Source organism: Nymphaea colorata, chromosome 5, assembly GCF_008831285.2.
Source record: "Nymphaea colorata isolate Beijing-Zhang1983 chromosome 5, ASM883128v2, whole genome shotgun sequence".
In the NCBI taxonomy this organism is placed as follows: Eukaryota; Viridiplantae; Streptophyta; class Magnoliopsida; order Nymphaeales; family Nymphaeaceae; genus Nymphaea; species Nymphaea colorata.
Window position 1 is genome coordinate 14,859,226 of NC_045142.1, and position 72,089 is coordinate 14,931,314.

The window sequence follows — 72,089 nt, forward strand, 5'->3', positions numbered from 1 at the left end:
AGTGATCCCTATATATTATATGCAAGAGACTCTCATAACAAGTTATATTATTGCATGTGTGTATTATGTTATCATAGCAATTATATTTTTTTATATGTTAGACTCTATATTTGAGCTCTTACCTTAAAGGGTTAGGGATTTATCTGCTTTGTTGTCCTACTGCGAAGGCTCAACCTTATATTGCTAAAGGGTTAGGGATTTATCTGCTTTGTTGTCCTACTGCGAAGGCTCAACCTTATATTGCTTATCGTTTTTAGGTTTTGGCAGACCCAAGCAATAGGTTGATCAAATAACTCCGCTCATATCCTACGGTGGAGATTTTGGGTTTATTGTCATGTCAACATGTCACATTTTGTCTCATTGATGTCTTGTTTTTGCTTAGTCATCAATGTTTTGGTGCATTTCTGTTACGTGTGTCATTGACAAATGTAAAGTCATTTTGTCTAAACTTATGTTTGTACATAATGAAATATTTGTCCCTCTGTCACTTTGATATGCATAGATAGCTCCATTTTAATTGTTACGCGTACCTTCACATGTTATATAAAAAAAGAAAAATTTTGGGGGTTATAAGGATCAGGATGTGATAGTTTTGGTATCAGTAGTGCTAAAGAAAAACTCTATTATGAATGTAAGCTAAAGCCTATTTGTGAAGTCGTGTTGTCCAGGTACACGTTACTTGATTGAACTCATATAGTACTTTTGATTGTCATTGTGATATATACGTATAGGATGGATTGATGTGTTGACATTATTGTGATAATGCTTCTTGTCATAGATTTTATAATAAAAATGATGATTCCTACTTGTATAGATGAAGTACCAAAGTAGAGTAAGAAACGAGGTGGGCCGGCTATTAAGGCACACTGAGAGATGAGTTTTCCCATTCAGATGTGCTTTCTCCCTTGGACGATAATACAAACAGGCAACCATTCACTCATACTGGTGTAGGAGCCCAAACCCCACAAATGCAGACTCCACCTATGAATTAGCAAGCTATACTGTTGACGTCCTTACGCTGATCTTCCTAGTCCAGTCGATAGTCAGTAACTAGAGAAGTCTTGCATCTCCTACAAAAGACACCAGTACACTACCTAAAGAGAATGTGACATCGATGTCATTTAAACAGTTCATGTTGATGCAACCGCCTGTTTTTACTAAAGATAGCAACCAAGACACAATAGAGGAGTAGATTGAGGAGGTAGAGAGCATTTTTTAGCTTCTCAAGATGCCAGAATGATATAAAGTGAACTACGACTCGTACATGTTGAAAGGTGATGTCAAACGGTAGTGGAAATTGACCCGTGAACTTCGGCTCGTAGGTCAACAACCAATCTTATGGAAGCAGTTCAGAGATCCATTTTTCAATACCTACTCCCCAGTGCATGCAAGGAACAACAAAATGCAAGAGTTCCTTCAGTTGCAACAAAATCACATGACCTTGGAAGAGTATGTTATGAAGTATCGACATTTAGAGGTGTATTGCCCACATCTCTACACCAATGATGAGATGAGACCAGAACAGACAAGTTTATGCATGAATATGTGACAGACTGTGAAACAAGGTGATGTCTCACAGGCCTTGCAATTTGGATAAGATGGTCACAATAGCTAGCGCATGGAGGAGGATTAGGCAAGGACACAGAGGGACCACCATAAGGAATCAGGTCAGCACTTGCATGGAGGGCGGATGTAGGCCAAGCACAACTATTTTACAGGCAAGGAAAAGCCTTACGAGAGGCGAGATGATAGAGCATTCAAGCGGAACATGTCTATCTGTAGTGAGGCTGGTCTATGCGACTACAGTGGAGGAGCTTTAGGCACAGGATCTCATTGAAGGTACATTACTTGTAGGTTCTCACATTGCTAAAGTATTATTTATTGTATGAGAGAATCATTCTTTAATATTGATTTGCCACTTTGTTAGAAGTATCAGCCAAGATGATGATATATGTCTTAAAAGTAGCAGCCCTATGCATGTTCAAGATTTGTGTAGTCAGTATCTACCTGATGTGGCATTTATCTGCACAATTAGTGATCATAAGTCTCAATAGATTTGATGTTATTCTAGGCATAGATTATGTGCATTATGCCAATATAGATTGCAGAAAGAAGCACATACAGTTGTTGACTCATGAGATGCAGTCAGTGGAATTCCAAGCTTGAAAAGTCAGTCGAATTGACAAAATAATGGAGTTTGCACTAAAAGCCAAATGATTGTTAGAAAAGGGAAGTGTTGCATCTTTTATCAATGTGTTGACCAGTGAGAATAAGTCGATGAAGCCAGGAGATGTAGCCATTGTGCGTGAGTACCCATATGCATTTCTTGAAGAGTTAACGAGTTTGCCTTCAACCAAGAAGTTGAATTCAAGATAGAGTTGTTATCAGGAATAACCCTCATTTCTAAGGCATCATATTGTATAGCATCGACAGAGCTAGAAGAATGGAAGAAGCAAGTACATGAGCTCTGAAATAATGGCTTCATTCGACCTAATATATCACCTTGGTGAGCACCCATGTTGTTTGTTAGGAAGAAGCATGAAACGATACATTTATGCATTGATTACTACATACTAAATCAAGTCACTATCAAGAATAAGTATTTTCTTCCTAGAATTGAAGACTTGTTCGATCAGCTCAAGAATGCAAATGTGTTCTTCAAAGGTTGATATAAGGATAGGCTATCACCAGCTATTGATACGAGAGGAAGATGATGTTAAGACTGTCTTTCCAACTAGATATGGACACTATGAATTCAAGATCATGTCTTTTGGGTTGACCAATGCTCCTGCAGTATATGGACCTCATGAATAAGGTTTTCCAAGACTACTTGGATCCATTTGTCATTGTGTTTGTGGATGATATTTTAGTGTATTCAGATAGTGAGACAAAACACAGAGATCACCTGAGGAGTGTGTTGAGAATTTTGCTCAAGCAGAAGTCATATGTCAAGTACTCAAAACACGAATTTTGGCTAGAGAAGATAAACTTCCTACGCCGTGTGATATCGAAGGATGAAGTTTTTGTAGACCCTGCTACGGTGTCGACGGTGCTGGAGGACATTATGCAACATAACTGAGGTTAGAAGCTTCTTGAGATTGGTATAGTACTATCACAGGTCTATACAAGGCTTTTCGAAAATAGCTATGTCTATGACTGAGCTATTAAGAAAATGAGTGAAGTGTGTTTGAGATGAAGAGTGTTTGAGATGAAGAGTGTGAGAAGAGTTTTCAAACTCTGAAAGACAAGCTTAACGATGCACCTATCTTGATATTTCTATCTGGTAATTCTAAATTTGTGGTATACACTGATGCATCAAGAATTAATTATGGCTGTGTAACGATGCAACATGGTCATGTTGTAGCTTATGCATATAGACTGTTGAGGACTCATGAGATGCATTATTCTACTCATGATTTGGAATTGGGAGTGGTAGTATTCATACTAAAGATATAAAGACACTATCGTAGTATTCTCACTAAAGATATGAAGACACTATTCCTATGGAATAGTGTTCAAAGCTTTTATGGACCACAAGTCGTTGAAGTACATATTCTTTCAAAATGATCTCAATTTGAGTCAAAGAAAATGGATCGAGTATTTAAAGGATAATGATTTCAAAATATCATATCATCCAGAAAAAACAAATGTGGTGGTCGACTTCGAGCAGACACATGGAGGCAATGATATCTAGTGTGATGAATTACTCTTGAACATTGTTGCAAGATGTGATTGCATGGCAGCCTCACATATATGATGAGAACAAAGCAACTATGACTACCTTCATATGATATCCATTTGTTGGATGAGCTTATATTGAAGCAAAAGGAACACTCTGATTTTGCTAAAAACATTAAAGAAGTAATACGACAGATTCTCCTTCGTATAAAGATAAGGATGGTTCTTTGTGGTTTCGATAAAGATTGTAGGCCCCTAGAGATAAAGAGATGAAGCATAAGTTGCTTGATGAAGCTCATATATCCAAATTTTTCATAGCTCATAAATCCAAATTTTTCATACATCCATGTAGTATAAAAATGTTTCAAATGTTTCAGGACATGAAACAAAATTATTCGTGGCCTACAATAAAGTGCAAAATTGTAGAATATTTGGCAAAATAATTAGTTTGCCAGCGGGTCAAAGTAGAACATCAGTGGTTAGGAGGCTTGCTACAGAGGATAGATATTTTAGTGTGGAAATAAGAAGACATTACGATGGATTTCATGGTATGTTTACCTTGCATTAGGAGACAACATGATGTCATATGGGTGACTGTTGATCGACTTACGAAGTAAGGTCATTTTCTACTTATCAGAATTAGTCAGTCAATGGAAAGTCTCGCAGACTTATTGTTGATGAGATAGTGAGACTACAGGGGTACCAAAGTCAATCATTGCAGATCGAGATCCACGTTTTAAGGTATTTATGTGCAAGATGATTTGACGCTAGAAGAAAAGCCTATTAGAATCGTGGATCAAATGGAGCAAGTATTTAGCACTAAGAAAATTCTTCTAATAAAAGTATAATTGCAACACCATGGGTTGAAGAAGAGCACATGACAGCACGAGATTGAATGTGAAATAAGTATCCACTCGTATTCTCACATTGAAGTATGATCTAAATTTCAAAGACGAAATTTTATTTATGGAGGGTAGGATGTAACGTTCAACCTTGCAGGTGTCAGGCATTTGGATATGGGTCCAAATCCCGACCCGAAATGCCACTCGTGTGAAGAGGGAGGCTTGATGCTGGGGGTCTCTCGATTTGTCTATCTCATCAGGCATTTGGATATGGGTCCAAATCCCGACCCGAAATGCCACTCGTGTGAAGAGGGAGGCTTGATGCTGGGGGTCTCTCGATTTGTCTATCTCATTGTTCGAAGCTTGGCACAGAGGAATAGGAAATGGAAGGAGCTGCGGAGGGTGAAGAAGCAACGACAGGGGAGGTGGAGGGTGGCGACATTGAGGTAAGTCATCCCCCCTCCCGATCTCCCTCTGTCTATTTTGAATGCTCTCTCATTCTCCCCCTCTATTTCATCTCTGTTTTCCTGCATGGTCTTTTGCTCTCTCCTACCAGCTTTCTTTCGCCCTCATTGTGTCTCACTCTCGCTATTTCTCTATATTCTCCTTCACCCTCTATTTTGTCTCCTGCTAGCTTTCTCTCGCCCTTACCGTGTCTCACTCTCGCTCTCTCTTTGTATTCTCCTTCGTCCTCTCTCGCTCTGGCCAGCTTTCTCTCACCTTCATCGTGTCTCACTCTCTCTATATGTATTCTCCCTTGCCCTCTACTCTCACCCGTCGGCTTTATCTGACTCTCATCATGTCTCTCTCGCTCTATCTCATGTATGGCGACATTCTAGACAAATCCCTGCCTAGGGCCAAATATGGAGTGTATATTTTTCAAGATTGTTTGATCCTACGATTGTGTTCTGTTTGAATGATATGTGATATAACATGTTTAATGTTGTATGAATGCGTGTGTGAAATTGACTATCTGCTTTTAAAAATTTTTACGAGATGACATATACATGTTAGGAATTATAATTGTTTAGAACATATTAGGCGGGTATTGAGTCAAGTATCTCTTCGACTCCGATTGTGCATTAGTAAGCATCCTAGCATGATACTTGCATAGGATAGCCAAGAGCCAATCATGGATTCAGATTACTTTCCATTGTTTGGCTAAGTTTTCATGTAAAGCGATTGTCATCGTTTGCATTGTTGTTGGACAATAATCCGATTAAGTGAACCTAATGAATAGAAGTACCCATAAAGTAGTATGGCTAACTAAAAGTATTGATTGAATGTGTAACCCTCTTATGGAGGCAATTTAAGGTATGAATGTACTCGTGAAGTGAAGATGCTAGCCGGTCTTAATTGTGAATATGCTCTCATAATGATAATTTAAGAAAAAATTGAAGGCTAGTGGGTTATAGCAATATGTTTGGAATACATCTCACCCTTTCCATTGGTCTCGCTTGCTCGAAGCGTAGGCAATGCAAGGCCCTAGGACATCATTGTGTAATGTGCTTAGAGCATTGGGCTCTCGCTTTTTCAACCTTGGTGTTATAGGGAAGGTTGAACAACTCTTCGAAGAATGCATACAGGTTATTGCTCTACCACTGCAACGTGAATAGATACGTATTGTTTTGAGCCACCACAGAAGTTGTCTCCAGTCTGTAGGTCGACCGCAGTGTGCATGCACCTATGTTTTGCACCCACAGAAGCAGTCAAATCACTGAATCGAATGTAAATGAAATGAATGTGCACAAAATTAATATGACTAATAAGTTAAATAATCCCTACATATTGTGGAATAAATGAAGGTCTCTCATGACGAGTGTATTATATTATCATAGTGATAATGCTTCTTTATATATTAAACTCTAGATTTGAGCTCTTGACTAATGATTTATCTGGTTTGATGTCATACTACAAAGACTCGAGTCTCCTCCATTGTTTATCTATTTCAGGTTTTGACAAACCAAAAGGTTGATTATATGCCTCTACTCACATTCTACTAGTAAAATTTTGAATCTATTGTTGTGTCGATGCATCATGTTTTGTCTTATTGATGTCTTAATCATTGATGTTTTGGTTCTAAAGACATTTTTATTATGTGTCATTGACAAATATGTGGCCATTTTGTATGAACTGATTTTAATACATAATGAAATATTTGTCACACTATCACTTTGATTTGCATATCTTCATTTTAATTGTTGTGTCGCACCTCGACATGTTATATCAAAAAAAAAAAAATTGAGTCTTATAAAGGTCGAGGTGTGACATTTACCATCCATGTATCCTAATTGTAAATTCTGCGATTTCCTTGCCCACAACTTATAACATTTTTACACATTTTACCTGCTTTTTAACTAGCTTGTGTCGTATGGTCCCGTATCTGCCACATGGGTAAGACATCAACAATTTACTTGAACCAAAATGCCCAACAAATGTCTGGCTTTCCTGCAAGTAAAATTTTTTTGAAGCTAAAAGAAATCATTTTTGGATCAAATAAGCAGTAGCCATAGCCAATTCCTCGAAACTCTTTATGTTTATGAACTAGAGAAAGACATGTTAGAAAACAAAAAAAATACAAGATCTAGATCAAGCGAAGAACGGATAAATAGCATATCCAAAAACTCCATATGGAAACCAATATTTACAATCCAACAAGAAGGCAACTCCAAATCACAACGTCCAAGAAGATGACCTATAATCTTTGCGGCTTTCGTCTTCTTGTTAGCATGTTACCTGAACAGTTGGACAAGAAGGAACATATCATTACCCCAAAACAGTAAAACCAAAAATGTGAACAAGTCATTAGTCCAAAACAATAACAGTGAAAAAAAGTTAAGGTAGCATTTGGATGATACCCTTAAAAAACCATGTTTTTTTAAGTATTGTCTGGAACCTGGTTTCTATGTTTGGGTGACAAGACAGAAACCAGGTTTTCACTTTTTGAAACCTTGTCTTTGTTTGGATGACAAAAGTGAAGTTCTGAAGGCACATGTAAAAACTACCGTCAACTGAACACCAGATGATGGCTATGTCACAAATTTTCTTGATTGCCCTGTTGATTTTTATCCTTTATTAGTGTTCCTAATCATTTTCACTGCAAATTATAGCTAAACTAATATTCAAGCTTTAAGCATTACATAGTCACTACCTTGCGGTCATCCATGTTCTATAAACTCTAAATAAGATACCAAATAGAAAATCAGAATTACATTTCTATTTTCAACTTGGATTTAATTCCACACAAGTATTTAAAAGTTAAAACAGATATAATCTAAGATAATGTAATCAGATCCAAAAGCATAATTCAATTTGTTTTCTACACCAAGGATTGATCCCCCCCATTGTATCTCTCTATTTCTTCATTGCATCACATGGTATTCAATCCTATCCTCATTTCCCCTAACCTAATAAATGTGCACCATTGACAAAGAGGGAATTTGAAAAAGAGAAAGGAAAGACCATAACATGTGAATCACTATACCTGTAGGCTACAGTTAATTACTTGAAAGAGATGAAATGAAAGAACTAAATTAATACCCAGCCACTATATAAAACTGAGCCCCAATAGTAACGGGCACCAAAAAACAACCAAACAGCGACATGAATGATGTGCAAGGAGTACCTTTTCCCTTCATATATGCATATAAATAATAAATGCACACATTTTTGAAGATCGATCGATGATGAAAAAAATTGACATTCAAGAGTTTGTCCTCTGCCTGGCTCTTCTTTCTTCCTCCCCCATTTCTATTGCTTTCTTTTGCAATGCAGTAAGCAGAGCCTTTAATACAACAAGCTTGGAGAGCCCCCCAAAAAAGAAACGAGAACAGATTTCCACTTAGCTTTTTTTTATCACCATTAGTGCCAGGCCAACAAGCAGTTAGTACCCACAGCCAATCACTTCGATATTGCTTCCTCCTTGGACATGGCAGCACTTGACCATCTCCAATTTTCGATGAACTCCCAGGAAGGACACGGAAACAGTTGCCAAAACGACATTTTTCTGGAAACTGGGTTTCACAAAACCCCTTTTCAGTGGCATCCAAACATGCCTCAAACAGTGTTTCAGAGGCAAAATGTCGTTTTGCCTCCAAAACAATGTTTGGACTTTGGAGGTGTCATCCAAACAGGGCTTTAGTCTTAAAGTGCTTCCAGTGCATAGGTACTATCTGTTTGCTTGACTTTCAAAATGGATACAACAATTATCATTCGTAAGGATCCAAGTGAATTGTCTTTATATTGCTGCATGTTTGTAAAGAATATTTACCGTTGATAGTGTGTACACAGGTACTCCTATGCACTTCAACTAAAGTTTCATTTATAGCAAATGTATTCAGGAAGACCAGACTATGACAAAATAAAGCCATAAGCCAGGCTTCGCCAACCAAGAAAAGGACAAAATAGGATATCAAGACAAGTCCCTAAACATGTCATAAGCTGTGCCACATGAACATTGTAACTGGGCTGCTGCATTGGCATGTAAATCAAAGAAGTTCAAGAACAAGTTCGTAAAGATGTGAGAAGCTATATCACATAAATGTGGCCATTGACCTGCTACACCCCGAATGGTGCATCTGAAAATCGATTTCAACAGCAGCATAAACAGCCATGTAACATCACAGAATGCATAAAAAATCTCAACAGGACAGAACTGAATAAACTTTCGAGTCAAGTAACTAAACACATACTAAACATCTGTTCTCATGTTCCAAAGTCAATTCTAACACAACAGGATAACTCTATTTTCACGACCAACTCTTGTAAATCTGTGTACCTGGACGCTTTACTACTTGTGAGCCATCAAAAACGCAAGCGATTTTCCCTTCCTGCAATATGCAAAGCATCAGATAGTTGGTGCATGGACATGTTTATTGGAATGCATATATAAGAACAAAAATTTCAAAAGAAAAGCAAATCTGGGGTACCAAATAAGTCATTTTAACAAACATATATTTAGGATTCTACAGAAATGTATAGCGATCAATCTTCAAATCCACATTCATGCACAAAATCAGTGACCAAAAAATAAAAGATTTCCAAAAAACAAGACAAAGGTGTCACTCCAACAGATCAAGACATGAATCCTGCAGTATAAACATTATTAATTTAATCTTTCTTGTGAAAGGCATGCCTAGACCCCAGCAACCTGCACATGAAGATGCTCAGGCTATTGCCTAGCTGCTCAATAGACTTTTAAGAACCTATTATTTGGTCTTCTCATTCTGAGTATATGTATGTGTCTGTTTAGGTTTATGGCTACATTTATAGTCCATATACTATTATACTTTGAATATCTATATGCTGTTTTAGGTTTCATTCTGTTTTGTTATGTGTGTGTGTGTGTATCTTTCTAATACTTTTCTTCATTTATTAGAATTCTAACGGAAGATAGTTTTACAGCAAGCAGAATCAACATGGAAACGAGGGGTACGTTGAAAAATTATGTTTCCTTGTTTCTGTGACTTAGTTCAGGCCTTTAGGTTTAGAAATTAAAATTAGAGACTTCGCAAATCAGTTGGCACTTGGGAAATTAGAACTTGCATTCTCTATAGCATTGAAAGGCAATGATGTTAGTCTTTTTAACCTTGTGCTTTTATGCCATATGACCTTTAAACTTTAACCATTCAACTTCATCTGCTTTCATCCTTCAAACTTTTAATTTCCTATTATCATGTTAGGAAATGTTTAACATGAATTATTTTAGTTGCATCGTGGTCATAGTTGACAGTCACCAGGTTTTCTTATTGAGAAGTTTCAATTTTGTTAATTTTATAATAAACATTGCACTTTATTGGCTTCTCTCTCTCTTTCTATGTTTTCAAGGCGACCAGGCACTGCCTAGGCGCCAGGCAGTGCCTAGTGCCTAGGCGGGCCTAGGCGCCAGGCAGTGCCTAGTGCCTAGGCGGGCCTAGGCAAAAAAGGCGACCATGTTTTTTTAGTGATGTTAATCTGTCAAGTTATTTTAATTAACTATTACTCATATTTGAAATATGGAGAGTAGTAATATAACAAGCATAATCAACTTAAACAATCAAAATTTAATTGTTTACTTCATTGAATTGCAAAATCAGTACAAGAAGCTTAACACTACTCATTAAATGTAATCTAATACAAGAGACAAGAAAAAAAACTAGATCTAATCTCCGGAAGAAGGAATGCAAATCCGCAAGAAGGCCTTAATTCAATTGTACTTAAGGAAAGACATAACCATACTAATGTATGCATATAACATGTATGAGGTATCCCAATACTATATAACAGACTAAGTGACTAGCAGTATATACATGTATAAGTATAACAACATAATCAATATAAAAATACATAAAAATATGTAATCAATACGACATAAAGTACATAACAATATATACTCAATTAAGAAACTTTAATTAAAAGGGAATGTGACTTTTCACTTTCACATGAACTAGGCATGTTGGAGGCTAGGCCAGCCTAGGCGAGCTTAGGCACCACCCTAGGTGCCAACACATATCCCGTTGCTTAAGTGGTGGACTTAGGCGATGGGCGTGGACTCGTGCTTAGTCCACGCCTAGGCGAGGCCTTAACAACATAGCCCACTTTTCCTTTTTTTCTTTTCTCTCTTACTTTTGAAAAGAGAGGAGGGCGAAGGTTGATGCACAAAACCCTTTTGGTTCCTGCCTCCGCTCTAAACACAACACTGCCTAAGCTGCATTAATGGTTACGGGCCACGGCAACATAGGTCCTAATCTTATTGGCAGTAAGGGAGTGCATCAGGTTATGTGAAGAATGCAAAATCAATATAGAGAAAAAATGACAAACCATAGAAACCACTGGAGCATATTCAAGGGTAAAAAAAGAGCCTTTTGAAAGTGTACATAGAATGACAGACTACATTTCTAACCAAGAAACTACCGAGATAATATTTATGTCTTCTAAGGTCTATAAAGGGAAGAGAACCCTAGGTCTGTAAATTGCAATGATCCAAAACATAATTTAAAAAGAAAAAAAAAAGCTTATGGGAGCTTTACCGTGTCATATACAATTTGTTCATTGCGCCAATGAGCCAAAGGAGGAACAATTAGCCGCCCTAGCATTGTTGAAATACAATCTTTAGCACTTGGGAATGTAAAATAGAAAGATTGATGAAGTAAACCAGATGGAAAGGCAGAGACCTCAATTTTAGACTGCAATTCAAGTATTTACTTAAATAACTATGAACTTTGCACGACAAAAAAATAAAAATTACCTGAACTAGACATCTTTAAATTGAGTGCTCTTCCAGGTGCAGAAGATGATTTTTCTGCGCTACCAGAAGGAACAAAGAGTCGACATGCCTGGAAAAAGAAATGAAGACAGAAAAGAATAAATAAGATATATACTTATAACTGCAAAAGGAGCATCAAAAGCCAAGAACAAAACATGCATGAAAGAAAATGCTGAAGCACATATTTAAAGACCATAACATAATGAAGTAAATTGGGCATATTTCCAAGGAACAGTTTGATGCCAAGGACTCACGTAGCATGAGTAAGCACTGAAGTATAATCAATTAACAATTAGATTAGACAGGTTTAATCCCAGGTAAAGTTCCAAAAGCAGCATCGACATGCATGACCAGGTCCTTGCCCATTGAATTTTTCACTGGTTGACTGGGCAAGTTCCTTCCACTCTTCTACTCATGCAGCTGCAGCCTATTCTGGGAAGACAAGGCCATTGTTCCTGCCTGCATCAGATAAAGTTCTGTGGCTTGTACCTGATGGTTACAAAGAAACATCAATTTGATAGGTTAAACATTCTGGATGTCAGCAACACTACAGTTTCTGTTCAGTACCTTGCTTTAGAGTTTCCCCTATGGTCATGGACTGCCATTATCACAAGCAAAAGCCGACCTTTCGTACAGTAGTGAACTTTTTCATATGTTTCAATGTAATGTTGTTACTTTGCATTTTGCCAAAAAAGAAACTAATAAAATATAATTGTTATTTCTAACTAAATTCTAGATTGAAACACATTTTAGAACTTTTTGATGGGTAAAAAATTGTAATATCTGATGATGTAAAGAATTGTGAGAGTTATAGGCTAGCACCATTTTGTCGAAGAGAAATCGAGTCAGAAAAACTATTGATTTAATTCATTCAGACGTCTGGGGTCCATCTCCCATTTTGTCAAAGGGGGGAGGGGGGGTGGGGGGGAGTGTCAACATATTTTGTAACTTTCATAGATGGTTGTACCAGGTTTACTTGGATCTTGTTAAATACTTCTAGGAGTCGGGTAGAGGCTTTCTGAAATATTAGCAAGTTGAAATGGGTCTACTTAATTGTTACCTTATGTTTAGTGGACTAAATTTGTAAATTTGGTAACACACCCTAATCTCTTTCCATATGAGATTAGGGTTACGTGAAAGCAATCAGAAAGTTTCCTCTGTCTCTCTCTCTCACCCCTTCCTCTAATATTCAACATGGTAACAGAGCCACAGACTTGGGGTTGTGCGATCTAGGGTTTCACGCCTAGGGTTCCCTCCTTCTCTCATTTCTTTTCTCTTTCTCCAAACTAGGGTTTCATGCCTAGGGTTCTTGTTGTTTACAAAACAAGCAAGTAGATTGGTTGGTGAAAAGGAGCTAATCATGTTTAACATGTAGAAACGTAATTAGCACCCTTGTGTTGTTGTTGCTGTCGTTAAGTTGCTGAAAGATGTTGTTGTCGTTAAGTTGCTGAAAGTTGTTCCAGTTGTTAAGCTGCTGCCATTGAAGCAGTTTGAGCCAGATCACATCACTGAAATGGTGGATCGGATCTGACTTAGGTGCTGCCGTGGAAGATGGTCAGGCTAGAGAACGCCTGATCTGCTAGGGCAGTCTGATTTGTTTAGTCATGTGGTGCCTGGTGGATTCCCACAGGCAAAAGTATGTCATGTTGGCAGGTTTCAGTTTTTCCCTGCATCGTTGAAGTGAGACAGGTTTGAAATCGTATGGAGTAGGCAGGTTTCTGTTTTTTCTCTGCATTGTTGAAGTGACACAGTTTTTTCTCTGTTGTCAAACATGTGCTTGTTTGCTGCCTATTATCTACATCTTAAAGTGCTCTCTGCTATCCATGTCAGAAAACAGTTTGCTTTTTGTGTTTGTCTGACGTTTGCTATTTTTGTGTTTGTGTTCAACCTGCTGCACATCATTTGGCTGTGGTCTTCGTGTTCTATTACAATTTTTTTCCTATGGCTGATGGTAGTAGGTCAGGAGGGTCTAATGAATACGAGATGGCCGGTAACTCCTTCTCCTATGGAACCACAACCAAACTTGATTGTTCAAATTATGAAATCTAGTTTAGGGTTTTTATGATGTCTGTGGCTGGTCATCGGAAAAAATATATTCTTGAAGAAGATGAACCTCTGGAGAAAAAGGGGAAATATGCTAAGTGGAACTAAGAGAATAACATTGTTATGTCATGGATCATGAACAGTGTAGAATCCCGTATGTTAAAATATAAAGCCTTCACCAGCACGTTGAAGAGGAGTCTCTTAGGATTCCACCTCCTTGTAGAATGTGTTAAAATATTTAATGTCCTTGTAACATGTGAAGAGTCTCCTAGGATTCTATGTTGTAGTTAATATCCTTGTAATATGTGAAGTCTCTTAGGTTTCTATGATGTAATTAATGTCCTTGGAGCTTGTGAAATCTCTTAGGATTCTACGATTGGAGACTCTTAGAATTCTGAAAATGAGATTATAAATAGAGGCCGTGCAAACCATTTTGGCTACGGCTTCTTCTCCTCAGTTTCTTCTTGTTTTCATTCTCTCTCTCTCTCTCTCTCTCTCTCTCTCTCTCTCTCTCTCTCTATCTATCTTCCTGCGTGAGTGCTGTTTTCGGGTTACAGATATTGGTGCTACATTTCTATCACCGTATAGCTCCAACAATTGCATACTACACCAAAGCTAGAGATATATGGTCTTTATTGAAAAAAACATATTCACATGTCATTAATGTCATTAAGATTTTACAACTGGAAGAAGAGCTTTGTAACATATGGCAAGGAGATCAAGATCTGTCACAATATTTTGCTATATTGACGGCTGCATATGAACGGTTAAAAGCTTTTCCGCCCACCTTGCAAGCACTGTTATGCATCACATTTCAACATCATGATAATAAAAGAGTGGAAACTCCTATGGAAGCAAATGTCAAGCTAAGATATTTTGAAGGAAAGAAATAGAATATCCTACAATTTTCAGACAACTTGTTGGAAGCTTGATTTATCTAACCATTTCTAGACCTGATATAACATATGTAGTCCATGTAGTAAGTCAATTCACAAGTGTTCCTACATCAATCCATCTTGCTGTTGTACTAAGAATTATATGCTATGTGAGAGGTACAATGGAATATGGAATGTTTTTTTCTACTTCAAATTCTGAACAACTTGTAGCCTTTTTGTGATGCTGATTTTGGTGGATCAATGAGTGATCGGTTATCTACAACAGAATTTTGCATCTTCTTTGGCATGTCTATAATCTCTTGGAAGAGCAAGAAACAACAAAGAGTAGTTTTATCTACCACTGAGGCTGAATATAGGTCTATGGCCCAAACTACAGCTGAAATAATATGGATAAGATAGTTGTTAAATGAGATTGAAATTCTTATGATCGATAAGACTAAACTGATTTGTGACAAGATGAATGCAATTCATATTGCCAAAAATCCATAATATCATGAAAGAACTAAGCACATTGAGATTGATTTCCACTTTACAAGAAGAGCATATGAAGAAGGATTGATTTCTCTTGAGCACACAAGAACTGAAGACCAGGTTGCTGACATGTTTACAAAGAGTTTGCCACCATTGAAGTTTAGAAAATTTGTTAGCAAACTTGGCATTATGTCACTCAATCAGGCCAAGTTTGAGGGGAGTGTTAAACTTCTAAAGTCAAACTATTTCTTCATACTCAAGGTCTATTCTTGTCTATTTTCTTATAATGTGTTTTAACCAGTTCTACTATGTTACCCTTGTAAGTGAGGGCAATTAGGTTATTTTTCTGTATCTTAAGTTAGGCTTTCAGCCCTTAGGAACTGTACGGTTCTTTTTTTTACTGTGTTATGTTGGTTGCTGCTGTTCCCATGGAGCAGCTTGAAGACTAATGGAGATCTCATCTTAAGAGTTGCATTTTCTGTTCAATCTTGATTTGGGTTTGACATTCTAATAATTAACAAAGCCACCTACAAGCTAGTTCCCTACATTTCAAGAACATTCTGCATTCTAAGTCACATGGCTGCCAGTACAAGTGCAGGTGCACAATAAATTTTTAAAATGTGGGTAGGTGGCACCAAGTAGATTTTATATGATAAAAAATATGAATGCCATGAAAAATATTTATGTTTAATAACAAGGAAGAGAAACAACTACTACATCATTTTTTAATGTGTCAGCTTACGATTACTAACACCTCAGACTCACCATTTTGCATTGACAAAGGTGTGCAAAAAGGCTCTCTTTGACATAGTTGTTGAAGTATGTTAGATGGGTCTCGGGACCGGGACCGGATCCATACCCGATCCATCTTGTAGCCCTTGTTGGGCATTACTTAAGTCGTGTAACCCTAATCCTTATGGTTAATGAAATCTTAAGAGAGAGAGAGTATGGCGGCTAGTGGGCAACCAGCTCCTCCTCATCCGTGGTTTTTTTCCTCTTGTTGAGGGTTTTTCCACGTTACATCGTGTTCCTCGTATTCTCTTTCTCTGTGCTCGTGTTTCTACATGGTATCAGAGCCCACGAGATTGGGACTTTTTTGGTGATCGTGGAGTTTTCTTCACCCACCGCCGTTGTTGTCACCGTCGTCGTTTCCGCCGCCGTGTCTGATGCCGTTACCTTTCTGCTGCGTCGTCCGACGACGCTGTTGACATCGCCGCCGGCTCCGCCACTAACGTCGCGCCCTGCTCCCTGCCGTCGTCCTTTGCGCGGTCGATATCGGCGCCCGACCTGCTCCCTGCTCCGGCTGACCAGCAACGTCTTCCGCCGCCCGACCTGCTTCCTGGTGTTGCCTTTCTGTCTAGCGCTGCCTCTACTCCCTGCATCATTGTTTTCCTACGGGATCTATTGCAGAGTTCCAACACCTCTGCTCACGCCAGTTGCTACGTGCTCCCCATTGCCGTGGCTGCCCTTTGTCAGTGCAGGAGAAATTTGGGTGTTCGATCGACATAATGGAAGATTCCCCTATGGGAGAGTGGATCATCGACAGTGGCGCTACTCACCACATGACCGACGATCCTAAAGTCTTTCATGGGTATAAGCTTTCGTCAGGAAAGGAACGTGTTTCTCTTGCTGATGGTTCCTCTGTCTCTGTGGCTGGGAAAGGGAGTCTCCCACTTTTGAACAAGTTCTTTGTCCACAATGCTCTACATGTTCCCCATCTTCCCTTGAACCTCTTGTCGGTTAGCAAGATTACGAAAGAGTTGAATTGCGAACTCATTTTTTCTGCTGATTACTGTGTTATGCAGGACTTGGTGACAGGGAAGAGGATTGGGATTGGTCTAAATTCTGACGGGCTATATCGCTTACCTATGCGTACTGCTCAGGCTCTCATGACGGCAGTCAGTCAAGCAACGAAGAACAGAGATGAGTCCCTTCAATTGCTTCTACGGTGGCATAAGAGCCTTGGACACCTGCCTTTTGGAATTTTTAGACAGTTGTTTCCTGATTTATGTTCCAAGTTAGATATGACTATGGTGTCCTGTGATCTCTGTCACCTGGCCAAACATGTTAGGGCTTCATATCCTTTGTCTAGCCATCGGTCTAATGAGGTATTTGTCATGATTCATTCTCATGTGTGAGGGCCTTCAGGGATTCCTTCTTATCATGGTTTTCAGTATTTTATCACCTTTATAGACGATTGTTCTCGTAACACTATTGTCTACTTGTTGAAAGACCGTAGTGAAGTTCCTACTGTCATAGAGACTTTCATTGCTTATGTGGAAACACAATATGGAGCATCTGTTAAGACCTTTCGATCTGACAATGCTCGTGAGTATATGTGTCAGTCTGTTGATAGCTTCTTTCGAAAAAAGGGAATTCTTCATGAGACTTCTTGTAGTTATACTCCTCCTCAAAATGGAGTTGTTGAACGAAAGAATCGTCAGTTATTGAATATGACTCGAGCTCTTCTTTTTTAACGTCATGTTCCAAAAAGGTATTGGGGGGATGCTGTGTTGACCAGTGCGTATCTTATAAACCGTTTGCCTAGTCGTGTGTTGAATGGGCAGAGTCCAGACGCCTCACTCTATGTTATCGGGGAGTCGTGAACCTTTCTCTCTTCCACCAAGAGTCTTTGGTTGTGTTTGCTTTATTCACAATCATAGTCCTCACATTAAAAAACTTGATCCAAGGTCTATTAAGGGCGTATTTCTAGGTTATTCTCCCACTCAAAAAGGGTATAAGTGTCGGGACCCTTCCACTGGTCGTGCCTATGTTACCAAAGATGTCACTTTCCTTGAACATGCTTCCTATTTTGGTGAGAATCCTCTTCAGGGGAAGAATTCTATGTCAAAGGAAGAGTATTCTTCGAGTCAGGAAATTTTGTTTACAGATTTTTTAGACTACAGGCGTGAATCCATTGGTCCTTCTATTGAGGTGCTTGAACAAGAGAAAAATGGAGAGTGTTCTACTGGGGCAGGAGAGGAATGCAATCGTCTGTTTGGGCAAGTTTACTCTAGGCGAAGAGTCTGTACTGAGGAGATGACAGGTGGTGAGAATTCTGCTCCCAATCCACTTAGTCCTTCCCTGGATGACCCAAGTCGTGCTCAGAAGCAACCTGTTGAAGAAGAGATTCAGATTGTTATTGCAAGTGAAGAGCTTCCCATTGCCCTGCGAAAGGGTGTCAGGTCATGTACTCAACATCCTATTGGTAATTTATGGAGTTTATTTTTATTTTTATTTTTATTTTTAACAAAATTCGATGAGGGGCACGACATCGTGTCCTTCGCCTCTTCCCGCTGCTCTCTCTTTCCGTCCTCCGCTGCGATCGTCTCTTCCACCAGCGGCATCCTCTCCGGCCAGCGACCGGCCTCTGCTGTTCTCTCCGACTTCTACCTCCACCAGCGGCATCATCTTCATCCAACATCTCTGTTGTCTGTTCAATTTATTTGTCCGCTGCTCCCATCGACAGTCGATCATGTCCTCCACCGACGGCATCCTCTCCTCCACCAGTGGCATCCTTTCCGTCCGGCAGCATTCTCTCACATCTTTCCACTTCTTCTGTTCTTCACTCACGATTCACGAATGAAGCTGTTTTTGGGTATGATTTTTGTGTTTTCCTCTCACATCCCTGTTAAGATGTGTTTATATTCAGTTTTAGGTTTAAGAGGGTACTCTTGTAATAACTTTTCCTTTAGATGGTTCTCTTGTAACTTCTCTCTCTCCTCTAGTCTATATAAAGAGGAGTTAGGGCAGATTTCGAGGTTAATCAAATATTATTCTTTCTAATCTTATCATGGTATCAGAGCTGCAGCCGTCTCCTCCTCCTCGGCGCGCCGATTGAGCGGCGCAACCCGCCGCCTGACCGCGCCCATCGCTGCGCTTCCTCCGCCAGTCGTTGTCCTGACCTCTCCGCCCGACGCCTCCGCCTGCCATTGCTGTCATCCTCGCCGCTGCCCGCCGTGGCTGTCATTTCTGCCCGTCGCCGCCGTCCGTCACGCTGCATCGCCTCTGCTGTCTCCACTCCGCCCGTCGCCGCCGCTTGCATCGCTGCCCTCTCCGTCCGTCGCCGCCTGACCACGACCGTCATCGCCCTAGCGTCATCGCCCGCCGCCGCCTGCTCGCGTCTCGCAGCATCTCTGCCCGTCGCTGCCATCTTCGCCCGTCGTTTCTGCCTGCTCTCGCAGCATCTCTGCACCGCCTGCTTCGCTGCCCTGCACCGTCGCTGCTCTCCACCGCTGCTCCGCCGCTGCCTGCCACCGTTGCTTCGCTGTCGTCTCTGGTATCTCTCTTCATTCTTCTTCGTCGGCTTGTGTCTGATCAGCGTTGTCAGCTTCGTTCCAGCCGATCAGACTTATGGCTTCCTTCGTGCGTTTGACTGCTATTGCTCGATGATCAGCATGTTGTTTTTACATATGTGATTATATTCCTTGTTGCCTGCACTTCTTATTCCGTGGCTCGGTGTCCTCCTTTGTGTTGAAAGATGTCTGAAATTAGCAGTGGAGCTAATACCTCTTCTTTTGCATCGTCGGGAGAGATGAAGAGTTCCCCATTTTCTAGCATTATCACCAAAATGGATGGGGGAAATTACGAGATGTGGGCCATGCAAGTAAAAAGAACCTTGATCGCTCATGAGAAGGAACATCTCATATTGGAGCCCGAGCCCGTACAGAAGGTAGGAAAATATACTACTTGGTTTAAAGATAATTCGTTGGTTATGGTATGGATTGTTGGTACTCTTTCTCAAGACATTGCAAATGAAGTCTTACATAAGGAAAGTGCAAAGGATATGTGGGATTCCCTTGCAGCCACCTATTCACAAGCAAGGAATGAAACAAGAATTATGCAGCTTCATCATGATATTCATCAGATGCGCCAAGATGGTCGACCTCTTCATACTTATTATTCTAGTCTCAAGTCCATGTTTGAGAGACTAAATAGCTACTTTCCTGCATGTAAGTGTGAACAACAAAAGGCATATAGGGATATGCTTATGGTAGGGGTATTTCTCTCTGGATTAGACTCTGTTTATGAATCAGCAAAGAATCAGATGCTCACTAGTCCCTCGATTCCTCCTATTGATGAGGCTTATAGTAGGCTAAGCAGAATTCCAATCCCTGCGTCGACTGTTCTTGATACCACTTCTGCTATGCTTGCTACTCGTGGCAGAGGTGGGTCCCTCTTTGCTAGAGGACGAGGATACCGTGGTCGTGGCAATACCACTTCGCGCCCAGTATGTCAGTTTTGTCATCGCATTGGTCACACTGTGGATAAGTGTTGGCAGAAACATGGTCGTCCAGCTGTTGCAAATCAGACTGTATTTACTGATTCTCCAGAGCAGCCTAAGCCTCAGCATACTGTTTCCACCAGTGAGTTACGTGCAGATGATATTATCTCTCAGTTGAGAAACTTGATTGGTGATAGAACTCAACAAGCTCCTCATCCGTCCACCTCTACTATCACTACTGCTGCCAGTGCGTCTTCATCTGGTATGTATTCTGACTATACTCCTGCTACTGACACTACAGATTGGCTCATTGATTCGGGTGCATCGACCCATCTCTGTGGAGACAAGGCCCAGTTTACTTCTTATGTCCCTACTCCACCTGGTCGCTCGGTTATTCTAGCAGATGGCAAATATTCTCCAGTTGTTGGACATGGAGAGGTCCAACTTACTTCATCATTGCCGTTGCAACATGTTCTTCATGCACCAGAATTCCCACATAGCCTCTTGTCTATCAGTCAGATTACCAGAGATTTAAACTGTCGTGCGATATTTGACTCATCTTCTCTTGTGTTTCAGGATATACTGACGGGCAGGGTGATTGGCAGTGGCCGTGAACAGGGAGGTCTTTACAGGCTAGTGCATCCCTTTCCCTTTGCTGGGTCTACCTCTGCAGGGTCGTCCTCATCCTCGGCTTATACTTGGCATTTACGTTTTGGACATCTACCGTTTCAGAAACTGCTGCATGTTCTTCCTCAGCTGTCTCCTAAGTCCTCCTTTCAATGCGAGTCTTGTCAGTTGGGCAAACACCATCGGTCATCCTTTCCTCCGCGGCCCAGTAGAAGTAGCCATTCTGTGTTTGAGTTACTTCATTTTGATGTTTGGGGTCCGAGTCGTACACCTGACCTTCAAGGTCATCGATATTATCTTGTTGCTGTCGATGACCATAGTCGTGTTAGTTGGGTTTTTCTTATGAAGCATAAATCTGAAGTGGGTCATGTAATCAAAAATTTTATCAATGAAATTCTGACTCAGTTTGATACTTGTGTCAAAATTGTGCGCTCTGACAATGCTCTTGAGTTCTGTGCTTCCTCTTTAGAACAATTTTTCAAGGATAAGGGTATCATCCACCAAACCTCTTGTGCCTATACCTCCCAACAAAATGGGGTTGCTGAACGGAAACACCGTCATATTCTTGATGTTGCCAGAACCATTATCATACATAGCCATGTTCCCCATTCTTACTGGGGAGATGCTGTTCTCACAGCATGCTATCTTATTAATCGTATGCCGTCATCTGTGTTGGGAGACCTTATTCCTATCTCTGTCCTCTTTCCTGACAGAGACTTGTTTTCTGTTCCACCTCGTGTTTTTGGATGTGTTGCCTTTGTTCAGTTGCTTGGTCCTGGGCGAGATAAGTTGTCTCCTCGGGCCATCAAAACGATCTTTGTTGGTTATTCCCGCACTCAAAAGGGATATCGATGTTATGATCCTTCTACTCGTCGGTATTACGTGAGTGCTGATGTTACATTTTTTGAATCAACCTCTTTCTTCTCCCCCAATGGAACTCAATTAAGGGCGCCTGAATTGAATGATGAAGTCCATTTTCCTCTACCTCTCATGAGTTGTCCAAAACCAGTAGATCCACGTTTTGGGGCTGTCTACCAACGTCGTACTACACCTGTTGCGCCTGTTCAATGTGCACCTGTGCCTTCACCCAGCACGCCCAAGGTAATTCCTGACACAAACTCAACTGACCATTTTTTATGTAATGATGACATAGGAGAATGTCACGAGCATGTTCATGCTCCTAATGAACTTGATCTGCCCATTGCTCAAAGGAAAGGCAAACGCAGTTGCACTTTGCATCCTATCTCTGGTCATTTATCCATGGATAGACTCACCCCTATGTACCGACAGTTTGTACAGGGGCTGTCGGCTATTGCTCTTCCACAGAATCCCATGGATGCTCTCTCTGATCCCAAATGGGCCGCAGCTATGCAAGAAGAGATGGATGCTCTTTAGTCTAGAGGCACCTGGACACTTGTTACTCCTTCAGCTGATGCAGCCATTGTTGGTTGCAGATGGGTCTTTACTATCAAATACAGAGCGGATGGCAGCATTGACAGATATAAGGCTCGTCTGGTTGCAAAAGGCTATACCCAAACTTATGGGGTTGATTATTATGATACCTTCTCTCCTGTCGCACGACATGCTTCTTTACGGATTCTCCTTGCTGTGGCTGTCAGCAAGAATTGGTCCCTATCACAGCTTGATGTCAAAAATGCCTTTCTCTATGGTGACTTACATGAAGAAGTGTATATGCAGCAACCACCAAGGTTTGTTGCTGAGGGGGAGTGTCAGAAAGTGTGCAGATTGCGAAAGGCGATTTATGGTCTGAAACAGAGTCCTCGAGCTTGGTTTCAGAAATTGTCAGAGAATATTGAGAATGAGGGCTTCAGACGCTCTTCGGCCGACCATTCCCTCTTTGTCAAGAAGACTTCTACAGGTACGGTGATAGTTCTTGTCTATGTTGATGATATTATTGTTACAGGGGATGATGATCAGGGGATTTCCAACATCAAGGATGTCCTTGGACAACACTTTGTCACCAAGGACCTTGGTGAACTACGTTATTTCCTCGGTATTGAGTTTGCCAGAAATCAAAAGGGCCTTATCATGTGCCAGAGGAAATACGTTACTGATGTTTTGCAAGAGACAGGGATGCTGGGGTGTCGACCTGCATCCACGCCTATGGATATCAATACCCGCTTGTATGATGATGATACTGAAGATGTTGATGCGAGACAGTATAGAGGGATTGTTGGGAAGCTCCTATACATCACTGTTACTCGACCTGACATTGCCTATGCTGTTAGCAGAGTGAGTCAATTTATGGATAAGCTCAAGAAAGTTCATTGGGATGCTGCTATGATGATTCTTAGGTATCTAAAGAATTCACCAGGAACGGGACTCTTCTTTCAGAATGGTACCTCACTCACTATATCTGTGTATGTTGATGCCGACTATGCAGGATGCCCCTCGGACAGGAAATCCACTACTGGATTTTGTGTGTTTATTGGATCCAACTTGGTTACATGGAAGAGTAAGAAGCAAACTGTGGTTGCCAGATCAAGTGCAGAATCTGAGTATAGAGCTATGGCTCAGGGTACTGCTGAAGTTATGTGGGTTAGATCCCTGATGTTGGATCTTACTGTCGAAGTGCCTCTTCCTATGCAACTGTTATGTGATAACAAAGCTGCACTGTTTATTGCTAATAATCCGGCTTTTCATGAAAGAACCAAGCATGTTGAAGTAGATTGTCACTATACCAGAGACATGATTCAAAAGGGGTTTGTAAGTACCTCACACATTTCAACTACAGGGCAAACGGCTGATATCTTTACTAAGGCTCTTGCAAGGGGACCATTCCAAAGCTGCTGTTCCAAGTTGAGCCTATTTGACATATACGCTCCAACTTGAGGGGGAGTGTTAAGATGTGTTTATATTCAGTTTTAGGTTTAAGAGGGTACTCTTGTAATAACTTTTCCTTTAGATGGTTCTCTTGTAACTTCTCTCTCTCCTCTAGTCTATATAAAGAGGAGTTAGGGCAGATTTCGAGGTTAATCAAATATTATTCTTTCTAATCTTATCAATCCCCAATATGATTTTCGTGTTTCCTCTATTTCACAATTCAGTGTATGTGATGCGATTTCTTGTGGCAGCTAAGCGTTTCTTAGTTTCTATTGCAGATCTCGACTTATAGTGTAGGTCTGCCTCGTCTGTGTTTTTTTTTTTAAAACACAAAAAATAGACTCGTAGACGTAAACACTCTCTCTCACTCTGCCGCAGGCAGCATAGCCTCGTCAAGTGTTCATGATGTTTCTTATTTCTTTTGTTTTATATTGATGAAGTGAATACTTATTCCCTTATTGACTGACATTGGGTCAATCAGCTCGATGAGGCGAATCCGCCAGACCCCCTAACCATGTAAATGTTTTAAACTTAAAACTTATTTTATTTAAATCTAAAATTTTAGGAATGGGCTAAAGTAACTTTCAAATAAAATGTTATTTACAACCAAAAAGTTATAAAACATATAAAACTATTATACACACACACACACACACACACACACATATATAATTATATATATATGCTGCACCTAAGGTCTTTCTTAAAATGCTAGTGACATAATTGCATTTCATTATAATGGGTTTTACAAAGGATGATTATATCCCTAATAAGCAATAATAAAAACAAAAATACATCACAGGTAGTAGATGATTTTTGGACCTAGAATCCAAATCAGATATAAATCCAGACCCAATTGAATGTCTGCCATCCTATTATCCTAATGATCTCTCCCTCAACTTGTATGGTTTTTAGAGACAGCGGAGAACTTGCCTTTAAAAACCAAGGCCTATGCTTCGTTAGACCTTTAGTAAACAAAAGTTACAAAACAGTAATGTGGTTCTCTCTATGCATATACTATGACAATTTCTTTGTCTAACTTTTTGTCTGATAAAAAGTGACCGATCTCAATTTCTTTGGTTCAGCTGGGATGTATTAGGATAATTTTTGAACTTTGATGCAAGTCCCTTTAATAGTTGCAGCTGCCAATGGAGCTGTATTCTCCAAATTATCCCTCTCTTAACTTGTACAGTTTTTAAAAACACGGTGAACTTGCCTTTAAAAACCAAGGGAGAATTCCTCATTAGACCTTTAGTAAACAAAACAGCAATGTGGTTCTCTCTATGCATATAAATTTATAATGAGACAATTTCTTTGTCTTCAACTTTTTGTCTGATAATGACCAATCTCAATATCTTTGGTTTGGCTGGGATGGATTAGGATAATTTTTTTAACTTTGATCCAAGTCACTTCAATAGTTGCAGCTGCCAATGGAGCTGTATTCTGCATCAAGTCTTTGCCACTACTTTTTGTATTCTATTGACTCCAATAAAAGCAGAGCAGAACCCAAACTAACCTTTGGTTAAGATCTTCTGCATACTGTGCATCTGTGTCAGCAAAAATGCCATGTTTGTCATTTTCAGATCGGTTCAGGTATACAAGAGTCAGTCCTAACAATAGCCAAGAATTCTTTTAACTGCATCATTGTGTCTGGTCTGTAGCTCATGCATAAACTAGCCACTTGATTAACAACTTAAACAATACCTGGTCTGTTAAGTAAAGAAAACTTACCAAGATCCAATACCTAGCGGTGTCATGATATAAATCTCCATCTTGAAGGTGAGCTTGTGATGTATGTCCAATGACTTGCAGTCAGCCATCTACACTTTAGTTAACAAGTCCAAGGTGTAGTTGTGTTGAGTTAGAGTTGACTCTTTTCCTTTATCTACCTCCACCCCAAGAAAATACAGTAAACTGTAAAGTGTCAAGATCCTTCATTTTGAACATTTGACTCATAAGTTCATAACTTCTTAAAGATAGTTTGATTTGTTCCCCATGATAATAATGTCATCTACATATAACAACAACAACAAATAACTGTATAACTCAAAAAGTAAATAGAGAATGATCCAATTGAGAGCGATGAAACCAATGCTCTGAATTTCCAATAAGAAGCCATTTAAACCACACCCAAAAGCCTGATTCAATCTGTAAATAGCTCTCTTTAGTTTTCACATGTATATTTAGGGACTCCTTTTGAGTATCCTGGTCATTGCCCCATGCATACTTCCTCTTTCGATTCCTCATGAAGGTAGGAAACTTTTACATCCAATTGACTAAAGCTTCACCCATGATCAACAGCACAGGAAGAACATATAAACCATAAAATTTGCTATACTCATAACTGCATCAAGTATGTAGACCAAAAAAAGCACCAGACACTAATATGTGGCCTGTTGCATATAAACTGCTAACAATCATTCCCAGACTGGGCATAACTCTTGCTCATTCATAACATAAAGATATTTTCACTTCTCTGTTTCACTGAAAAATTATTTAGAAATCCATACAAGAAACTGTTTTCTTTCTTTGTAATCTAATAAATGTGTAGGAAGCATAATCTTAGCCTAGGAGGCTAGGATAAATGCTACATAGCAATTTTATAGTTCGTGCCTGATGCCAAAGGTAATGGGAAAGGAACTATGTCACATAGGTACGGGTACGGGTGCGGGTATGGGTGCCGGTGCTGGTACGGGTACGGACCATTTTTAAAAAACTTGGGTACGGGGGTTACTGCCGGACACACACATGCACATATACATATATATGTCAAAAAATTTCAAACAAAATAACATATTCACACATATATATATATATATATATCAAAAATTACAAACAAAATATATTCATAAATCATAATCCAAAATTTATCAGCCTATAAGTAAAGGACACCCAACAAACCAAGAACACCACAAAGGAAGACTGTCCGAGTCCATCCAAAGAGACGTACGCCCCCTCCTCCCTCCATCCTTGTCTCTGTCTCCCACTCCCTATCTGCGCATCCATGGCTGCCGAGGCCACGGCCGCCACCAGTACTATTCTGCCTCTCGTGGGGAAGAAACGTTATAGTGAAGACGATGCGGGGTCTTACGACGACGATGGAGGGTTTTCAATGAAGAAGGGTGGGAGGAAATGGACGGGCTTGTCGGACCCCGTGCAGGCACTGGCGAGCGTTCGGCACGAGTTCGAAGAGCATGGAGGCGTCAACATGTCCATCGAGGCGTCCGCTGTATGTTCACGGTCATGAAGCCGAAGACGATGCGGAGGATGTTCGCCGGCGAGCTCGGTCCTAACCGAGATTTCTTCATATACAGCCGGCACTTCAACCCCACGGTGCTGAACCTCGGCCTGCAGATGGCCACGCTGGAGGGCACCGAGGCGGCCTACTGCGCCGCCAGCGGCATGTCCGCCATCTCCTCCGTGCTGCTGCATCTCTGCGCTAGCGGAGACCATGTCGCCGCCCCGACGTGCCTCTACGGCAGCACCCACGCTCTGCTCACCCATTTCCTCCCCCGGGCAGCCAACATCACCGCCACGTTCGTCGACCCTGCCTTCACTGCCGCTGCCTTCGTCTGAACGTCGCTCAGCGAGAGGTGAGAAGAAACCCTTAAAACCTAAAAAGAAAACATGTTTTAAGTTTTAAGGGTTTTGCACTTTCGTTTTTTTTAACGTTAAAATAGTTTTAAAAGACAAAATCAAATAATCGTTAAAATTTAAAAACGGACATATTTGTACTCTGTCAAATTTGACTGTGTCCAAAAAAGGACAGATACGACCTCCAGTGCGCGGTAAACGCCGCACCAATGGCGTACCGAAGCCCGTACCCGTACCGGTACCGTTGTTACAGAGGAAAGGAACCATTTCCACCAAGATAACTTCCAAACAGAGCCAATGAAACTTAGCGATCCTTAATTAGCACCCTATCAAAGGCTAGAGCCTAGAGGTGCACATTAGTCTCCACATTGCATCTTCTCTATCTTCCTCCTTAAAAAGGCCAGTTGAGCTTTGTGATATCTGCAGAAGTGACTAATCTCAACTCAATAATATAAAGGAGCACAATCTCCTGCTATGTCATTAGCAAGAATCACCTAGCCAGGTGTTGACTTAACTGAGACAGGTAATAGCAAAGAAGAACAAAGACATAACAACAGGGATGGGAACTATAAAGCACGAAAATGAAAGTACAAAATAATAGAAAAGAAGCAGGAATAAGAATAAATATATATTCAAAATTAGGCATATCACCCAAACTTTATCTTTTCTCCTATTGGAGGATATTTAAGAAGAGCTCACTACAGTAAGAGAACCTATCTTCCATTAAATTGCCCAAGGCTGAGGTCAAACATTATAAGAAACTTTGCAAATTAGCAATAAAGAAACTATGGCAATTTAAGATATAAAATTCACAGTGTAATGAAAGATATCTGCAGTTAAGTAAAGAAAATGATGAAATGAACACTGTATGTGCATGTTCAGAGGAGGAGAGAGACTGAAGATTGATGCAAATAAATGGTCTATATATTTTAGTCTGGACAGTTTAGACTGAAGGAAGAAAAAAGAGTAAACATAAATGATACAAGAGAAATGCCTGAAGACAACTTACAGATAAAAGACACTAGACATGGAGATAATAAATCACACTAAAGGAATACCACGGTTATTTTCAAATAGGATCAAACAACAGAGATGAAAGTCAATGCAATCAAGTGGAGGAAGTGGCAGACTACATTACAACAGAAGCATCAAAAATATCTTATCTGCATTAATTTTGATCATGGACAATACTGCTACCAGAGAATTAACCCCAAGCAAGACAAATTGTGCTTATGTAGAATATTACTAGTACTTATGTAGAATATTACTACCAAAAAATTAAACTAAACAAGCCAAACTAGGCTCACATGTTGGACATTCCTTTTCCTCTTCTTTTTCTTTCCTGTGGCAACTGTTTTACTGCAACTATGCTTCGATTCCTGTAAATCATCAGAAGCCTCTGACCTCTGTCTTACCAGGCCTTCAACTTGATCACATCCAACAGCTGACAACAAATGCTTGCCAGCATGTTGAGTGTGGAGATCAGTAGAAGGGCCATACTGCAGCTTGCACTTTTCAGTACCATGGCCAATTTTGTTAGTCAAATTCAGCAGCTCATCACTATCAAGGATTTTAGCATCTAAAATTTCTTTATTTTTAATTTCTCCAACTCCAATCTCAGTTTCCCCATGCCTGTTGTCACATACACCTCCCTTAGAACAGCTTTCTGAAACAGTGACATTCATGTTGCTACTATTCTTCTGAGTATGACAGTCTCCCTCTCTCTCTTTCCTAGGGCTCCTCAAGCTGCTTGACATAGCTCTTGATCTAGTAGTTCTGTGTCCACTATCAAAGCTTTTAGCATCTAACCCCAGTTTATACTTGTTCTTTCCAGTTTCAGTCCCAATGAAGTGTGATCTTCTACTATACATGTTAAGTACAGTATCCTTAAAGCAGTTTGTTGAAACAGTGACATCCTCTCCATTAGAAACCTTCTGAGTAGAACAGCCTTGTTTTCCTTCCTTCTGTGACCTCCTCAATCTACTTGACATAGCTTTCAATCTAGTAATTCCGTGACCACTATCCTTAGTTTCAGCATCTAACCTCATTTTATCTTTATTTTCCTCAATTCCAAACTCAAATGCACCCGAAGTGCTGTCATCCATGCCAACCAAGTCATCCTTGGGACAGTCCATTGGGATAACGGTATCCTTGTTGAAATCATCCTTCAGACCATAACTGTCATTGTATTCCCTTTTCTCAAGGACTTCAAAAGAACTTGACCTAGCCCTAGATCTTGTCACTCTGTGTGTGAAAGGAGCTACAGATGATGCATCTTTCCCTGTGACCTTGATGGCCTCTGACTTCATGTGTGCACCTCTTTGTGACAGCTCCTTAGACAAACCAAGTTGACATGTCTTAGTTCTCTTTACAGGGCTCCGTAGTAAGCTGTCATTTTCAGATTCAACATGCTCATGTTTGACACTTTTAGAATTTGAACTCGTTGTGCATCCTCCAATAACTAATTTTGCCGTATCCCTAATCCTTTCACCAACAGAATTTTCCATAAAGGCTCCACTTTCTGCATCTACTGGAGTATTTTTACCTGGCTGACGTGGAACCCTTTTATGTATTAAAACAACAGGACTAGAAACTGATGTTGCAAGAGTGCATTTAAAGGGAGTAGCCAATGGCATTACTATTTGTGATTCTGATAGGTACATGATTTCTGAGCATGAAACATTTTGTATCTCAGGATCCTTGACAACATTACCATCCCCACCATCTAACTTCTCTACAGGAATATTCGCACTTAACATGTCATTGCTGCATTCAGGGGATTTAAGCAAGTTGTTACAATCTTTATCAAAACCAGTATTAGCTGCATATCCAACCTCATGAGTATTTGGTGTCATTTCCACAGACTGACCCACCGAAACAGAAGCCACAGAATAGAAATTCCCTGTGCCCTTCATTGGAGAAGGTTTATCTGCTGCACTTTGTTCCATATCGCTGTTTACATGTTCAAACACATGGTGTGGTTGTATGCCTTTATCTTTATATGAGATAATCTTCACTGTGTCCAACAATGTTTGTTTCATGATGGCTTCATCCACACAATTTTTTACACATCTGTCACCATGATCAGGGTGCATTTTTCCATCAGCATCATCAAACTCCTGAATATTTCCTAAAGAAATCACAGATGAAAAAATATTATAACTGTGCATAATTCCCTTGTCTTTGTTTTTGCATGCAGCAGATGAACTGAAACGCTTTGCAATTGAGCCATGTCTAATGCAGGAGATTTCAGGAAAGAAGCAGACTTACCTTCAATTTTCCTAGCAAAAGAGCTCTTCATTGATCTGTGACACTCTGGCCCACCAGCAGAATCATTTTTGCTCCATTTGTCATCATCTGAGAATATTCTAACACGTCTTGCTCTACCAGTCGAATGCATCAGTTCATCAGCATTGTTATCATGTCCTAAAGAACAGCAAGAAGTATCATTGCTGCTGATGTATGTGTCGGTAAGGATTTCCCATGTAAATGGAAAGCCTGTCTGGAACAGACTTAGCACCTGCTTAATACCAAACTGATCACTTTCACAAAAATAAACAGCGGTGCAACAAGTGTGGAAGGAATCTACCATGTTCATAACAACATGAATTGATGTGTTACACATGCATACCTCACTTGGAAAACCATTTTCAGAGGTCCTTTGTCGATCAATAAGCCCAAAGAGAATAATAATAACTCCATCTGCTGTCCTAAGCCTAAAGGCATTAAGTCTTTCAACGATAGGTGCTGATTGAAAAATTCCTACATCCTGATCCCTGTGCAAAAAAAACACAAAAAAGGAAATGCAAAAGAAACTAACAAGGAGAAATTTTGGCACACTAAAGAAAAGGGTTCCGAATCAAGCAGTGGTGGAGTCAAATATAAGCCGAAAGGGGCATGTCCTCCCCCTATATTTTCAAAAGAATATTGTCATGAACATGCACTTTTCATGTCATTGCCCCTCTTCAACTATAATTTTTTAAATATTTGTCCCCCCTTGTCCTCACTAAAATTTCTGTGTCTGTCACTGAAATGAAGCCTCAAATGAGTCATAAAACATGTATCCATTACTATGTATAGACCCTAAACCCCATGCATGCTCAGTACGTAAGAACCAAACGTCATTCAAATAATGGTTCCACAACAGCAGGACACTCAAGTTCCACATATGAGTATCTATGCCAGTATAAGCAACTATCATGACAAAAGAATTTGATTGTTACTCTCTTAAAATCATTCCTAAACCTCTTGGCAGGTTATTATGCATAAAAGGCAACTTCAGTGTAAAGCACGACAATGGTCTATATTTGAAGCACAGACTACTAGGATAAAGATTGGAGTGCGAAATAATGAGGCAGATACAATGAGTTGCGCATCAAAAAGTAGGATATACCCTTTTGATAAGATGCCTCCAATGGCTAATCTTTTCCCCATGTGTGCTGTTGGTGATTTTATCAAGTACCAATCGCGTAAATGAATCTGCGAAGCATATTAAAGGAATTAACGAGTGAAGAGTTTTACATCCACGGGAAAATAAGAACATAGTATATACAGTCAAGAGGAGAACTATGTGATAATACCATGTTTTCCATAATGTAGCTCTTGCGATCATCGACTAATCCCATTCTCATTGTTCCACTTGAGGATCTGCTATGCACCGGCAATTGCCTGAGTTTCTCCAAGAACGCAAGGGCTCTCCTGACACTCACTGAACATCTGGATAAGGCCTGAGATGCAAAAGGTTATCAGCACGGTAACCAAAGAACCATATCAATCTAAGAAGTACAAATGTATTCCTATCTTACGGCTTGCCTGCCTCAAAACCCTACAGAAATCAAGGCGCACATGGAGCCCTTAGATACACAAGGGATCCATGTCCCTTATTACAGGGGCAACTTATAAGTGTCATCATGAAGGCAGACACATACTCAGAACTGCATAATAATTCCGCACATAGCATTCATTTTCTGAAACTTGTTTTCCGCTTCCCACTTATATGACTATGCTAATGATAAAAATATTTGCTTCTTTGTCCAGTTGATGTACACATTCTCATGCAGACACGCACAATAAGTACGTTCGTAGTTACCCTCCCTTTTCTCTCACTTGCTTTCCGCTTCTCTGGGTTCCATCTCCTATGTTAACAATTAAAACATTCACATCCCACTTAATCTTCCGCTTCACATATTGCTTCATACATTTTTTTTTTTTTCCTTTTGTTGGCATATATGCTATTCATCCACCGAAATGGGCAACTTGTCAATGTTATGAAGTTGACAGGACGTTACAAGGTATTCCTTGCCCAGAGCATCGCTCCCTGATGGGTAAGGGAAGACTCTCAATGGTCTTCAAAAAATACGCATGTACCTAGAGTAGGAATTTTAGGTTACAGGATAACCATTAAAGTCACCACGGATTTTGGGTAGCTCCGTTTCGGTAACTCGTTTAAGAGCTCACGCTAGGAGGTCTTTGAGAAATTATGCGCCTCCAGTTCGCAGATTTAAGCAATCCACTTACCAGCTACGGAGCCACTCGACTCCATCAAAACTCTAGACCCTTCGGCAAGAAATTGCAGACCCCATCTTCTGGCAATTCGTCATGGAAATCACAGCTGACAGATGAAAGTGCACAGGAACCCACCGCCCTGAATCCCCTTCCCCTAATCCTCTAAAAATCGAGAACAATTGCTAAAATAAAAAACACACACACAACTCAAACCCTAGCTCAAGAAGCAGTAGGATAAATTAAACCAGAGATTTTCATAACTCCTGGTGGAGCGAACCTCAAGGCGGACGATAGAGAGCGAACGAGCGAGCGAGCGAGGGAGAGCAAGAGACGGATGGAGATCATGAGGATGTGCCTCCCGGCTGGACTCTCCCGCCAAAATGTGGTGCAGGCGACCTGGATACGGATCGGTTTATCTACAATCCGTATCCAAATACGAGATTTGGGTCCCCGACCCGAAGCGGGGCTTACGACTGGGCTAGACTAAATAAGGTTTGTTAACTTAAAATGAGGCACCCAATATCTTGTTCCTGACTTTATTTCTAGCTTCGTCAACCTAGTTTTTCTTTATTGATTTCAAATACTATTGGTCATGTATTCCACAGCTCCAATTTGATTGACTTGAGACTCAAAACTTTTTCCCGTCAACGTCAATGTCTTCCTAGTGTCCATCCCAAATCTCAACCCTTCATACAGCTAATTTAAGTATCTTAATTTGTATATTTATTGATGGGATGACAATCCACACTAAACATCAACATAAAATGTGATTAATTACATTGTGACAGATGCTATTAAGATTCTTATTTTACTCATTTACTTAGCGAAACGTGTCATTTAAAATAGTATAGATGATTTATTTTTCAATATATAGATCTCTCTCTCTCTCTCTCTCTCTCTCTATATATATATATATATATATATATATATATATATATATATCAACCAACAGGCTTTGTGGCCAAATAGTCATTTTTTATTTTGTGTCACTAAAAACCATCATAAAAAAGATCATTTACAACAGCCAGTTGTTTATACTTTTTAGTGATGGAACACAACTTTTACGGTGGTTTTGAACGACCCAAAATAATTTTAAAAAAAAATTATTTGGCCACAAGGATAACTGATTTTTTCAAATTTAATATATATATATATATATATATATATATATATATATATATATATATATTATGTATACGTGCTAAGCAACTGGGTGCTGCCAATGCACCTTTTGTCATGATTTTTAGCAATACAAAATAAGAAATCCATCCAGCGACTGATAATTGTATAATATGTAACAAAATTGAAATTAGCCAGCTACCTCTATGGCTGATTTTTTTTTTTGTTTGGTGACTAAAAGCCATCATGAAAAGTATGTTCTATAAGCCAAGCAACTGGTCATTGTAGATGCACTTTTTTTTTACAATTTTTAGTAACATAAAATTTAAAAAAAAACTAATATGGCTATATATATATATATATATATATATATATATATATATATAGACACAAACACACATTGAAATATTCTGGCCATCTGGAGTTCCATATTCCATCTAATTAAGTCCGGCCGATGCAGGCCAACACATATATATATATATATATATTATTACCATCTAAGTACGTCTGGTGCATGCAAGCCAAAGAATTTCTCTGTCTAGTCCCAGACCAAGAAACACTCATATATATATATATATATATATATATATATATATATATATATATTATGCTATGTTGCATATATTGGATGATTAGTTAAAAATTTACTACAACAGGCATCATATTTAGTGGCAAAACATGTAAGATACTAAAGATACAGTGACAAAAAAGAAAGTTCTACCACTACAACGATCATTGCTCTAGGGCTTGCCGCCAAAAGAAAAGTGGCAATTTTCTCTTTTCTGTGTTAAAGACTTCTGGAGCTGACGCAAAAATTATCTGCATATTTTCTGTTGATCCTTGACAACAATTTAGCCTTGTCAAGTCAGAATAATGTTTTGGATGTAATATATATTTGTGTGTGTGTCTATATATATATATATATGTGTGTGTGTGTGTAAATTATGCTATATGTTTCAGATATTGTTGGATGATTACTTAAAAATTTACTACGACAGGCATCATATTTAGTGGCAAAACATGTAAGCTACTAAAGATATTCAGTGACAAAAAAGAAAGTTCTGCCACTACAACTATCATTGCTCTAGGGCTTGCCGCCAAAAGAAAAGTAGCAATTTTCTCTTTTCTGTGCTTAAAGACTTATGGAGCTGACGCAAAAATTATGTGCATATTTTCTGTTGATCCTTGACAACAATTTAGCCTTGTCAAGTCAGAATAATGTTTTGAATGTACAATCTAGAACATTCTCTAGAGGGTGTTTTTTTATATACTGCATGTTCGTTGGCTGCTGATTCTATTTTTCTTCGTCTTGTTCACAAAATGAACTACTTAGCCTTCACAAGAACATCCTAAATGGCAAGAAGTGATGTTGGATTTGCAATGGAGGGATATGAAGCTTGAGATGCTGTGTTTGCAATGGAGATTCAGCACGAAATGACAAAAAATGAAAAGGAATGGCATGATAATGACATAAAAGGCTTGTTATTAGATGCTGGCCCTTTCACACTTTCAATCGTACGATATATGATAATCCTCGGGTCATAGAAACTTGGCAGCTCATGCTATTTTTTTTCTCATAGTCAGTTTGTTTTCAGCTTCTATGGAGGGAAAGGAAAGTCAAGAGATACCTGTGGAATTTTAGCACTTAAGCTGCCAACATCTTGCTACTAATCATTTAATCATTCCTTTAGTACCTGACCATGCTGACAAATCAAATTACACCAAAGAAATATATAATTTGAACATTATAAACCACGCACAACGAACCTCCTCTCGCCTTGTGTTGATTGTTGGCATGTTCTTTTTCTATGAACTACACAGCCTTTCGTTGATTCAATTCCATGTCGATAGGACCAAGCCTATCAAAATGGAGAACCAGGAAGATGCTCAACTGACACAATAAGACATACTAGCATAAGTTCTAACAGATTAACAAAAAGCATACAAAAGAAGGTAGATTCACTTTAAAGACTTGTCTCGTAGAACCTAGGACCATCAGCAGGTTGAACTTAGGTTGAATGAAATATCAAAATTCATACCAGTCTTAAAGGTGCTAATGACGTTCTTATGTAAGGAAAATTTGACTAATCTAGATTCACATGTCCTCATCCACTAACTATCAATGTAGCAGCACCACCCAGCTATAGTAGAGTAATGTGCGATATGTCATGATGAAGCCATCCCATCCTTGACCTAGCTTAATGCCTCAATCGCGTGGAGCCGTTGAACACCAGTACATTGCCCACGCCCGTGGGGCCCGATCCGGACCACTTCCTCGATATTTATTCGTGTTCAGGATGATGGCAAATCAGTCGCTCATGCCAACCTAGCACCACGCAGTCAACTGCATGCCCCTCAGATTTGGTTAAGTGAACTTGGGCGACGTGGTTTTTGTTGCAACTGGGGCGGATCAAGTTAATGCTATTAACTAATAAGGCTCAGGTCGGCACTAGTGATGCTTTTGGTCACCTCCACTAATCAATTTGCAGCCAGTGAACGTGGTGCTATAGCAAATGGTAGGGGCATAGTTAGAAATGGTTTTTTTTTTTTTTTATGGAGCACCAAATATATAGTTAACCAATTTTTAATTAGCCTTCATTTAGCGAACAAGATCTCGTGCAACTGCAACATATAGCTGAACAGAGATCCAACATGTAAATTCAAAGTTTCAAATTGAGCTCCTCAAAATGCATGTCAGTCTCACAAAGCCCTCACCTATCGCCGCCTCCACAAATAGGTGCACCGGCAAGTTCAGGGCAGAGGGCAAATTACAGGTAGCCACTATTTTTGTCGTGGTCTTGCGAAACACAGATTAGGAAGTAGTGATCACCCATGCATATTATGTAATAGTTATCCAAGCATAGAACTTAGATTCCATTGTAAAATTTGCATGGTTGAAGCATGTAAATTTTGTTTGGAAGAAAAACAACATCAGTTTATTATGGAAAATAACATAAGACGAAAAGATGACACTATAGAAAGAAAGAATCCTTGTAGTAGAAAATAAGATGGATAACTTAGAAAATACAATAGCTGCAATATAAGTAAGGATGAAATCTTTAGAAAAGAAGGTAGCAAGACTTGACCCAATGAACTTTGAAATGTTGGATACCAACAACAAAAGTAAAGGCATAATTACAAAAAAAGGTGAAAGAACACTAACTACAATAAATCTCCCTAATTTGAAGACTGACCATAAAGAACATAGTACAAGAGAGACCACTGTAAGAATTCCTTGTATATTTAAAATAGATAAATAAAAAACAGAAATAGATGTCCTAGTAGACACTAGATGTAGTGTTTTGGTGTTAGATAAAACATTGGTGCCATCGGAATATCACAAGAATTTAGAACTTGTCTATCAACTCGGGGCATAACAAATGGATGGATCCTTATATAAATATGATGAAGAGATATGTAAATATATAATAACCTTTAGGATTTGAAGAACATACTGACTATCAACTAGGGCCTAAGACATTCATCAGATATATGCAACTACATGATAATACGAAATGCATTCTAGGATTAAACTTTATATTATAAAATATGGCTGGATGTGTCATTACTAGTACAGGCCTTTCTTTTTTTAACAATCAATTTCCTTGGATATTAGAATAGAAACTAGAAGAAAATAAAAACTGTACTGTAAAACTCCAGGAGCCTATGAAGAAAAAGTGGAAATAGCACACTTAGAAGAAGATGAAGAAGAAGAAGATAACCTAGAAGATTTAGAAATAAATCCTGAATATAGCCCTATGGATATGCAACAAATCTATAATAAATTAGAAACATGCTATACACAAAATAGATGATTTGATTAGAATATTAGAAAAATAAGAAATAATAAAACTAGGAGAAAAGAGGGAGACAATTCCTCCAAATATCCCATTAGTAAAAAAAGTAGATGTATCGTCTGGTACCGAAAGCAAAAAGGAAAGAGCAGGTTGATATGTAAAATCTACTAAGAACAATGGTACAGAGTTCTAGTAAAAGAAAACCTGGTTTAGCATGTACTTCAATGGTTGCAAATTAAGAAATGTCTACTTTGGAGATCCTTTTTTAAAGTAAGATGTAAAAATTGCTAAAATTTATTTAGTCTTGATAGGTTAGGTCTTGAAATTGATGATATATATATATATACACACACACATATATATATATATATATATATATATATATATATATATATATATATATATATATATATATATATATATATATATATATATATGTATGTATATATATATATATATGTATGTATGTATGCATGTATGTATGTATATGTATATATATATCTTCCCATTGAAGATACATATTGGAATGCAAATCAGAGTTTAGGAGTTAGGTTTACTCCAAAACTGGTTTTAAATCTCTCAAGACTATGCCAGTTAGAAAGAGTATGTTAAGTAATTTTGTCAAGATTGTTCTCCAAAACTGGTTTTAAATCTCTCAAGACTATGCCAGTTAGAAAGAGTATGTTAAGTAATTTTGGCAAGATTGTTCTTGTCAGTTTTGAGAATTTTAATCACAGGTTTTGGCTGAAGTTTTGTGATGTTTTAGGATGACAACCATGCCAATTTAAGAATTGAAAGTATGAAATAAAAAAATCAGGAAATCAGTCAAACTAGAAGCTATCTCTATGATGCTGATTTAGGCAAGACTAGAAATTCATCAATTTCATAGAGATTGACAAATTAGGAGCTTTTCTTGAGCTGCAATAAGTGTTCTAAGATCAAGAGTATTGAAGGTCCAACACTCTTTTGACAAATTAAAATCTGGGTTTCCATGATATTATATATATATATACACACACACACACACAACCCAATTTGAAATTGGCTAGTCTTGTGGCTTTGAGCCATCAAGATCCAATTTTGGAGCCTACCTACTTTAGATCAGCTTAAGGTCGTGGCCTTTAACCTGAACTTTATAAGGGAAAATAACCATTTTCGTGTGAAATGGTACGCACACATATGTGCATATATGTATGCATACATGTTGCTTCTTCAATTGAAAAGATTGAGTAAAGGGGCGCATGGCTCAAGAACAATGACAGTTCATGGCTGGAACTTTTACGTCAAGGGGCTTGGAGACGTGTTTTCTGACCTCCTTGACCACCCTTCTCAAGAAAATTACAACAAATCATGAAAATATAAATTGAAATGAAGAAAATCAATAGATCTTCTCAAGAAAATATACATTTATGTAGCCATGCAAGGGTGGATCTCATCTATAATAGATGATCCGCCCCTATTAGGATTTTAAGAATGCAAGAGATTTCCATTGCAGCATATAAAAAAAAAAAGTTTCTCTCTCACACCGTAGGTTTTACTTATGGTATTGAGTTTAGAAATTTGATTCAAGGCAGCCAGCTGAAATGGAATGGCTTTGGGCTTTTGTGAAATAATTTTATGTAGGTTTCCTTTTTGAATACCGGTAGATGCATGAATAATGCATTTAACGTGTACAACCTCATGATGGTTTCCTAACTGGACATCATTCACAGCTAAAAATTCAAATAGCTAAGCCCCTTCCATGGTTGCATCATCCATTAAGAAGTAAAATGAATATAGAACGTAGGAAATAGGAAAAAAGCCTACCATGTTGGACGACCCTTGGATGTGGGAAAGAGAGCACGGGAGGCCTCTTAGAACCAATGATCCTAAACAAGAATCCAAAGAGGATTCAAGCTTAGCAAAATAAAAAGTAGGAGAAGATCTTCAAGCCTTGAAGCTGGAATGATCTTCCTTAGACCGAAAATCCCAAACAAGAGCCCAGAAGAGCGCCTTAACATAGTAAAAAATCGATGAGAGGAAGGAAGAAAGAGGCTTCTTGCTTGGGACAACTGCTACACTTCTTCTTCTTGACTTGGCTGCAATGAAGAGAGAGAGAGAGAATACTTGGAAAAATTGTCCCTCTCTAAGAGTGCTTAGAGGGGTTTATATTGATTTTTTACCCTTCTTATGCTTGCATGTCAAGCATTATATGGGCCGAGACAACAGAGGTTAAAAGAATAATACTCTAAGCAATAGTGTTTATCTTTAAAAATGCTTTTTAACTAAGAGAGAGAGTGGACTGCACCCCCTCATAATGTCTCTCTTAAAAAAAAAAAAAAAAGAAATCACCCCTCCTGGGGGGACATTCTTTTGAAATGGCAAGTTGGGGCTGGTCCAGCCAAGAGATGTGGCATGGACCAGCAAAACAATATTTGCTTAGGTGGAAAACCACCTATTAAAAAATTATTATATGGCTGATGTGGTTGCTACCTCATCTAGCCTACGTGTTTGTGACCAATACTTGAGAGTCCTCTTTGTCTTTCATTGTTCAAAAACAAAAAGTTTCGATTGATAATTAGAAAAGAAGATTGATTATTTAATTTCCTTTTCAAATAGTGAGCTCACCTAGCCTACATGCATGGGCTAGGTGGGCCCGGGCAAGGTCAGGTTCATCGACTCCAAGCAAAACCAACTCAGATTTAATTTTAAAACTTGGGATTTGTACCTAAATTCAAATTAAAATTCAATTTTTTTTTTGTAAAGCATAACCTTTAACTTTGACTTGAACATTTTCTGTCTTGATTGTGTCCAAGTTTGGCTTGAGTCCACTGGGATTTGACCTAGTGATATTGTAGTGAACTAATATCGTACTATCCATAAATGCAATAATCAAAGTTAACTTACAAGGATTTTAAATCCGTTGTGTTAAATTGAATTATAAAGGAATTTTCATCCAAAATTTTGATTGAAAATGAGTTTGACTTGGTCAAAACCCTATATCAAAATTTTGATTGTTCAATTGCATATGGGACTCATATAGCTTACAAGTTCAAATACATAATTGATCCATTTAAAACCCCAAGTTAGGGCTTTGTCGATTCTATTTGATGGAGAAGGACTATTCTATCTTAACATTGAATTGACTGGACTGTTTGACTATGCTCAATGTCTCATTTATGCTTTGACTTCAACTTATTTTGATGACTCTAATAGCATTTGATACTTACAAAACATTTAATTATGTTTTAATTAAGTCTAATTTGAAATGAGCTTTGACTAAGCTTAGTCAAAGCGCTACTGGTTCAGTAAAGGGTCATTTATGTCCCATGATTGGATACGTCGCTAAGTCTACTAGATGGGGTGCCAGAACTAGGTGAGTCTAGGTTCAGAATCACTTGTAATTAAGTGTGTTTGTGATAAGTTAATCATGACATGCACAAAGGAGCCAATGCATATTGGCATCTTTATAACTTATCACCTTATTAATGAAAGAGATCTGATTTTTTTTATTATTTTAATAATCTCTTTTGTTTTTTTTTCTTTTGGACTTTCCTTTTTCCTTTATACAATTCTCGATTATTTTAATATTTTAGGTTAAAAAAAGAATATTTTAATCAATTTTAATGAAGGAGGGAGGTATGTCCCACCTTGGGTGGGCCCTTGCCCATGCACACTAGGCCCACACGTGGGTCCCACCTGATGTTTTGGATCTTCACTTGAATCCAGTTTGATTTTAAATGGGGATTTGGATTCCAAATGACTATTATAGTTGGATTTAGGTTAAAAATTTGGATCCATTATTTCATGCCGGACTCATATTTAGAATCGTAATTCTGCAGTGGGATTGTGCCGTTGTGCCACAAATTAATTTCATCATTTGAACCTAAATTGAGTTTGGGTTAGAAATTCAGTTTGAAATTGAATCAAAATTATTCATGAAATTCTTTACAAAACTTTTTTAAATTACTTTTAGCAACTGAATGGAAAAAATTGAGGTGATAGCAGATGTCTCTCTTTGCTGTTAAGCAAGTTAGAGACTTTGCTTAGCGGCAAAGATTCACATGCCAAATTTATGCAATTGATTTGAGAAAATTTGTTTTTTAAATGAAGCCGAGCCACCTTTGTTTGAAAGGATAGCCAGATGAATGCTTGAAATGGGAAGATCTTCCTCAATTTCACTGAAAACTCTGCAGTGGAATTGATATTGATTAAGAAATCATGTAATTGTAGAAAGTTTTCTCACTTAATGCCTAGAGAACTTAGCCCTTCATATGTTTTGTCCCTTGATAAGTGCTTTTTCTTTTCCTTTCCTTTGCTTTTGCCTTTTTTTTTAGCTTTATTTAGCTTTTTAATTTTTGGTTTTCTTTTGAGTCACCCTTCACTTTTGGGAGAAATACCCGACCACCTCAAAAGCTATTATGGAGTTCTACCAGTTTGGTGGTTTTGTGTAGTTTGTTTCATGCAACATCATGTCTATCAGGCTTGCTACTGAACCCTTGTAATGAGTTTTAGGCCAGTAATTCTCAGACCAATGGACTTTAGGGTACCAGGTGTAAAATAGTACTCAGACTTACTTGCTCATGTCCATAAGGCTTTAGGAGTCCTAACATAAGAAAAAAGTTCATGAATTGTTTTGTAGCTTCAATGTGTAAGCATATGTTGTATGCCTAACTACTATTGTAGATCTTTGAATGGGATGAACAACTACATTCACCCGAGCTCTTCACTCAACTCATTTTGTTTGCATCTTATTAAGATCTTCTTGGTCACGAGGGATTTTTCCTCATAGCATCTCATGTTAAACCTTCACAAGTGTTTGATTGTCAGGACCAATACTAATTCCTAAGCATTTATCTTTTAATTTCGTTGGAATTTCTTTCATAGTTAAAGCCAATGCTCCTTGCAGTTGTTTTGCAACAGGTGAAACACAAGCTAATTATAGAAAATATTTGTAAATTTTTTATTGAAAATGATCTTTGAATTATTTTTGTGAAATTCATTTTCAAAATCAATCTTTGAAATTTCCTCCTAAGAGGCGAGTTACCCATAAGTTGGCACGAAGGTTGTAAAGAATGTACTCATTAAAGGATCATTCTTACACAATTGTTTTTGAAATCTTTGTATTGCAAATTTAAGTACAAAACTTTTTGAGATGAAAAGCATTAGTTGGATCAAAGATTCGACTTCATTGGCATCAATTAGCTGATAAGAATTGTGAAACAGAACTTCATTGATAACATATGGTCCTTCTTAGTTTGGCACCCATTCGCCTTTGGGCTTACAACTAAGTGGAACTACTAGATAATGTTTACTTAAAATTTTCTTTAAATGAACAGTTTGACATAATGTTGCACAAACTCGCTTGCACTAGACTTCAATGTGCTCTTATAGCCTTTTTTCATTTAAGGTCTGATTGAATGTCATTTACTTAAAATTTTCTTTCAATGACCAATTTGGTGTAATGTTGCACAAACTTGCTTGCATAGACTTCAACATGCTCTGTCACTTGTAGCCTTTTTTCATTTAAGGGGTCTGATTGAACAAGTCTCTTTTGTTGCTACTTGCTAATTGTAAGTTTGATAAGAGTGGCAAACTTCAATGTTGGTTTCTGGATATGTAGCGGAATGACAATCTCTGTTCCATATGCTAATTCTATCAGTGTAGCATTGGTGGGCATTTGGATTGTGGTTCAGTATGTCCAAATTGTACTATGAATTTTCTCGTGCCAATGTTAGCATGTTTCCACAGTCTTTTCTAAGATGCCAATCAAAATTTTGTTGGTTGGTTCTGCTTGACCGTTACTCTGAGGGTAATGTGGAGTAGAAGAGTGGTGTTGTATGTGGCAGAGATTGGCATCTTCTTATTTTTAAAGTGAGTTCCATTACCTAATGTGATGTCCTAAGGAACACCAAATCTGCACATAAGATTTTTATGGACAAATGACACGTCATCCTTTGAATATTTTCAAGGTGAGCTTCTACCCATTTGGTGAAGTAATCAGTAGCCACAAGAAAAATACTTGTGTCTATTTGAGGTAGTGGATTGATGGGGCCGACTACATTGAAGATCCACAATGAGAGCGACCAGGGTGAGCTGACTAAATGAAGGTATGCTGCTGGAGCATAGATTGATGGTGCGTGCAACTGAAATTTGATGCACTTCTTCACAAAGTGGTGACAATTTTTTTGCATGGTGAGCTAATAGTACCATGTTCTGACTATCTATTTGATTAGGGTCTGGTACCCTATATGTCATCCACAAATCCTTTCATGGGCTACTTGAATGACCTCTAGTGTCTCATTTGCATCGAGATATCGGGCGTATTTTGTGTTGAATCCCCTTATATATAGGACACCAGCTAAAATAAAGTAACTTGAAGATATGTGTTGGAGAGGTCGTTGCCCTTTTTGAGACATCTCAGGTGAAAATACTCCTATTTGGAGGAAATTTTTAATGTCTTGATACCATGGTAATTCTCGGTATTTCTCTATTTTTTGCTTACAACACTTGTTTTTGGAATTATGTAGGTAGATTGTTCAAGTCGACCAACTTCTAAAGATCTGATCAACTATTTAAACTTGAATATGATGGTAGCCAAACCATCTACAATTGGGTAAACTTCTCCCTTGGCATGTGAGAGCTGACACTCCTCAAATTGTTTGATGGGGGATGTTGTCTTTCTTGATAGGGGATCAATTTAAGATCATTGACTTGTCAATCTCCATTAACTTGGCTGACAATTAGGAGAGAATCTTTGAACATATGAACTCTTTATACTTTAACTATAAGAAACATTTTGAATCCTTGGATCAAGGCTTCATATTCTGTCAAATTGTGAGTGCAAGAAACATTCAACTTGAGGGAGTTAGGAATCATTCTTTTTTGGTATAATGAAAAGTATCCTAATATCTGCCCCTATCATGCTTCTAGATCCATCAAAGTACATTTGCTACATTGGCCATCAGGGTTTGCTTATCTAGGAACTTGTCATTTAGTTAAATTTTCTCAGATAAAGGGAAGTCTACCAATTAATCTATAATAGTGTGTCCCTTGATTGATTTATGTGATATACTCTAAATCATTTTCTATCAATAGAATTTGCTATTTTGCTATCCTTCCATTCTGGAATGGCTGTTCAAAGATAAATTTGAGTGAATTAAGTTTGGATAAAAACATATCCTCGCATTATGGTGGGTAGTGTCTTAATTTTTGAGACATCTATGTCAAAGGTAACATGTCTTTTCCACATGCGAGTAATCCTTCTCGTACTACATGAATGCTTACTGACATAATAAATAGCATGCTCTATTCAACATTCTTCTTTATATTGTGCCAGAAAATTACCACAGGTTGAATTATTAACTGTGTTGTAAAGTAGCATTGGTTTTCCCATAATTGGAGGTTTCAAAATTAGTAGACGGAGGAGATATTCTTAATATTTTTAGATGAGGTCTGACATTCATGTGCCCATTCAAACTTGACTCTTTTTCGTAACAAATAATTGAATGGTTTGCATCTCATACCAAGATTAGATATAAACCTTCTAATTGACTAAATTCTGCATTGCAAACTATGCAGCTCTTTCGATTTGTTGTGGTGGCATATCAATTATTGCTTTCGCTTTAGAGGAATCCATTTCAATCCCCTTTTTGCTGATCATAAATCTCAGAAACTTGCCAAATTCTACCCCAAACACACATTTATGTGAATTTAGTCACAACTTATATTGTAAAAGAGAGTCAAAAACTTGAGAAAGTATACTGATATGATCATCTCTAATCTTTGTTTTAATTAACAAATTATCCACATATAAATTCACTATTTTATGCATTCGATCGTAAAAAATAGTTGTCATATCTCTTTGATATGTTGCCCCAATTGTTTTCAAGCCAAAAGACATTATGATATAACAAAAGGTGCTCCAAAGGGTTGTAAATGATATTTTGGTTGTTCTTGAGTGACCAGCTTAATTTGGTTGTGACCAAAATATCAATTCATAAAAGAGAACATAATTGACCAGCTTCATTTGGTTGTGACCAGAATATCCATCCATAAAAGAGAACATAACATACATTACAATGCTATCTACTAACAAATCCATGTTTGAAAGTGAATAATCATTTTTTTGTTTGACTTCATTTAAATATTTGAAATCAATGCAGAGGCAAATTTTGCCATTTTTCTTTGAAACTACCATGATATTTGTCAACCTTGGGATAGTCAATTATTTGGATGAACCTTGTCTTTAGTTGGTCTTTTAGGCCTTCCTTAACTTTCCCCTCAAAACGATGATCCAATTTTGTTAATTTTTTTTACTGGCTTGCATTCTTGCTTCAATAGCAATCGATGCTCCATCAGTTTAGTGTGAAGTTTTGGCATGTCTTTGTAAATTCATTTGAAGGCTTCTTGGTGATTTTTGAGCAAATCAATTAGCTTTTCTCCTTTTTTTTTCCTACTGAGAGACTAGTCTCAACTTACAAAATTTTTGGATTTTCTTTCATGCCAATGTTAATCTTCTCTATTAGATCAATAACCAAAGGTGACAGTTGATCTTGTTTTTTTTTTTCATTTAGATGAACATTGGACATTCTACGTTAGTGAGTTTGGATTTACTTCAATGCTTTGATGGTTGATTATCATGTGCCATCCTGAATATTAACATCAAAGAGTTAGCTAATAATTGAAAGACTTTATTTAAAACAAAGCAAATTGCATATATCATTGCATGTTTGAAAGTATTAGAAAATGGCGACTCTTGGTCCATTGGAGTACAATGATTTTTTGGATCAAAATGACAAATAACAAAATGATGATTGATTTAAATAGATTATGAAGATCCACTATGGTACTTACTTGAATTTTTCTTCTGTGTTCACCTTTTCATGTTTTTGGCAGCCTAAGGCCTGAGTGACTCACTATGCTGCTAGTATGGCTAGTTCCAAAATTTCATCCTCATGTTTTCTAAGGCTAGTAAGTGGTTGGTAGCCATGGCAATGGTGTATGAGGAGGTCAAATTCTTTTTCATTTTGAGAGAAAAATTTGCACAAAGGACAATCTTTGCATTGAGCCTTGGATAAACTTGGCTTGCTATCTTTTACACCTACATCTGCTTCTTGAGCTTGTGAATGGTTAATTTGATTCTAAGCAGGTTCTTTGTCCTTGCAGACTTGGACGCTTGGCACTTCAATTACATATATTGAAACTTGGATCATCAGATGCATGAGGCAATTTTGCTTGTTGTCCTTGTAAATCATCATGCTACTCATACCATGGGCCCACTTGACACATTGCTATAATGTTGAGGAGACTGCATTTGCGGCATAGTTCCATGGTCAGCCAAGTAGTTAATTGAATGAGGTTTTATGTCCATCACATCAAATAAAGCCCTATGTTGTGTCTCATAAATGTCTAGATCGAGGCATATGCAATCTAGGCATGGTTGTCTTAAGCTATCATATCCATGTATAAAAATGGTTGTCTTATTCCTAGGGTATGGGCTGTTTGTTGTGAACAAATATTTAAGTTAGCCCTTCCATCAATTAAGACATGAGAGACTCTAATGCCCATTGTCCCAACCACTATGTGAAAGACATCATTATGAAATGTGCCTTCATTGGGTAAATCTTCATATGTAAATATGATTTCACCATTGCACCAGCCCATTCATCTCCCATGTTGGGGCTGAATTTTTCAATCTTCAATTGGGGTAGAGAGCGTGGCCCACCAAAAATGGTTTCTAGAGGTTTTTGGTCTCATGCCTAGGATCTCTAACCATCTTTTGTTTGTGCGTCAAATGTGTTTGTTTCAACCCTCCCATTTATCAACTTTTTAACCTTCTTGTTCTGTGTGGATAATAATCCAACAAAGTCTAAAATAGCTTTGTCTTTTTTGTCTGTCACCATAAATTTGATGACTTGGAGAAAATCAAACCATGGGGGTCATTCCTTCCCCATGCTTAGGGAAGGATTTTTGAGAATATATGGATGCTCACTGCTTGCCTTGACTATTTCTTTGTTGACTGCATCTTGAACAATATTTTTAAGTACAAGACAGTCTTCTCTATCATGCTCTAGTGCACGGTAAAATTTGTGAAATTGTTTTTTATTTCTCCCCATCATTGGAGGAGGATTTGAAACTTTGGGAAAAAAACATAACTCTTTCAATCAAATCTTGCATGACCCTTGTGGCTCTGTTCTAGAGGGATGAACTTTTCATCATATCCTCATTCTAGATGTTTATTTTTACTGCCACTATTTGTAACACTCATTTTTATTTCATGTCGGGTTGGAGCGGGTCCAGACCCGAACCCGCAACTTACCCGTGTGAGAGCCCGACGAGGGCTGTTCTCCCTCGTCTTCCTCTCGCTCTCCCCCTTCGTTGCCTCTCGTGTTGCTAGGGAGCTCCACGCAAAGAAGAAGTAGGCAGTCGAGGGTTACAGCGGCGACGCACGGGCGGCGGCGGCACTGCTCTGGTAAGCCCCCTCGACCTCTCTCTGCCTCTTCTTCTCCTCTCTTCCTTCTTCTCCTCCTCCCTCTCCCATTGTTTCTACCGTCTCCCCTCTTTGCCGCACGGCCTCCTCCTGCGCAACCCTCTCCTTCTCATTTTGTCGAATCTGTCCCACTCCCTCACCCATGCTCTCTGCTCAAGCACACTCAACCCACGGTCACCCCTCTCTGTCAGCACCCTCATTCTCTCGCACCTGCTCTCTCTCTTTCTCTCGCCACTGTCTTTCCCCTTTGACCGAACCCTCTCTCTCTCTCACATTTTCAGCCTCCCTTGTATCTATCGTAGGCTTTTCTAATGGAAGACCCTTCTCTTGCATTATTTCTCGCTGATTTTCACTCGTGTGCATGGCTGTTGGATTGGATTGCAGTTTGGGGACACGTTCCTCCCCTCATAACAGCGACTAGACGGCGTGGTGGTGGCAGCATTGCATAATTTCTGTCGTTTGAGGATCGTTTGAATGCTTGAGGTGGCTGTCATGAATGCTACGACAGTTTGGACTCTAAGATTGGGGTGAGAAAGGCCTAATCGAGCCTATATTGTTGTATATTTGTTGTTGGAGCATGTATAATTATTAACAGAGCATGCTAGATTTAAGATTTGACGAATTAGGATGTTTGTTAATGACATTACTATTTTGGGGAAGGTCTATGACTCATGTGGAGGGATGATGATCCATGTCTACTATGATTTTATAAGCATGATGAGTTGATTTTTGAAGCAATTAGGAAACATGGTAGAGATTGTATTATTGTGGAGAACGTTAGAATCGTTTTAGTGAGCTTGAGAAATATGCTTCTATTGATGTATATATACATTGTATGTTGAGAATCTTATGGTGGGGAAGACACCTCAACTAAGGAAAACAAGTGAGAATCGTACATGTGATAAGTCAAATACAAGTTTTGAGTTCTAATCACTGGTGGCAACATCGATGGTTGGAATGAGACCTTCTGGAGAGCTTTGCGGGTCGACACCCTCTTGAGGCGATGACATGCCTCAATGATTGTATTTGCAGATTTGTATAAATTGAAAAGTGAAGCGAGTAGAGAACTTACCATTTGATTATGTTTTCAGGTACACCGGGCACGTCAAGTAGGTCTTGAGCAACGTGGGTTGTAGTTCGAGGTTAGTGGATGCGGGATAGGTATGGCGGCATTCCAGGCAATTCCCTGCCTGGGGACAACTTTTGGATGTGTGTTCAGAATCATTGGATCCTGTGTTTGTGATGTGACTGAATGATTGTAATATGATTGAATGTTTGTGATGTACTGGAATGAAAATGTTTATAATGAAAATTGAATATTATGCGATAAGTTTTGTTTGAAAAAAATTACTACGCAATTACATGTGCATGCTAGAATTGGTAACTGCTTAGGACAAATGAGGTGGGGTACCGAGTCGAGTATCTCCTCGACCCCAATCGTGCATTAGAAAGCATCATATAATGATAATTGCCTAGGATAGCTACGAGCCAATCACGGATCGATACTACTCTTCGTGGTTTGGCTAAGTTTTGAAAGATGTGACTAATGTGTGTGATTGTGAATGTTGTGATTTGTTGCATATGCATTGTCATAGGCAATGATGCAATTGAATGAATTGAAGGGTAGTTGCACCTGTATTATTATGATGCCTACCTAAGAATGTTAATGATATATGTAGCCCTCGTGCGGAGGCAATTGGAGGTGTGAGTGCACTTGTGTAGTGAACCAACCTCATGAGCTAGCCAGTCACTTTGTGAATGATTTGTCATGTGACAAGTTTTGTTTTGAAAAGCTATTAGAAGCTCATTTTGAAAATTGTTACGTATTTGCATGTGCATACTATAATTGATGACTGCTTAGAACAGATGAGGTGGGGTATCGAGTCGAGTGTCTCCTCGATCCCAATTATGCATTAGAGAGCATCATAGAATGATAATTGCATAGGACAGCTACGAGCCATCACAGATCGAGACTACTCTCCGGGATTTGGCTAAGTTTTGAAAGATGTGATTGATGTGTTTGATAAGATGTGAATTTTTGTGAATGTGGTGATTTTGTTGCATATGTATTGCGATGGACAATGATGCAATTGAATGAGATTGGAGGGTAGATGTACACATATTGTTATGACGGTTAGCTAAGACTGTTAATGTTATGTGTAGCCCTAGTGTGGAGGCAATTGGAGGTGTAGGTGTACTTGTGAAGTGGACCAACCTCATGAGCTAGCCAGTCATTATGTGAATGTGCAATTAGAATGATAAAAAAAATGAAAGCATAAGAGATGAGAGGCCAGTGGGTTGTGGCAATGTGTTTGGGAGACATCCCGCTTTTGCCCCGGGTCTCGCGTGTTCGGAGCGCAGGCGATGCAAGACCCCATGGTACTGTTGTGTGATGTGCTTGGAGCGTTGGGCTCCTGCCTTCCCAACCTGGGTGTCCTAGGGAAGGCTGAGTATCTCTCATTGGAATTCACACATCCATGGATGAGTGCTCTACCGCTGTAGCGGGAATGGATCCATGCTGTTATGGGCCACCCACGGTGTGCACGTGTTTGCACCCACAGGAACTGTTAATTCACTAAAGTTAATGTAAATGAAAGAATGAGAAAGAAGTGTTATGAATGATGCGATATGCCTGAATTGCATATGACTATTGAATGTGATATTGTGGCCTTTGTGTGACATTTGCATGTTGTGGTATATGTGAGGGGCTTCTTGACAAGTTATGTGACTGTGTGCCATATTACAACATGATAGTAAATTGTTTTGTAGTTAAAGTAAATGAGAAGAATGTGATTGTGAATATAAATGAAGTGTATGTGAATGTAATGCATGAAGTAAATGTGATTATGAATTATGTTGAGTTTGGCCATTAAGTGGCCTTTATATATTGTGGTGTGAATGAAGTGAATGAGAATGATAGGTTGATGCATGAGTTGCATGTGATTTGTGAATGTGCTATTGTGGCCTTTGTGTGGCTTTTACATGTCGTGATATATGTGAGAAGCTTTCATGCCAAGTCACAGAAAAGTATGTCCCATCACGACATGATAGTGATTGTTTTCGAAATTGTCATATCCCACATTTGAGCCCTCACTGTAGAGGGTTAGGGATTTTTCTAGTTTGTTGCCATAATGCGAAGACTAAGCCTTTAGTTATTTCATTTTTCAGGTTTTGGCAGACTCGGGGCAGCAGGTTGATCAGATGACTTCATTCACATTCTACTGGGGAGGTTTTGTGTCTTTTGTAGTGCCTGCGTGTCATGGTTTGGTCTCTTTGATGTCTTATTTTGTTAGACATCAAAGTTGTGGTTTGAGGCATTTTTATCATACACATAGATGTGATTTTGTATGAATTGAAATTGTTATATAAATGAAAGTTTGCCCCACTGTTTCGAATGACATAGCTTCATCCTTTTTGAATTGTTGGGTAGTCGCACCTCAATGCTTTATGTTTAGAAAAAAAAAATTGTTTGAGAGTCAAAAGGTTGGGGTGTGACACTATTACTACTCGTCTTGTTTGCAACTCCTTTATGTTTGATCTATTCTATCTCTCTTGAAATAGTTGCCTTAGCAATGATATTGGTTGGAGCATTCCAACTCTTGTTCTTCTTGATGTTTTCTTTAAATTTTGCTAGAATAATAGCATTAGAAGCCCCATTTCATTTCCTAAAAGATTTGATTGAAGCATTAGAGATAAGGTTCCTAAATGGCTGGGTCAAATTATTGATGTTTAGTCCCTATGCATGGGACTAACAAAATAGGCCCCTCATTTTATTGCAAGTGGTCATCCATCTTTGAAGAAATCTTTGTCCTTCTCACTCGATCTCTATCTGAAATAACATAAAGTTGTAATTGAAGGTGCAGTTTTGATGTTCTGGATAAATCTCTCAATATAAAGATTGATCAACTTATCAAAAATTTTCAATTTCATAGGGTTAACATGTTCCCTCGACCATTGAGATGTGATTCTTTTCAAACTCTTGGGGAAGGATGAGAATAGAGCTTTGTGATCATGGCAGAATTTGTAACTCTGCAAAGAGCATGGCAAAGTGTGCTTTTGGATCTCCAATGGCCATCAAATTTGATAAACTTCTTGGGCAAATTTTGATATGTTTCTAATTTTTAAATCTTTCATAGAAGTCTTTGCAATTTAAATTTCATTTTTTTTGCCTCTAAGCTTAACTGCATTCATTTTTATCTCAACTTCCAACATTTTAGCCTTCTAGGATTCTCCCTTCTTCTTTTTATTGTTGGGAGCATTTTGTTCCTCCTCACCACTAAATTCTCTAGTAGTAACTTCAAAGGCATTTGAGCTGCTCTGAGCTTCCTTTTTAGTTGATTATTATCATATATTTCTAGAATAGTTTGTATTATCCATCTTTTAGATTATGGGAGGTGTGCATGAGTTGTTTTGCTTCCATCTCAATTATCTTATTTTGTTGGTTTCTATTCTCCACTAGAAAGGGATGTTCATGTTGCTAGAATAAAAATTGCAGAATATCATAATTTGGAGAAAATGAAAAATTTGATTACATATTGCAATGAAAATGACATTGTTATGGATTAAACTTAACAAGACTTGGTTGATTACAATATTTGAACTAAACATAGCCATTTGGGTAAGAAGAATACATGAACAGACATTATTCCACCATTATTCCACCATGTGACATATTCAAGACCCATGCTTGGACCAAGGACAAAGTACAAATGAGTAAATGGTTCTCAATATTGTTGGGCAAAGGTGTATGTTCTAGTTCACGCTTTGGTATTCAGCTCACACTTTACAATGATTAATTTTGATTCAATTTTTGTAGCCTTGCCTTTGACGTTGCAAGAACTATCAGATGCAGAGCTTTGGATGGTAGTCAACTGTGAAAAATGGACTTAACAGAAGACTTCTTCTGATTGGGTTGTAGGCTTATATGGACTTAATGATTGTTTGGTCAAAGAAGTCCCAAATGAGGCTGCATCGTCCACTTTCTCTATTTTTCCAAGGTAGTGTTCTACATTGGATAGCTGGCCATTGTGTTTTAAAAATGAAATGATTGTGGTCTCACATACTTGTAGAACTATGATTATAGTGCAAAGACACATCCTTCTATCTAGTTTGTACCTCTTGTTGAAAACTTGTTCCCCCTAGTATAGAAATGCCTAGGCTGCCATTGCTACATATAGGCATCGGACTTTGACATACCCACATTTTCTGAAGAGATGGCTGTTTGAAAGTCCATCATGTGCTCATCGTTGTTGAAGAAAATAAGACAAATGGTTCAAGTTACCAAGAAATTTTTGTATTTCTTTGTGACAATCCTAGAAAGTGAGACATAACTGGTATATTGGGAATATGTTTTGCCAAGCCCTTCCAACTAAAGGTATTGGTGTCTATCTTTCTTTACAAGTGACCAACTCCAATTTCCCATGAGCTTGCAAATCACCTCTAGGATCTTGCCTGATTCTTCATTAACTAGAAATTGGTTTTCTTGGGTCACTTTCTAGCGTGGGTAAACTCATAATTTTGAAAACTTCATCTAGGGTGATTGTTATTTCATCCCATGAAAACTAAAATGTGTTGGTTCTTGCATTCCATCTCTCAGCAATTGCATGAATTAAACCATTGTTGATAGATTGCATTGCGAGATTGATTGCTTCTTCGAGACTGCAATTTTCTAAGTGGTTTGGAAACATACACCGAAAGATAGAATACCATGAGAAATACCACTAGGATAAATAGACTACTTGGGATGACACGAGGTCCACATAGATCATGACATAATCCAAATAGGATATGGTCATTACAAGAATTCCATCTAGACGAAAGAAAGTTTAACTTACCGACCTTATTATCCATAAACTCAATAATCAAATTTAACTTACAAAGATTTTCAATCGGTTGTGTTAATTGAATTATAAAGGAATTTTCATCCAAAATTTTGAGTGAAAATGGGTTTGACTTGATCAAAACCCTAATTCAAAATTTAGATTGTCCACTTGCATATGGGACTCGTATAGCTTACAAGTTCAAATACATAATCGATCCATTTAAAACCCCACATTAGGGCTTTATCAGTTGTATTTGATGGAGAAGGACAATTTTGTCCTAACATTGAATTGACTAGACGGTTTGACTATGATCAACGTCTCATTTATGCTTTGTTTTCATCTTATTTTGACGAGTCTAATAGCATTTGATAATTAGAAAACATTTTAATTATATTTTAATTGTCTGATTTGAAATGAGCTGTGACTAAGCTTAGTCAAAGCACTGGGTTCAGTCAAGGGTCATTTCTATCCCATGACTGGATTGGTCGACAGGTTTGACCTGTCTTGACTAAACTTAGGTTTAACTAAGCCCACTAGATGGCGCGCCACATCTAGGGGACTCTAGGTTCAAACGCTCTTGTAATTAAGTGAGTCTGAGACAAGTTAATTATGACATACATAAAGCGGCCAATGCATGTTGGCCTCTTTATAACTTGTCTCCTCATCTAATGACAGAGATCTTCTCTAATAAAAGAGATTCTTTTGGTTATTTTAATGATGTTTTTTTTCCCTTTTAGACTCTGCTTTTTCCTTTGTAGAATTTTTTATTATTTTAATCTTTTAGGTCAAACAAAATATTTTAATCAATTTTAATGAAAGAGGGGGGCACATCCCACCATGGGCCCCACCTAATGTTCTGGATTTTCACCTCAATCCAGTTTGATTTAAAGTTAGATTTGGATTTCAAATGACAATTATAGTTGGATTTGAGTTAAAAACCTTAATTTGGATCCAGCATTGCATGCTGGACTTGGATTTAGACTCTTAATCTTGCATTGGAATTTGTGCAATGAGTAAAATTCATGATTTGAGCCTAAATTGAGTTTGGGGTTTGAAATTTAGTTTGAAATTGAAATCTTTCACAATTATTTGTGAAATCATTTGCAATTTTTTTTGGAATTGCCTTTAGCAACTAAATAGAAAAATTAAGGATGTTAACACCTAAAGACAAACCTTAGCATTTGGATTGATTATCTTCGTTGAACAACAAAACTCAAATGAATGCTTTTAAAAAATCCACCACTTCTAGTGGATGGAGCATGCACAACAAAAAAACAACTACTCAACAGAATGAACATGAAGTTCAGAATGGTTAAAGGCTAAATAGTAGAGCTGCACAACAGGCAAGTTGAAGTCAAGTTGGGCCAGTTCAAGCTGGACTCCACTAAAACTCGACCTCGAACTCGAGTTAAACCAAGTCAAACTCACATAATAATCTCAAGCTCGACTCAACGATACAATGTCGAGCTTGAACTCAAATTCATTTAACTCGTTTTTGTTAAGCATATTTCATTTTTTTTTAACTTGATTAACTCGTTTAACTATTTTTTCGTTTATCATTTAACACTCATTATGTAGTCGAGCTGAGCCGAGTTTAACCGATTCAAATTCTCATAACTTTAACCGATTCAAATTCTTACTTGAACTCGACTCGCTTATAAGCAAGTTAAGTTTGAATCAAGTTTTGATGAGTGAGTTAAAGTCAAATTCGAGCTGGCTCCACTCATTATGCACAGCCCTACTAAATAGACAATGAACAAAAAGGGTCATGGTGGACGGATATATGACCACATGTCCTCTTCATTTATGTCCAGGAGGACTGGTTTCAAACGGCTGCACGGACGACTGTTGTCAATGGATCCGTTTAAACCTTCGTTTACGATTATGTCGGCCCACCGACGCATAAAAGTGCCTCGGGGTTGATCCCCTGCAGTCTTCAGTCTATTGCTTGAAACAGCAGGGCAGGCCCCATCCTCTGAAGCCCGCCAAAAGCATCCTCATTGCATCTTCTCTGCCGCCGCGTCTTGCGATGGGAGAAAGGAAGCAGGAGGGCAGGAGAGGAGAAGACGAAGATGAGGATGAAGAGGACGAGGGAGGACGTAGGGGAAGAAGAGTGGAGGCGTGGGAGAGGTCATACGCGGACGAGAGGTCCTGGGAGGATCTCCAGGAAGACGAATCGGGGCTGTTGCGGGCTGTTGACAGCAAGAAGCAGCAGCACGACCAGTACCGGCGGCGTCTCCAATGCATCTCGTCCCGGATCCAGCGCGGGCTCATCCGGTACCTTTTCGTCGTCGTCGACCTATCCGGAGTATGAGACCTTCCATTTTTGAAATTTGTATATGTGTAAAATTCTTTTCAAATTTCAGCCTTTTCTTGATGCAAAAAGCGAACACATTGTAGATCACTGGTATTAAGATTGCCTTTCAAGCTCTATGCATTGAATTCTTCTGGAAGGAAAAAATGGTTCTAGCCTGAGTTCAGTTGCGCTTGCATGAGTTATACTGGTTGTTCAGACTGGTTAGGTCATGGTAGATCATACATTTCAAAATGGGAAAATCCAAAAGAAAGGTCCTCTAATTCTGTGCAATTGACCTAGCTGTGGATGGGCTGATAACAAATAACCATAAATCTCCTCTATATTGAAGAAGAGGTTGGTAGTCGACCGTGTACTTGTCCCAAAATTGTTTTGACTTGGGTGGAAAGCATATTATTTTGCCTCTTAAAGTTGGACCCAATTTGGCCTCATTCTAAATGGGTAGCGCCAGATACCTATGTGTAATATGCTGTTATAGTTCAATACAGAATTAGCATAATATAACACGGTGAAGTGGCCATTCAGAGATGCCTGCAAGGTTTGCAAAAGTTCTTATACAACCTGTGCACATACCACCGGAAAGAATTAGGACACTTTATGCAGCGGTTCTCGCATGATTAGAAACCACTATTTGGACTTCCTAATATCAGAGAGCCGTCTCAAGTACCATAATTCCTAATTCTTTTTGAAAAGAAACAGGTTAAGCCTTTAAGCTACAAAAGAAAAATAAGACATGTGAGAAACAATTGGCTGGCCCTTGTCATTTTGGCTCTTGCTTTAGTGGCCTTCATGTCTTAGTGCCAATTTGGGGGTTCTTGTTTTAGGAGATTCGCTTGAAAATGATAGCCAAGGATGGTTTTTGTGTTCCTATGGATTCTTATGCCTGCCTGGGCCCTTTTAAGTTCCTATCTGGTTCTCAGTTGGCCAACACAGTTAATTCCTTTAGAATGATGGCTCCGCGGGCAGATCCATGGAAACTCTATTGTTGATATTTGACTCATCAAGACAATCAGCCTGAATTGATGAACGAAGTAGACTTTCAGGCACTTATTAGTTGGTAGTAGGTCTACACTCATGTTATTTATGGGACATAGAAGCAGACCTAGGATTATTCAATGGATCTTTGTTTCAGACGCTATTCATCATGAGAACTACCCGAACATTTGTTCATGGAAGGGAAGTTTCAGTTCCATATCGTAACATTTCTATCGGCATACAGAAAACATATACTTTAATTTGATTTTCTTCCATGTATCCACATTCTTGCGTAGAAGTTGAAGTATCATCGTACCATGTCAGCCTATATCACTGTATTTGAGCTGTGGTTTTCGAAAAGTATTTCTACTTTTTTTAAAAATTATTATATAATACTATTTTATTACTTTTTGAATAAAAATAATAGAAAATAGGCCAATATGGCTCAACAAATATATGTTGAAATGCCACACGTTAAGGATTCTGAAATGACAATGGAAACGTTGATTTTCACAAATACTTTTGTTTTTTTTTTCTTATGGTTGGTCTGGTCAAGCACTTCATTTGTTTTTAAGGAAAAAATGACATGATTTTTCTTAATTAATATGAACTAAATGCATTTAGTGACTTTCAACTTACAATCCTATTTGAATATAGGGTGTTCTTTTATAATCAAAGGTACCCAAAATGGCATTTTGAATATTTTATGATTTGACTAGCATAGGGAGATTCATTATGTAGCACCAGCTGCTGGTTTAAAACTTATTAATGACATTTTCCCTACAGGCTTCACCTTAGCTATCCAATAGTCATTGTATATAAAGAAAGGTGTACTTGTCCTTTTGATGAACTAAGGGGGTGACCAACTAAGCAGTGGCCTCAAGTCAGTTGGTGATAAAAGAGCGAAAATTCAAGTAACAGATAAGATGTTTTAGTTGATTGGGTGACGAGCTTGTTTATTTACCTTTTGTGGCCAAAAGGATTTAAAATTCCAAATTACTAAAACCTTTTGTAGACTGGTTCTTTATTGCTCGGACACCTAAGGAAAGGTGGTCATCGTCTAAACTTGACCTGGCTTAACTAAGTCTTTTATCCGTTGAAAGCCCAATTCATGCTGTCAGTTTCTGGCTCACCAGGATCTTGTCGGGTTGGGCAGGGGTAAGTTATTTGATCACATAAAAGTGTGCTGGTTGTGCTGGCTCTCATTGAGAAAATTTTTGTTCCTGTATGATCACATCAAGTTTACTGCTGGGGCCAGGATCCTGAAGCTTATTAACTTTGTAAGCTGCTTAGGAAAAACACACAAGCTCATTTAAGGTAAGAATGATTCATCAATTGGCTTGCAAACGTGATATCTACTAATGTGATCCAGGTGCAGTAAAATGTTGCCTTATATTTTGTTAAGAAATATCTGATTGAAGCAAAGGCGATGATCATAGGCCCATAAAAATGTCATATTAGACAGTATCTTCTTGCTGCAAACCTCTTATCAAATAAAGAATAGTTTGTTTTGTTGTAGTGAAGAATCAATGCAGTCCTTTGGGTCATGCCTTTTTTTCACTGATTTACTGCACTCAGTGTTCCTGCTCATATGTTTGAGAAGTATACTGACCGCTTATTCCAGAGATAATTTTTCTTGACCAGAGCAGAAGGACAAGACATAGAAATATGGATATCATCCTATCTTTAGCTTTTGAAAGACGTGGCATGGGAAAAGTAAAGTATCAAGGTTAGGTAACTTGGAGCAATGTTTTAAGGTGCAGCCTGCCAATCATCCATAACTGTGATCACATCTTTGGATATGGCATCATTACTTGCAAAACAAACAGATAGAGGACATGACAAATAATAAGATGCAAAGGTGTTATTGCTTTCTGTGCATTTGCCATTTTTTGGGACATTGGTTCTCTTTGACTGCTAATACCTTGACAAGGGAAAGAAGCGATTGCTGAACAAAAATGAAATGCATTAACATTTTCATTATGTTCCAGTGGATCATTCAGAGAAACATATGTCTATTCATAAGCAGTTGCTGAGTGAGTGGCATTTTCTGCACTGGCTGTTATGTTAGATTGTGAAGCTTTACACACTTGTGGCCTTTTGCTTATTTCTTGTACTCTATGATTATGTTTGGGTGATACGGTGCTTAGTTTGTAGCTAACTTCAGTTAAAGGTAAAAAAAATGAGCCATGCAAAATGTTTCCATGCCACTTCAGAACAGGCTTTTTGGCCCCTTGTCATCTAAACTAAGTAACTAACTCTATCTTTGATGGGCTATCTTACTCAATTTGAAAAGATCAATGTGCTTAAGAATACTCTCTGTCCGTTGTTGTCTGGTAAATGAGGATCTCAAGGGATGGTTGTCACACCTTTAAAGGTTTTCTTTCTTTTCCTGTTAAACAAGGTATCATTAGAAAAGGTTCCTATGATCCTATTATATACTTAAGATGTGTCCAACTGATATTTCAATTTTCTCTTTCCTTTGTTTCCTATTATGAATTCAGTTAGCTTTTGGTTCCAGCTTAGCCTGTATTGTAACTTCTGGAATGGGATTGTCTTGTGCACTTTAATGTTATCCTAAGTTATAAAGAAGGCTCAATCTTGTTTACAGGCTGAAACCTGAAGCTTCCAATAGGTCCTATTTATTTGGATAAAATTTTGAAAAAAATTTTGGAGGGTGTAAACTTTTACGTTTTTTTTTTCTCTTTTGTGGAGTATGTTTTTTTTTCCTGGATTCATGTTTTGGTTTAAAATTTTAATCAAGAAAATTAAGGGAAAGTTTTGTAGGTCAAGATAAAAAAATATAGGCAAGAGGGGAGGATGCTAGATGATAGGTAGTTGTACAAAAACTTTTCTGTGTAGGCCCAAACTAGATAGGAAAAGTTTTACCAGTTAAGTGTACCATATGCTTGGCTTGCCAAAGGCCCAAAACATGGAGAACTGCATGGATTATGCTCTTCAGAAGAAGCTTGGTCATTTTATGAATTGCCATTACCTTTTACTTAGAGGCAATGTCCTTATCTGCAGGGGGTTAAATGGTTAATTCTTTTTTTTTTTTGTTTTTGGTGTATAATAAGGTCGTGACTTAAACCAAAATGCTTTTTTCTTGTCTCGTGCATGTAGTTTCATGTAGTTTCAGATATGCAAGTAAGATCCAATAAGCACAATCCTCATTGTTACCCCAACAACAGCCAACACTGATGCAACAATCAAATGACATATCACGAGAGACGCAACCAAGCATCTAGATCTGCATTTAAATATGATCTAGATTTGCATCTAGTTCCTATTCTTATGATGCTTTCAATTGTGAATGGATGTTACTGTGTAGTGTTTGCTCTTGAAAAGTCAAAGTAAGGCAGTTTGCATGCAGCATCCATCCACCTGAATTTTTGGAGGAGAGCATTAATTTGTATGAGCTGTCACATCATGCACCAAAACAGGCCCTGTACCCACATCAATGTGATGCAGGTGCAGGTGTGGATTCAGCTCAGGTGCAGCTGACTTCATGTGCGCCCTTCTCATCTCTCTCTACATCTGGTAACCAGAAACTAGCAACGTTGAGAAGGAACAAACCAGCACACACCCTCTATATCTTTTTCCCCTCTTTCTCGCGTCTCTCCCATTCTCCTCCTCTCTTTTTTTCCCCTTCCCACTTTTCCTTCCCATTTTCCCCTTTTCAGTCATGCACGATAACAAACCATCCCCCTTCTCTTTTGAATCACATATGACTCCTCTCTGAAGAGGCCATTAAAATAAAACTTTTATTTTCGTTAATATAAATTTAGAATTAGATTAAATTAACCTTAACACAGAAATTTATTTAGTAAAAACTAAAAAGTCAAAAGAAAAAAATGTGCACAAATAAATCCATTATACAGATAATTAATTACATAATAGAAATTATATATATATATATATCCCCCCATACGTACACACACAAACTTGCCATATTTGCATTCAAGTTTCCATGAAAATTGCTGCAGCCAGGTGCACCCTGCAGCTGTGTGACATAAGTGTCAGAGCCTTATTGTAGCTACACAAGTTCTGCAGTTGTTAGCGAATCATAGTCAGACCTTCACTGAGAAGGAAGTGGAGGTCCTGGTGACAAATGTGCATGAAAATTTCAATATGAAACTTGGTCAGATTGAGTTTCTGAATCTGCTTCCAATCTCTTAGAATTGTGAAGTTGGAGATAGTGCTATCCAAAACAAAGTTGGAAGAATGATATGGAGATATATTATAACCATATCAATTTATGCATTCAACTTCAAGTGACTCATCTTCCATGTTCTAGTTTTCTTGTTCTGTAAATTCTCATTTACTATTCTTCTGTCTTCTTTAATGCTGAGAATGACCTTTCACAGTTGGGACCAGGTCTGGCCAGAGTACATGAAGGATTAGTTGACTTGTCATTTCATGCTACATGACTTCCGTCTTATTTTGTTCTATAAAAATTGGTTTCCTAGTTCTAGGAGGATAAGTGTTTTGGAGCTTGGGTTGTACTTATTTAATGTCAGGCCTTGTTGATGTGCTTTTTTGTTTTTTAGCAGCCTGTTTGGCTGAAAATTATGGGCCCATATAAATGAGATAAGTAGAAGTTTTGTAGTTATAGATTCAAATTAAGCTTGCTCTAGTGGATTCTGTGGAGTATGTGCTGTCAGTTGATGGTTTTGGATCGCAGAACAACTTGGTTTACTAAACATGAATGATAGCAATAGGAGCATTCTATGTCGCACAAACACTTCGAATTGGTATCCCAGTTCAACTCGATTGATTGGTGGACGTACCTGCATACTTTGTTTACATCGTGAAACCCTTACAGTATTTACTGTTTTATGATCTTTATTTACTTGTGGTTTTCCTTTACTTGTTTTCTTTGCTTTTAAGGTCTGTCTTTGATGTAACATGTTTCAGTCTAGTTTCAAGTGAGGCACATTCATGTGCAATATTGAGTAATTTTCTGCAGTATGAAGTTGTTGATGCACATTGGATTTGTATGGCACAGGCAGCTGGTCACACAGATTTTTGGCCGAGTAGAATGGCAGTAGTTGCAAATGGTGTTGAGGCATTCATTAGAGAGTTTTTTGATCAAAATCCACTTAGTCACATTGGTATGGTGACTATAAAGGATGGAATTGCTCATTGTTTAACAGACCTAGGGAGCAGTCCAGATTCACATATAAAGGCTTTGCGTGCTAAGCTGGGATGCTCAGGTGAATCTTCTCTACAAAATGCACTGGATCTTGTTCGTGGCTATCTAAGCCAAATTCCACCATATGGCCATCGGGAAGTTTTAATCCTATATTCTGCTCTCAGTACATGTGATCCGGGAGATATAATGGAGACAATTCAGAATTGTAAGAAAACCAAGATAAGGTGTTCAGTGATTGGGCTATCTGCGGAAATTTATATCTGTAAACATCTTTGTGAGGAGACTGGTGGCTCATATACTGTGGCACTGGATGAGGTAATAAGGATCCAGACTGTATAATATTTCACATAAATAATTGAAGGTCTGAGACTCTGAATAAACATTACACTTTCTTGGCAGTCTCACTTCAAAGAATTGTTGCTCGAACATGCACCTCCACCTCCAGCTCTAGCAGAATTTGCAGTTGCCAACTTGATCAAGATGGGATTTCCACAGAGGGGAGCAGAGGGTGTCATTGCCATATGCTCCTGTCACAAGGAAGCTAAGATTGGTGGTGGTTACACTTGTCCAAGATGCAAAGCTCGTGTTTGTGACCTTCCTATTGAATGCCAAATTTGTGGTCTCACCCTTGTTTCTTCTCCTCACCTGGCAAGATCTTATCACCATCTTTTTCCAATTACACCCTTTGATGAAGTGCCTTCTTCCTTTTCAAATGGCTTGGTGCATACACTACCAAGAGCTTGCTTTGGTTGTCAGCAGAATTTTCCAGGTCCAGGTACTTAACCTATATATGCCTCAGTCTTCTATAATTAAATGCTATCGACAAACATGCATTGGTATGGCGCTTCTACTCATTTTGTCTCATTAGGTGAACCAACATTCAGATGGGCAATTAGGAAATAAAGGTGCCCAGTAGCTCAGTTGATGCTGGAAAAAACAGGCATTCATTCTAGAACTGTGATATCTTGGTGTGGTGTCTGCTGACCTACTTGTAGTGCTTTCTTAGTATAACACAGAAGTCTGAAGGGATCACACAAGTTATGAATCATGAAACTTAACGATATACTTTTTAGTCAGAATCTTAAAGTCATATTGCGTATGGTGTACGCTGGTAATCAGTTAAAGAATGGATAGTGAATCATTTTTACTTTTAGTGGTTCAGTTGTATTTTTGTAAAGCAGACCCTATATGTGTGATCTCTGTCTATCATTTAGGGGAAAAACCATATCATATAAAAGAACTTTCTTTCTAGTGCCAGCAAGAACTGTATCCACCTGTTGCTGGATTTGAACTTATACAAGGCAGTGGACTTGGTTCCTGGGTGCTTCTCTTGTCAGGATCCCTCTAGCTGCAGCTTGCTGGTATCTGTTAGGAGAAAAGAATGGAGGTTTTATTTCATAAAGAAGCAAACAGGATGGCCCATGCTTCTTCTAAATTTACAATAAAATTCAACATTTTGAAGTTTATGTCTCTCTCCTCTCTTTCTCTCACTATATATATATATATATATATATATATATATATATATATATATATATATACCCAGTCAGCGCCAAAGCTTCCAGGCCTCTTCATGTTTCTGCTCATATGTACATCCCATTGCTATAGCACTTCAACATTGTTTAAGCTTTTGTACTTGTAACTGTTTCTATCGCATGTTGTTGCTATCTCCTGTTAACGAGTTCGTTTTTCTTCCTTTTTTTTAAAAATATTTTTCATATAACCTAAGGAGCGTATGAAGTGACATTGATCTGTCAATTAATTCCATTGAATTAAGCTGTTTCTATTGACATGCTGCAGGAAGCAAATCAAGTGGCCGTGTTGCTTGCCCAAAGTGTGGGCGACACTTTTGCTTTGACTGTGATATTTACATTCATGAGAGCCTGCACAATTGTCCAGGATGTGAGAGCCAGCGGAGTTCCTGACCTGCTGCAGTTGAAAAATTCTGCTTTCTATGTGAAGCAATGTGATTAATTTATAGTTATGTGGATTATTTTTAAGCTGACGCATTACAAAATATGTTGAGATCCATTTTGCGGCATTAGGGTTGAGGCAATGTGTTCTTTTTGTTGCCTCCAATGCAAATTTCTTGCTTATTCATTATTATTCTAGGCGGAAACAAACCATGCTGGATAGACCTGATTAGCAGAAGCAAGATAGATATGCTTGGTGCCAATGTAGCCAAGGTAAATCACTTCTTATGAATATATGCAGGCTTGTTAATGAAAGAGAAAAGAGGAGAACTTTTAAAATCCCACCAAGGATAGGGACTAAAGTGCATCCGTCAAAGAATGCAGAAACTGGGAGGGATGGTAATCTGAGTACTGGTGCAACAATCAAGAAGCGAAGATAGTAACAATATTAATCTCTTTCTCTGTTCAGATGCCTTCTTTTATGTAGCCGGACGACTTTTTCACCAGCCGATGCCTTGGGCTCACCTTAGTTGTTCAAAACAGTTCACTTTTCAAATTTAGGTTCATGTGCATATCCATTCTTGTTTCATATTGTTTCTTATGATCAAGACTTGGGCTTAGGAATAAAGTGGGTTGCTTTGGGCCTTGGATTGATTACCCCCAAATAAAGCACCATGAAGGTCAATAAATCGTGCTGATAGGCAAGGTCTCTTCTCTATTTCATTAGAACATGGACAAATGTTTTTATAATCTGTTGATAGATTGTGGGTTTCGGGTCCGGATCCATACCCGACCCGCCTTGTAGCCCGTTTTGGGCTCTACTTAAGTCATGTAACCCTAATCCTTATGAGTTAATGATAATCTTTAGAGAGAGAGAGTCTGGCTGCTAGTGGGCACCAACTCCTCCTCATTCGTGGTTTTTTCTCCCTCGTGTTGAGGGTTTTCCACGTTACATCGTGATCATTGTTTCTCTTCTTCTTCGTCTTGTTCGTATTTCTACATGGTATCAGAGCCGTGAAGTTCCGGCGTTTTTGGTTGTCTTTTGCCCGTGTTAGAGGAGAATCGCCCGACACTGTTCATCGTCTCGCCCGTGCCCGACGCTCGTGCCCGAGCGTCGACTGTCACCCCGCCGCCGTCTCCGCCCAGCGCCGCCCTGATCAACGCCGATCAGGATTCCGCCGTCTCCGCCTAGTGACAACCGGCCCAGCGACGCCCTGGTTAGCGCAGCCGCTTCCGCCCAGCGTCGGCCTGCCCAGCGGCGTTCCCGTTCTGCTGCTTCCGCCCAGCGTCGGCCTGCCCAAACGACGACCTGTCCAGCGGCGGTCTTTTTCCGCCCAACGCCGTGTCCTTTTCCGGCGCCGTGCCGCTCTGCCTGGTCTGTTTCCGCCCAGCGCCGCGCCGACTGCCTGGTCTGTTCCCGCCCAGCGCCGCGCCGCTTTGCCTGGTTCTGTTTCCTGCTCTCTGTCCGTTTTTTGGTGTTGTATCGTGTGATTGCTTCTTGCTGCCCTTGCTGCCTACTGGTCTGTGATTATGGCAGCCTCTTCCTCGTCAACCGTCAACACCAATCCCACTGAAATAGGGGCTTTTAGAACGGAGAATGTTCCCATGCAGGTCATCACTCTTCGCCTCACCAAGGATAATTATTTCTCGTGGTCGCCTGCTATGACCATGGGGATTGCTGGCCGTGGTCGCATGGCCTATATTGATGGGAGCAACCCCGAACCAGCAAGAACAAGTGATGTGTGGCATACTTGGTTTCTTGAGGATAATCAAGTGAAAACTTGGATTGTCAATTCCGTTTCCGCCGATATTCAGCCCCTTATCCTTCGGAAGAAGACTGCTAGAGACATGTGGGTGGTCCTCGAGCAAATGTATGGCCAAAAGAAGACCGCAATTCGTACTTACCAAGTAATGAAGACAGTCTATGGCATTCGACAAGGGACCTCGTCTGTTGCAGAGTACTATGGGGCTTTGAAAGCCAAGTGGGAAGAGCTTGACTATCATTCTGATATTCCTTGGCATTGTCCCCATGATCAGGCGCTCTATGTTGCTCATGAATGGGAAAACAGGGTGTTCCTATTTTTAGCAGGTTTAAATGATGAGTTTGAAGGTGTTCGAAGTCAGATTTTGAATTCAGGGGAGGTGTCCAGTATTGAAGATGTGTACTCCTGTGTTGAAGCGGAAGAACAGCGAAGGCTTGTTACAAAAGAAGGGAAGAGGGAACTTGTGCCCTATAACGAGAGATCTGCTCTCGTGAGTCGTGGTCCTGGCGGCCCATCTAGGTCTCTTCGCCGGTGCACTCACTGCAAGAAGACAGGTCACACTGTGGATTATTGCTGGGATCTTCATCCAGAAAAGAAGGGGAACAGAGGGAGATCTTTGACTGGGAGAACGCCCGTGTCTGAGGTGCAAGCCTCTAGTGGAGAAAAAGTCTCCATTTCTGCTGACCAGCTTCGTGAACTAAGGGCTTATTTGGGCAGGCTCGATGTCAACAAGACTGAGACCTCAGAGGGAACTACAGCTAATCATGCTCTTGCAGCTATTGGCAATCAAGGTAACTCTTCTGTGGGGGAATGGATTGTCGATAGTGGTGCTACTCATCACATGACAGGTAACCCAAAATTGTTTCATGAGTATAAGTTGTCCTCGGGAAGGGAACGTGTTTCTCTTGCAGATGGTTCCTCTACCTGTGTGGCAGGCGAAGGCACTCTGTCCTTGTTGGACAAATTTCATGTGCAGGGCGCTTTACATGTTCCCCAGTTTCCTTTAAATCTCTTATCAGTCAGTAGACTTACTAAAGAATTGAATTGTGAACTTATATTCTCTGCCGATCGTTGTGTTTTGCAGGACTTGGTGACAGGGAAGAGGATTGGGATTGGTTTAGCTTCTGATGGATTATATCGTCTTCCCATACGTGTGGCTACTGCTCTGTTGACAGCGATCCGCAAGACAGATAAGAGAAGAGAAGATTGTCTTCAGTCTTTTATGTACTGGCATGAACGTTTTGGGCATTTACCTTTTGGGATTTTGAAACATTTGTTTCCAAACTTGTGTTCCTCCTTTGATGTGTCTTCCATTTCTTGTGATGTTTGTCAGTTTGCCAAACATGTGAGGGCTTCGTACCCTCTTTCTTCTAGTTGTGCTAATGAAGCTTTTTCTCTGATTCACTCTGATGTATGGGGACCTTCGGGCATTCATACCCGTCAAGGTTTCCAGTATTTTATCACTTTCATTGATGATTTCTCTCGTGCTACATTTATATACTTGTTAAAAGACCGCAGCGAGGTTCCTCGAATCATCGAGACATTTATTCTTCTTGTGCATACCCAGTATGGTGCGAATGTTAAAACTTTCAGGTCCGATAATGCCCGTGAGTACATGTGTCGGCCTGTTGAGGAGTTTCTTAGACAACGGGGGATTGTTCACGAGACATCCTGTAGTTACACCCCCCCTCAAAATGGGGTAGCTGAAAGGAAAAATCGTCAACTTCTTAATGTCACCAGGGCTCTTTTGTTTCAGAGAAATCTTCCTAAACACTATTGGGGTGATGCAGTTCTTACTAGTGCCTATCTTATTAACCGCATGCCCAGTCGTGTTTTGAATGGTAGGACTCCCCACTCGTTGCTTCCTGGCAGTCGTCCACCATTTCCTCTTCCTCCTCGTGTTTTTGGTTGTGTATGTTTTATCCATGATCACAGTCCAAATGTCAAGAAACTTGATCCTAGGTCTATCAAAGGTGTCTTTGTTGGATACTCCCCTACGCAAAAAGGATACAAATGTATTGATCCTATTACTGGTCGAGCTTATGTTACGAGGGATGTTACCTTCTTGGAACATGCCTCTTACTTTGGTGTGAATCCTCTTCAGGGGGAGCAGTCTGTGGGCAGAGAAGAGTATTCTCAGAGACAGGAACTTCAGTTTATAGATTTTTTGGACTACAAGAAAACAGAATCACTTAATACTGTTGATGTGCCTGAGAATGAGGAAAGGGGTGACAATAGCATTGAGAAGGAAGGCCCTCAGTTGTTTGGACAGTTCTACTCTAGACGAGGTACTCGGACAGAGGTGATGACTTGTGATGCTAGATCTACTTCCAATCCCAATGCCACTCCTTCCCTGGATGAACCAAGTCCTACCGAGGAGACCGTGGAGACCCATGATGAGGTTGAAAAGAAGAATGACGATCTTCCCATTGCCCTGAGAAAGGGTGTCAGGTCATGTACTCAACACCCTATTGGTAATTTTGTTTCTTATTCCAGACTTGGGAAAGATTACAAGTGTTTTGTTTCTACTCTTTCTTTGGCTGTGATTCCCAGGACTGTCGCTGAAGCTCAAAGTGACTCCAAGTGGGCCGATGCAATGAAAGAAGAAATAGATGCCCTAAGAAGAAACTTGACATGGGAAGTGGTGAAGATTCCTGAAGCCGCTCACCTAGTTGGATCCAAATGGGTGTATACCATCAAGTACAAACCAGATGGGAGTGTTGAAAGATATAAAGCTCGACTTGTGGCCAAGGGATTTAGCCAGAAATATGGAATTGATTACTTGGAAACCTTTGCTCCTGTTGCGAAAATGAAGACTGTGAGGGTGGTTATATCCCTAGCTGTGATGAAGGAGTGGAAGATGTATCAACTGGATGTTAAGAATGCATTCCTCAATGGTGACCTCGAAGAAGAAGTATATATGCATATGCCTCCAGGATATGAAGAACCAGAAATGTGTTGTAAGCTGAAAAAGGCATTGTATGGCCTTAAGCAATCGCCCAGAGCGTGGTTTGAACGACTGAGAAGAGTGATGATACGTCATGGATACAAACAAGGAAATGGAGATCACACTCTGTTTGTGAAGAAGAAGGAGAGCAAGGTTACTCTCCTGCTCGTCTACGTAGATGACATGATTGTTACTGGAGATGATGAGGAAGAGATTATCAAGCTAAAAGGGTTACTGGCTACAGAATTCGACCTCAAAGATCTTGGAAAACTAAGGTATTTTCTTGGTATGGAGGTTGCTAGGTCTAGTACTGGTCTTGTACTAAACCAAAGGAAATATACATTAGACCTGCTGGAAGAAACTGGTAAATTGGGATGTAGACCTACTCCTACCCCTTTTGACACTGGGCACAAGTTGAGTCTCAGAGATGGAGAGCCTCTCTGTGAAGAAGACAAGGGAAGATATCAACGTTTGGTTGGGAAGCTAATTTATCTTACCCTCACGAGACCTGATATCACCTTTGTGGTGAATGTTTTGAGCCAATTCATGCATGCGCCAACCGATGCACATCTGAAGGCTGTGGACAGAGTGCTATGCTACCTGAAGAAAAATCCTGGTAAGGGACTCCTGTATGTGAAACAAGAGACTGTGGAAATCGAGGGCTATTCTGATGCGGATTGGGCAGGTTGTGGTGATACCAGACGATCCACTACAGGGTACTGTGTCTACTTGGGAGGAAACCTTGTTGTATGGAGGAGCAAGAGACAGGATGTTTGCTCTAGATCCAGTGCAGAGGCAGAATATAGGGCAGTTGCTATGGGAGTGTCAGAGTTATTATGGTTGAAGATATTGTTGACTGACATTGGAATAGAGATTGAAGGACCTATGAAGATGTATTGTGATAACAAGTCTGCAATCAACTTAGCCAACAATCCTGTACTTCACGACAGAACAAAACATGTTGAAATTGATCGTCACTTCATTCGGGAAAGGATTGATGCGAAAGAGTTGATCTTACCTTACATGAAGTCTGAAGACCAAACTGCTGATGTTCTGACGAAAGCTCTTCCTTCAGCTTCATTTGAGAGGAATGTATCCAAGTTGGGCATGTTTGATATGTACGCCCAACTTGAGGGGGAGTGTTGATAGATTGTGGGTTTCGGGTCCGGATCCATACCCGACCCGCCTTGTAGCCCGTTTTGGGCTCTACTTAAGTCATGTAACCCTAATCCTTATGAGTTAATGATAATCTTTAGAGAGAGAGAGTCTGGCTGCTAGTGGGCACCAACTCCTCCTCATTCGTGGTTTTTTCTCCCTCGTGTTGAGGGTTTTCCACGTTACATCGTGATCATTGTTTCTCTTCTTCTTCGTCTTGTTCGTATTTCTACATAATCCATTAAGGTTGCAGGCATGATTTTACTAAAAAATTTTGCACGTCAACAAAGCTGGCCACCGTGGTGCAACTTGTATTTGTCTTGTCCATGCTCTGTTCACTTAATGTTTTAAATCACTAAATGACATGGTTTGTGCCGACATCTTATTTGTTTTAAAGCCCATAGAATTTACCGTAGCCAGCATTTTAGGCATGATTTGTTAGGATGGTAGAGGAGATTTTGCATGTTCCCCTACTTAGGCAAACCTACATACTCCTTAATATGGACGTTGTATGACCATTGTTCGCAAGTATGTGCTTCCTTGCTTTAATGCTCTAATTTCTCTTAGATTACATTACATTAGAGCCCTTTGATTTATGCATGTGCTCATGTTTTTAGAGAGCCCTTTTACCTATTCATGTCTCAGCCATCATGCGGCTACTTTTTACTCATGCCCTACAGCATGAAGGTAAAACCCACGTCTAGCAACTTTCGGTTTTACGCCCTTTGCCCGTACCACTCTCCACAGCTAGTTATCTATTGGCAGGTGGGCAAAGAGATTGAAAAGCCATTTTAAACCTAAAGCCCTTGGAAGAGTGTGCACCACATGCACTGGATTTGATAATTCAGGTATATAGGAATAACTTGATATTGGATCATCTGGGACTTCCAAGTCATAAGTTGTTTAGGGTCCTAAGCCACTTTCAAATTTTGCATGATAAACTCAAATTTTTTAGTAGTGTGCTTTGTGTGCATGTTGATTGTATGATATGATTTGTTGTGAAGTGTATATTGCATGTCCTTGATTCTCCAAGTCTTCACTAAAAACCTAGACGATTTCAAAACGTTGACCCATTTTCTTTGTCCAAAATCGCTGATGATTTTGAAACTTATTCCATCATTTATCTTATTAGGTGTCAAACCTCCCTTTGTCCATGTCTTGTCTCTATTGGATCAACCCTGCCTTTGTCCTGCCTATGTCTGGTCACCATATGTGTTTCAGTTTAATCATGTCACTTCGAGTTTTTGCCAAGGTAACCTTCTTTTGCCTAGATCACATCTGCTATAGGAACAAGACCTCACGGATTTTGATCACTCTTCTATCCTGACTCATTTATGGCCCCTAGATCGTGCAATGAATAGTCACCACTTTCATAAGCTAGTTTCCACGGTACTTGGAAGATTGCGGACTAGAGATGATGGTGGAGCTAGGAGAGAAGATAGTGAATGGAGACTTGATCTATGCCTTGCTTGAGTACTGGAAGCCGTGTATGTGCACCCTTTGGTTTCCTTGGGGCAAGATAGTGATCCTTCTAGATGAGTTGTCAGATATTGCCAATCTCCTAAAACCAAATGGCAGCATCGATGATCCCATTAAGAATCAATTCCTGATGCATGCAATCTTAAGGAGCATTTAAGCTTTCTCAGTGGATCCAAGTCCTGGCCAATTGAACAGGTGGACAACCACAAGTA

The 72,089-nt window shown here is 39.1% G+C and overlaps 2 protein-coding genes across 3 annotated transcripts; one reads left to right on the plus strand and one right to left on the minus strand.

The window, feature by feature from the left end:
* Positions 1 to 7,109: 7,109 nt before the first annotated feature.
* Positions 7,110 to 33,639, minus strand: LOC116255209 (uncharacterized). Its single transcript, XM_031630991.2, has 11 exons — positions 33,552 to 33,639; positions 33,245 to 33,363; positions 32,043 to 32,189; positions 31,856 to 31,941; positions 31,094 to 31,238; positions 30,733 to 30,982; positions 28,770 to 30,592; positions 11,746 to 11,833; positions 11,528 to 11,586; positions 9,298 to 9,349; positions 7,110 to 7,256 (listed from the first exon to the last, which is right to left on the minus strand). The coding sequence occupies exons 1-11, from the start codon at positions 33,637 to 33,639 to the stop codon at positions 7,216 to 7,218; spliced, it is 2,898 nt and encodes a 965-aa protein (XP_031486851.1). The 3' UTR covers positions 7,110 to 7,215.
* A 22,403-nt stretch (positions 33,640 to 56,042) lies between these two features.
* LOC116253843 (general transcription factor IIH subunit 2) lies at positions 56,043 to 64,661 on the plus strand. Of its 2 annotated transcripts, none has more exons than XM_031628806.2 (4): positions 56,043 to 56,484; positions 62,474 to 62,935; positions 63,020 to 63,389; positions 64,421 to 64,661. In XM_031628806.2, the coding sequence occupies exons 1-4, from the start codon at positions 56,206 to 56,208 to the stop codon at positions 64,543 to 64,545; spliced, it is 1,236 nt and encodes a 411-aa protein (XP_031484666.1). In that variant the 5' UTR covers positions 56,043 to 56,205; the 3' UTR covers positions 64,546 to 64,661. The 2 variants fall into 2 exon arrangements, with proteins under 2 accessions (XP_031484666.1, XP_031484665.1); XM_031628805.2 differs by having other exon boundaries at positions 56,046 to 56,484; positions 63,020 to 63,395.
* The last annotated feature ends 7,428 nt before the right edge of the window (positions 64,662 to 72,089 follow it).

What these genes read in the sequence shown, in the direction of transcription:
- LOC116255209 (XM_031630991.2), bottom strand. Translation starts at nt 33,639, where the DNA reads ATGGACACTAGGAAGACATTGACGTTGACGGGAAAAAGTTTTGAGTCT. An exon ending in AAAATGGTTTTCCAAGTGAG is followed by an intron (nt 30,983 to 31,093) that starts GTATGCATGTGT and finishes GGTATTAAGCAG; the next exon opens with GTGCTAAGTCTGTTCCAGAC. An exon ending in TTTAAAGATGTCTAGTTCAG is followed by an intron (nt 11,587 to 11,745) that starts GTAATTTTTATT and finishes CAACAATGCTAG; the next exon opens with GGCGGCTAATTGTTCCTCCT.
- LOC116253843 (XM_031628805.2), top strand. Translation starts at nt 56,206, where the DNA reads ATGGGAGAAAGGAAGCAGGAGGGCAGGAGAGGAGAAGACGAAGATGAG. An exon ending in TCGTCGTCGACCTATCCGGA is followed by an intron (nt 56,485 to 62,473) that starts GTATGAGACCTT and finishes TGTATGGCACAG; the next exon opens with GCAGCTGGTCACACAGATTT. An exon ending in GCAGAATTTTCCAGGTCCAG is followed by an intron (nt 63,396 to 64,420) that starts GTACTTAACCTA and finishes GACATGCTGCAG; the next exon opens with GAAGCAAATCAAGTGGCCGT.